We start from the raw sequence: 71,603 nt of genomic DNA, 5'->3' as shown, positions 1-71,603 counted from the left end.
TTGATCCTAATTAAAGGGGAGCTGTTGGAAAGGATGGTCAGGCTCACCAGGCTGCTCGTTTCCACCCCATCTCTTGTGCTGACCCTGCTGTGTGCTGGTGCTGGGAAATACACGTCAAAAAAACCTTCTGTGGCATGAAAACTGGAGAGCTCTGTGCTGGTTTAGCTCCCGGGACTGGTCCAGTGTGGGTCAGGGATGTAGTGGTGGGGTGAAATGGGAGTTGCAGGATGCGTGCTGGGCTCAGGGTCAGCATCGGGGAGCCGGATGTCCTTCTTGGCAGTGGTTAAAGGTAGGTTGGCTCCAGTGTGTAATCAAATCAGTTACCCAGACCCCTGTGGAGCCGTGTATCCTGTAATGGCTGCACTTCAGTACCAGTGTGAGAAGTGATGTACCGAGGTTTGTTCAACAAATGCAGTCTCTTTTCTTCTTGAGAAGCTCATGTCAATCAGATGGGATTCGGATACCTCTGCGGCAAAGTGGGCCCTGAGGTTCATCTTCCCCACAGAGGGTGGACTCAGGAGCATTCTGAGCCAAACCAGAGGCTTCTTGATTTGGTAGCCTGAGAGCATCCCAAGGACGCTGGGAGAGAGCAGGGGGCATGGCAGGCAGCATGCCACACTGCCCTTAGTGCAGGCAACTGGAAGCTCATCTGCATTACAGAGGACAGTGTGGTTCACACTCAAGGGACTGTGAGGGTGGTGAGACACTGGAACAAGCTGCCCAAGGAAGTGATAAATGCTCCATCCCTGGCAGTGTTCAAGGCTGGTTTGGACAGAGCCTTGGGTGACACGGTCTGGTGTGAGGCAGCCCTGCCCGTGGGGGATGCCTCATGGTTCCAGGGGGTGGAACTGGATGATCTTAAGGTCCTTTCCAACACAAACCATTCTATGATTCTGTGATTCTATGACTAGGAAGCCATAATATAGACCCCTCAGGTCAACTGTTAAGGACAGACTGTATTACACAACCTTATGCATCACCCCCACTGTGTACGTGCCTTCAGGTGTCACGCTTGTGCTCACCTGAATTACTCAGCCTGACGGAGCTTTGCTTCCTGCACATCTGTGTTCCTGTCCTGTATCATGAGTCACTGCAGTGTGACAACTGGTTCCTATGGGTATCTGTGGAAGCCTTTACACCTCTTCCAGGTTCCCAGAGAGGTCAGCTTTGTGCTGTGAGCCCAGTGCAATACATGGGAATGGGTGTTGTGACAGGAGTCAAAGCAGTACATTCATCAGGAACTGTAGTGATAAGACAAAGGGTGATGGGTTCAAACTGAAACAGGGGAAGTTCAGGTTGGATATAAGGAAGAAGTTCTTTACTGTGAGGGTGCTGAGGCGCTGGCACAGGGTGCTCAGAGAAGCTGTGGCTGCCCCATCCCTGGCAGTGTTCAAGGCCAGGTTGGATGGGGCTTGGAGCAACCTGCTCTAGTGGAAGGTGTCCCTGCCTGCAGTTGGAACTGGATGAGATTTAAGGTCCTTTCCAACCCAAACCATTCTGTGATTCTATGATTCCTTGGGGTAGCTCAGGGCTCCAGAAAGAGCTCTGCAGCCAATGCAAGTCTCAGAAGTGCTGGTGTTTCACTTCATTCAGAAGCTGTTAAACCTAGGAAGGGACGAAATGGACTCCTCGTGAGAGGGAAGCATGCAAAAATAAACCACCAAAAGCAAATCTTTTGGTGGTTTATTTTGGAGGAAATGACCACGAGGCCTCCCTCGAGCTCTTCAGCAGCTGCTCTTTTCCCAGCATTTATTTTGCTTTCACTCGTTTCCAGAATTTAAAGCAAAAGTCACAACCCCACCACCCAAAACACAAGAGCACGACACTGCTCCGATGCTTTAACCAGTTCTATCTTTCCCAGGCAGTCAGTGCAGGCAAACTGATTGAATCTGCACTCTCAAACCCCAAAGTCCTCATTAAGATGATCAAGGAATAATTCATGTTGGCTGATGAAGGCAGACTGTCACTTGCATGAACTTCCCTCATAAAGGGAGGGGAGGTTTGACTGTCTGGGAGCTATAAACGTGTCCCTGATTCACTGCACAGAATCATTCCAGCTAAATAACTGCTTTCCCTTAGGGACTGACTGCAACTGGCAGCACCTAAACGTGTCTGGTGCTTCCTCCCCTCATTTGGCAGCACTCCCATTCCCAGGTTTTTAGGGAATGTGGTGAGAAAGAGGCATTTCCTGCCCCTTGGAGCTGGAACTGAAGGGAGGTGAGTGCTCACCTTGCAGTGCTGACACTGCAGAGAGTATTGCCTGCAGCAGGGAATTTTGCTTGTAGCGTTCTGGAGTAGATAGAGGAATCCTGACAATGGGAATGTTGCTCTCCGAGTGTTGTGCCCTCTTTTGTATACCTGTCTGAAAACAATAAACACTAAGAGGAAATTCAGGGGAAAATATCCCAACTGCTCTTCCTGCACCTGAAAGCTGCAGTCTGGATAGTACACATCCAGTGGGAATGCCTTTGTCCCAGCCTTTCAGGTGAATGTGAGCTCCCAACTCTTCCAGCAGTGGAAGTGAAGTGCAGGTTGGTTTTGTACTGCTGCTTCGGAGAAACTAGTGTTAAAGAATGAATGAGTGGGCACATGGTAAATGTGATGTGCCTTGGGAGGGTCAGCATGGCCTTTAGAAAGGGAAGTCCTGCCATACGGTCCCACTGGAGTTCTCTGAAGGTGTCAACAAGCCTTTGGATAAAGGATATCCTGTTGATATAACCAGCTTTTATTTCCTGAGAGCTGCAGACAGAATCTCTCACCAGAGGCTCTTAAGGAAAGTCAAGGCATGAATGGGAAGGTCCCTGGGTGAATAAAAAGGGAATGAGTGAAAATAGGAAACAGAGAGGGGAAACTCATGGTCAGGTCTTGTGGTAGAGGTTGATGAGCAGTGGTGTCCCCCGGAGATCCGTGCTGTTTGCTCAGCAAACCCATCCGTGAGCTGGCAAGGGGTAAACAGTGAAGTGAGAAGGTTTAGTCATGATACAAAACTATTCTGGGTGTTAAAGGTGAGGATAGATTGTAAAGAGTTGCCAAGTCTCAGTGAGTGGTGGTGCACAAGGGGAAAAGCAGCCCTCAGCTCACATGTGGCCATTATTGGCCAGGACTCACAACTTGGGGCTAGAATAGATAGCTCCATGACAATATTAGGCAAGCATTTAGTAACAGATAATAAAGTAAATCAAATGTTAGGAATCACCAGGAAAGGGACAGAGAACAAAGCAGGGAATGTTGTTACACAGCTGTATAAAATCTATGGCTCTTCCAGCTTGAATCCTGTGTGCAGGTCTGGTCCTCTCACTTCAAAAGGAAACGGGTTCAGATGAGAATAGCAAGGATGGCAGGAGTACAGAACTACTCAATCTCAGGAAGAACTAAATAAGTCACTTCTTCAGGCTAAGAGATGAGCAGGGTAAATCTATATCATGATGGAGAAGGTGAAGAGATTGATTTTTCATTGCATTTTCCAATAAAAGAATAAGGAAGCAGCAATTTTAAGTGGGAGAGGGCAAGCTCAAAGCAAACGGAAGGAAGTGACTCTCTATGCCTATAGTTAAACTTTGGAACTTCCTGCCACAATGTGTTGTGGGAACTAAAAGCTGCTGTGGCTTCAAAAGCATCCCTTCAAGCAGGCTCTTCAAGGAAGAGAAATAGAAGGTTATTAATACACCAAGCCTACCTTCTCAGGAAGTCCTGAACTGCAAATGATTGCACACTGGCAGTCAGCTTTGTCCAATTCTTGCCCTCTTCCTGGCTGATGTCAGAGGAGGATTCTTAGAGACAACAGAGATTGCTCTTTGTGCTGCTCTAAATCAGGGAATAAGCTCATGTACAGACCCTCAGCACCTTCACAGTGGTTATAGTATTGCACATGTAAGACCTTGTGGTTTAACCCCAGCCAGCAACTAAGCCCCACGCAGCTGCTCACTCCCTCCCTCCTGGTGGGATTAGGGAGAGAATCAGAAGGGTGAAAGGGAGAAAACCTGTGGGGTGAGATAAAGACAGTTTAATGGGTAAAACAAAAGCTGTGCACACAAGTAAAGCAAAGCAAGGAATTCATTCAGCCCTTGCCATGGTCAGGCAGGTGCTCAGCCCCTGCCAGGACAGCCGGGCTGTCCATGTAATGGTGACTTGGGAACAAACACCATCATTCCGAATGTCCCCCCTCTTCCTTCTTGTTCCCCCAGCTTTCTATACTGACCATTATATCATAAAGTATGGAATACCCCTTGGGTCAGTTGGGGTCAGCTGCCCTGGCTGTGTCTCCTCCCAGCTCCTTGTGCATCCCCAACCTGCTCGCTGGTGAAGTGAGGAGCAGAAAATGCCTTACACAGAGTGTGTAAGCCCTGCTCAGCAGTGATGGAAACATCCATGTGTAATCAACACTGGGTTTGTCATATATCCCAAACATAGCCCCTACTAGGAAGAACATTAACTCTACCCCAGCCAAAACCAGCACAGTGCTCAAGAACCTGGCCTAAGATGCAGACAAATCCATGATCTTAAACATTTGGGTGCTTCTTTCCTAGAGCCTGTGCTCACCTCGCTGCCCTTCAGCCTGGTATCTCCAAATTTCCTTCTTTTAGAGGAACACCATTTGCAGGCATTAGATTGGAGGATTTTGCTGCTACCCACTGCATTAAAAAAGGTAGAATGACCACAAAAGATGTGACTTCTTAGTATATTATTTCAAGTGCTATATTTAACTGAATTAGCCCCTTTTGGAATTGTTTGTTATTCCTTGGGTGATAGAACAGCATCCTGTTTGCCTGCACACATTGCAGCTGCAGTGAAATCCTCATGGGTTTCTTGAAATAGCTTTATAATTGGAACCTCCCAAGCACTGCACTGCACTTTGAATTCATTTAACCAGATGCTAGTACGAACCAAGACTGTTCCTATCACACTGGTGTTCATCAGAACGCATGACCATAGTGTTCAGCAAATAAAAATACCCCTGAGTTATGCTGCTTTACCAAACTGTGTGACTCAAATTGGGTGAATTCCAGAAGGTGTTTGCTTCCATAACCTTAACTCAATTATCCTCCACATCCTATGTGAATAATCCATTGTCAACCACAGGAAACGTGGATCTTGTTGAACTCCCACAACCTGATTACAATGATCCATAAAGTGCTAGTGCAGGAAAATTAATCATTTTCCTGAGCATTTCACTTTAGATACACCACTAATAAATGTGGAGACTTTGGAAGTGCGAAGTTGTGCTGCTTTTCTGGCAAACAGCTACGTGTTCTGGTGTTATTCCTTGCTTTCTATATTCTACAAGTATTTCTCTACCTCAGAGGGAGAGACAGGGCGCTAGGATTGCTTCTTGCTTTCCAAAGAGGTGATCTTCACATTGAGGTTTTAATCTGTTAACACAGAACAAGACTGGGTCCAACCTAAAGAGGGCTCCTGGATTAAGGATGCTGGTGTTAATTATACCCAAGAACAATTAAAGCTTTAGAAAATACTCAGAATGTGAATACATGGAGCATAAAGGAAAGTTGAAAAACTGGCTGGTAAAAAGTCCAGAGGACATAGCACCCAACTGATTCCTGGAAGGTGAGGAATGGAATGGACAAACTGCCAGTGCTGGGGGTTTCAGTCTTCCTAAGCATCTATCCACTGTCCTCTCCTCTATAAAATAGGTTTCTGTCATCTCTTACTGAACTCCTCTGTTTCAGTTTAAATTCATTACACTTGGGACATGGCGAGCAGTTTATACTCTCCTTTCCCACATCTACTTGCCCACTGTCATATAAGGTTCTCTGAGAAACTCTGGGCATGAGAACCTGACTTCCTTATAAAAAGAGAAATGAGGATGAAGATGATGTCTGCAATGGATTGATTTTGCAGCATGTTACATGCAGTGACAGCTTGTTGCTCTTTGGTTAATGGCGTAAGCCTAAAATTAAAAGCACCGGTGTAGCATATCTGCAATCCTGACTGTTCTCCTCACCTGAGATGATGTTTCTCAAAGGCATCTGTACACTGGGATCATCTTCACGCTGAGGCTCAAAAATGAAATAGCAACATCATCTGTCTGCAGTCCAAAATAATGAAGAGGGGCACTGTAATTCTGAAGGGTACCAAAGGAGAGCTCGCTCCATACTTACACCATCATGGCAAGCCAACATGCTGGGATAAGTGACAGTGTATTGCATCCAGGAGAGCAGAAGGACTTCTTAGAGCTAATGATGATACCTTCTGCATGACAGACAAGCTCACATATGGAACCCATTTGGCCACAGGCAGAACCACCCATGGAGCTGATCACAAGGATCCTCAGCTCCATGGCTTTGCGCAGCCCCAGCCACGCTGCCAGGACAGATGGGTTTACGCCTCGTAGTAAAATATTCATTACTTCCATCCAGCCCATTAAAGAAGTAAGAAGAGCAAATTGTGGTGATACAAGACTCTAAAGCATGCAGCAGCTGGTAATATAGGAGAGCAGCTTCCAGTATCTGAAGGGAGACTACAAGGATACCAGAGAGGGACTCTGCATGAGGGACTGTAGCAATAGGACAATGGGAGATGGGTTCAAACTGAAACAGAGGAAGTTCAGGTTAGATATGAGGAGGAAGTTCTTTACTGTTAGGGTGCTGAGGCACTGAAATGGGTTGCCCAAGGAACCTGTGAATGCTCCGTCCCTGGCAGTGTTCAAGGCCAGGTTGGACAGAGCCTTGGGTGACATGGTTTAGTGTGAGGTGTCCCTGCCCATGGCAGGGGGTTGGAACTGGATGATCTTAAGGTCCTTTCCAACCCTAACTATTCTATGTTTTAATGATTCTATGATTAATATTTAAAATACTTAAATATATTGCTCATCCCTTTCCACTTTTCCTTCCCAGCCCAGCTGCAGGATTGGGTGTGAAATCCGTGCTGTAGGGGAGAGGGGCAGTCCTGGGTCTTCAGGCCTCCTGGCACTGAACAGTTTGCAGGTCAGAGAGAAGTGAAGCACCAAAAATCATCACCTTCTTGAGCAGCATCTCGATGAGTGTGAAACAAGAGAGTGGGGACTCAGTCTGGCAGCCTGCAACCCAGTGGCAACTGTTGTGCATCCTCAGTGCTCACTTGTCTTGTCCCTGCCTCATCTTATCCTGCCCCTTGTGTTGTGTTTTACTTTATGCTTTTTGCACAGCTCATACTTGGCTTTTCCTCTCCCCTCATTTTGATGGTTATCACCACCGACACAGGAGCTGCACAGCAAGAAGCCCCATTGAGTGCTGCCTGATGAGGATTAGGTGGCACCTGTAAGTGGCTGGCAGAGATAAGGCTCAGCCCAAACACATTTGCTCAACAATTCACCCTGCACACAAGTGCTGCACTTGCCTCTGACTGCACTCCTAATGAACTGCAAATTGCAAACAAGGTTACCAGCAGCTTATCACTTGCTTGAAGTGCTGAGGAGAAAGAAAGGTTGTGAGGAGTTGCTAAAAAATACAGGAAGAGGCAGGAAAAGCATTCCATTAAAACAAATTAAGGGCAAGGAGAGACTGGTGGTTCCCAGGGCTATACTAAAAGGCTTTGATGAACGGCAGCTCCCAAAGAGTGATACCAATTATCTACTTCCAGCCTGGGCAAACTGGTTGCTGTGTCAGCATCAATTCACAGGCAGTTTTTCTGATGTCATCCTAATCCACATTAGAACAGTCATCTTCTCCTCTTTCTCCTCCCCTCCTCTCACCAGCATAAGGCTTTATTCACACTCTGGTTTTCTTCCTCACCTTTGACATTTCTCTCTTTTCTAACCCTTCCGTCCCATAACCTCTTGTACTCTCCTTGCAACCATCTTTCTCTTGTCTTCTTTTGGTTGTGCTGTCCCTGGAACGCTTCCTCTACCATGGACAAGATCACAGCTATCCTGTATCTCTCTGCTGGTACTCCCATCTTGTATCAGAAACAAAAACGTTGAACTTTTCTCTACCTCTACCTTCAACCCCATCCCATTTCCTCTTTCTCCTCCTTCCTCTTTTGAGCAGTTCCTTCATCTGATACTCTTCTCCCCTCACCTACCCCTGCTACTGCTTAACTGCCACCTCCCCTCCACCACCCTTGTTTGATTTCAATTTCTTGCCTTTGTTTCTTTCTCTGCATCCTTCCTACTTGGCTCCCAGTGACTCCGTTAATCTAGGTGGGAACTGGGCACCCACCTCACTTTTAGGCCAGACTTTCCAGGGATACCAAAACGAGGACAGCCACAATCTCCTTTAACTTCTCCTGACTGTAGAATAGATGATCAGTTCCCTATTTCCTCCTATTGATTCCCTTGGCAGCCATTCACAAGGTTTATTCTGTGAATGGATTCAACATTAGGGCTGTGTGATTTCAACCTAGATGAAGAAGTAATGTGGTGCTGTTTCCATTCCCTGTAAATTCAAGGGCATGAAAGATCAGGCCTGAATGTTTGTCTGCAAATGAAACTGGGTTTAGCCATTCATTCTGAATGTGAAATGTGCTCCCTACCAATGCTTTTACCTGAAAATGACTTCATCATTTGCAGTTATGAACTTAGATATTACATATAAAGCTAACTTTTCCACTGTTATAGTCAATGTTGATTCAAATCAGAAAGGAATATTCAGAAGCAGTTCCTCTTCACACCATTCCCTTAACTGCAATTGCTTCTTTCTCTACCCAGACAATAAATCCATAGCAGAGCTGAGAGTTTCATGATTTCTAGTTCACAGACACAGAAGGCCTAATATGCCAACTGGACCCACTTCTTCAGGAAGTCTGCTGCCTCCCTGAGCCCTGGGTTAAAGATCTGATGAGAAAACAGCCTACTGTGGTAGAACCCTCAAATTATTATTCATTACTTTCTTGCAATAAGACATCCAAGGGCAATCAAGAGACAGTTCAGAACCTTGGGATGACTCGTAAAAGGAGTCAAGAAGAGCAGTGGAAATGTGGTAACAGAGCCAGGAATAGTCAGTCTGGCTCCACCTCACAATGCAACTGGAGAACTGCTGTGTGTTTGGTAGCAAACCACAATACAGCGGCCCGAATCTGCTCACTGTTCACTTTCAGTTCTAGGATGTGTTTGAACAGCCTGAGCTCCCTCTGCCGCTTTGTCAGGGCAAAAAGGAAACACGGTGTCTGCACCCACCTGGGGAAATGAGTAACTCGGCCAGGAGCAGCTGCCATAGGGCACAGATGTGCATTTGAACTAAGAAAACTCAGCTCAAAAGGCCTGGATGTGGACCAATATTAATTCCAGGAAGGAGCAATCTGACCTGCTCTGCAGTTGCTGAATGAAACTGATGCTCTTGTAGGTGTCTTGGGATGGGCTGCAGCAGCCAAGGCTCCTGGTACAGAGCAAACCCCTCAGACAGAGCTGCCCCACAATGAGGTGTCTTCATCACCCCAGTGTTCCCAGGGCAACCAGAGCTGGAATTCAGATCTGACGAAAGTTCACCAAATCGGAGCTCTTTCACACATAATATTTTTTGCTGGCTGAACTGGCATCTTTGGAGGTTGTTTCTGAACAGTGGCTCTAGTGTGAGCATCCGTGCTCAGCATCAGCATGGGCACAATAGGCAGACGTTCCACATTTCTGGAAATGAGAGGCAGCTCCTTTGCCTTCAAAGCTGTTATTGTTCCTTAGGAACACAGGCATCACTGTCCTGTTGGATGCATGGCTGTTTGGAAGGATAGCTTGTTTCTGAGAAGGTTTAGTGATGGAGATATCAGTAGAGGGTGGAAACCAGCCCTGATGGCATCATATCAGTCCCCTATATATAACAGATACCAAAGCATTTAGCACCCTTCTGGGGGTTTTAGCTTTCAGTGTTGCAACTGTATATGTTCCACATGAAGATTTCTCATGGTTTGGGGTTTAAGTACATTCCTAAGCTCTGTGCTTTGTACTTATTTGGAGCAAGTGCTTCTGCTGGAAAATTGTAATTTCCTATTTCTCATCTCTTTGAATGACACTTTGCTCTTTCATTCTATGGAAAGGAAAACAGACATTCTTAATCCACAGGTCTGAGGCTGTTCATTATTTGATTTATCACATCTTATTCTTCCCTGATAAATGGCTCCAATCTTCCTTCTAGTTCTTTTGTTCATTGCTGTAAGAACACTGCTTGTCCCTGAACCCCCCAGTCCTGTTATTTATTTCTGAAGCAGAGTAAAAGCACTGAAGACGGTGTTCTGATGACAGCAATCACATACATTGTGTAACTGCATTATACAATTCATCCCATCCTTTATATAGCCTCCTATATGTTTGCTTTTTGGATGCAGCCACACAGTGAATGCAGTTCTTAAGTGACCTTTCTCCAGTAATAGCCAAGGACTTCTGAGTTAGTGCTTGTAGTAATTTATTGTGGCACAAAGGCAGAATAAACTATGACAGCTCAGGGGTATAACTCCTGTACCTACATATGCTGCAGTCTTTCCACAGAGAGGAGTTATCCCAAAATCTCTGGAAAAGTCCCTTATGTTGATAAGTCCTAATTTAGGACCACATTCCAGCCTCAAGAATTAGTCTGGAAATGTGTGAAAGGAAAAAGAAATGTACGAGCCATGAAGATTGCCATGGATAGTGGAACAGGGAGTACACAGGGTTGGTGTGACAAGCTGGTTCAATAAAGTGGAAGTGACACAGTCAAAGACCTTGAAACAAAGAGCCCCAGATAAAATATTTCCCCAAAAGACAGATCACTCAATTAGATAAAAAGAAAGAAGCCCCATTTCTAGACAGGATGAGCTGTAAATCTCTGTCAGAACTGAGACAGCAACGTTACGCTGAAGGGGAATAAATCTGCAGGTAATTCTCAGAGCAACCATTCAGCACGATGATGGACAAAGGTCTTCAGGGCTCTGCAGCATTGCTTCTCCTGTTTGTAGCATGGAGATGTAGCTTGGAGAGGTACACACCATGTGAGGCTACTGGGCTTGCTTTTGGCTACTGCATGCTAAAGGTTGTTGCCTTGGAGGTGGGACCTGGGACCCAAAGATAGAGGTAATGACAAGTGTATGAGGCCTGCCAGTCCTTATGAGACAATGGAAGAACTGAAGGTTTCAGCTGAAGCAGCTCTGGTGAAACTCAACAGAGCTATGACAAGCTCTGGCTGCTTTCATAGGGAAGAAGTTCTTTACTGTGATGGTGTGTGCTGGCACAAGCTGCCCAGAGAAGTGGTGAATGCTCCATCCCTGCCAGTGGTTCAAGGCCAGGTTGGACAGAGCCTTGGGTGACATGGTTTAGTGTGAGGTGTCCCTGCCCATGGCAGCGGGTTAGAACTGGATGATCCTAAGGTCCTTTCCAACCCAAACCATTCTGTGATTCTATAATACATTTCATTATCTGACATCATTTAAATGGCCGGGGAGCTGCTGCTGGAAGAGGGAGTCAGTGAACCTCAGGCAGACAAGAGGGTGTTACAATACTTGGGAGCTGCTCAGGACTGATTTTCTTTTAGCAGTGTTGCTAAACATGCCCAGGACTGCTGGATTTTTGTCTGTGACCACGCTCCTTTGTGCTGCCCTCAGACTGACGGCAGGACAAGCCTTTCTTTCTGCTGCAATCAGGAACCTGCAGTGTGGAAACTTATTCCTCTAGGGTGATGTGAATGATGGGGCTGCTCCCTTACACTGCTGTAAACCAGTGGTTGGGGAAACTCCTGCCTACTGCTTCTGAGTCCAGAGGCCATGCCAAAGAGGGAGGAGAGGAACTGATGAGACTGGAGGGTTTCTTTATGTGATCTCTATCACATTGCTCTTTGGGAAGCTTTGGATAAAGCAGCACTTCCTTTAGCAGCTGCAGTAATCCCATCCCAGCCCATATCTTCAACACAATCTGATCCTAAAATAGCCTGTTCCTCTGCACAGAAGTAGGAGATCTCATTTTCAAAGCATTTCCTCTGCTGGTAGCCTCCCAGCTTTTACTCACGGTGCTGGTATCCAGCACTGCTGCAGTGAATGGGCAGCGAAGTCCATGCACAGGGAGGGAGGAAGGGACCTGAGAGGGAAAAATCCCCCCTCACCATAGTGCAGAGAGAAGCCATGTGCCAAAGGGCCAACACACAAAGGGGAAGAGATCCAGTGCTGCCTGAGGAAAGATGGGAGGTGAGGCAGGAGGTCTGCTCAGCACAGCCCATACAAGGTGCTTCTGTACATCATGTGTCAGCTCACAACCGGAACATCAAGGGCTGCATCTCCCAGGGCTGGCTAAAAGCCATGTGAGAGGTGATGCAGGGTGTTACCAGCAGGGAATTGGTCATGCTGGGTGGAAAGAGGCGTATTTGCAAACCAGGAATTACAGCAACAGCTCAGGTAGGAGATGGCCATCTCAGCTGCAATAGGAAGGATAGTCATGCTCTGGAGGAAGGACATCTCCCAGCTCTGGTCCTGTTCCACTGTGTTTTCAGGATCTCTAGGCCAATTCTTACTTTCGGTCATCTTACTCAGATGCTCTGGTCCAGAGTCATTCATCCTTGTCCTGCCCATTTCCCTCACCTCCTATTTTCAGTCTACTTCACTATAAAGTTTAAGAAATATAAAGCTATTACAGCCATTGCCACTTCTCCAAAGGATGTTAAGAAGGATATGGAGCTGTTGGAGCGAGTCCAGAGGAGGCCATGGGGATGTTGCAAGGGCTGGAGCAGCTCTGCTCTGGAGCCAGGCTGAGAGAGCTGGGCTGGGTCAGCCTGGAGAAGAGAAGGCTCCTGAAGGGGAGACCCTAGAGCAGCTCCAGTGCCTGAAGGGGCTCCAGGAAACCTGGAGAGGGGCTTTGGACAAGGGCCTGTAGGGCCAGGCCAAGGGGAATGGCTTTAACCTGCCAGAGGGGAGATTTAGACTAGATGTAAGGAAGAAGTTCTTCACTATGAGGGTGGTGGGACACTGAAACAGGGTGCCCAGAGAAGCTGTGGCTGCCCCATCCCTGGCAATGTTCAAGGCCAGGTTGGACACAGGGGCTTGGAGCAAGCTGCTCTAGTGGAAGGTGTCCCTGCCCGTGGCAGGGGGTTGGAGCTGGATGAGCTTTAAGGTCCCTTCCAACCCAAACCATTCTGTGATTTTATACTGCTGGATAAGTATTGCCTCTGTACACCATAACTCCAAAGAACGTGCCACCTTCCTTCCAAGTCTGAACTCCCGTGTCCTGTGTCTCTTACCTCTTCCTTTCCTATCCACCTGCACAGTGTGTGATAGACAGCGATGGATTATTCTCCTTGGGGAACACAAAGTGACCCTCTGAGCTTACATTGTTTCTCACTTTTTCTGCTAGAATGATGATGTGAAATATTTGTATAAAATCCAGTCTATTTCCCTGGTGGGTTTGCTTGGCTTTGTAGCACAAATCACTTTGTAGCAAAATGTGTCTTTAAAACTGATGTAAGGTTTGCCAGGATGTTTAAATGCAGTCCAGCTGCCAGGAAACAAACTTCTACCTTAACAAACCAAATCCACCAGTTACATCAGAGCCCCTCTCTGGGCAACTTGTGGAAACGGCCCAGTTTCTGGTCTTGACCATAACCTGTTGAAATCCTTCTTTAGCAGGATCATAAACTAAAGGTCCTCTGATGTCCTTGTTGCAGGCAGATCCTTCCTCACCCCATGGATGCTGCTGCCTGGGCAAGGCTGATAGAGATACCCAGCACCCTTTGCTGTGACTTGCTCCCTGTAGAACCTGGGAGCAGCTGCTGATGGTATAGGAGAGGGCTGAGGAATTGCTTAGGAAGTGGTGGGACTTTCACACCATATCAGAGCCAGACAAAGGGAAATCCCACCGGGGATGAGGATGGGACTTCCTTCCTGGCAAAATATCCTGCTCCAGGGCAGCACCAGTGGTGAGAGGTGGACACTCTTGTGCATCCTTTTGACCTCCTCTGCATTTTGGCTGTGCCTTGGCTTACAACCTGAAAAAGGGACATTTCGGGTTTCCTTCTCTATTGTACCTCAGAGGGTGAGAGTTTCATAGCAAGGACTTTACTGCAGACTTACACAGCAGGAAAACATTTGTGGTGATACACAAATCAACTGATTATAACAGAATATACCTCAGATTCTTGAAACTCCCCTATGTTAGAGGTAGACATGGGCATAGAAGAGAAGTGATTAGTACAGAAATCACCAAAACAACTGAGGTGGGCAGCACTCAAGAGCCCCTGATGGAATGGAATATCCAGCAACTTTGGCTCTCCAAATGGAAATAGGAAACAGGCACAAAATCTTATCTGTATTTTGCAGCTAATGAAAACATTAGTCTCTCCTGGGAGCAAGTCTTTGCTCTAATTTTAATGCCTTTTCTTAGGTTTTCCTTAGCTGTGACTAAATTGCACTGTCAGATGTGCCTTTTTTGAAGTTAAAAAGCATACCTGAAGTGCTACAACCTCTAGCCAGAATATTGCAATTAGAGTACACACTGAAACCCCATCTCAAAGCCTGGCAGGTGAGGGAACAGCACTCAGACCCCCTGGTGCTCTGCTGAGCGACGGGTACAAGCTACCTCTGCTCCCATGGGAGCCTGGAGGCAATTCTTCCTGGGTGAGGTGCTCTTCACTGGGCTGGCCCGGCCCGGCCCCTTGCACTACGTGGGCTGTGTAATAACAACGCTTTGATTAACAAGCACAACATATTTCAAAGCCAGTCTTCCCTTCCCTGAACCCCAGAGTGCTCGTAATTGTATGGACAGCTTGGAAAACATACTGAATCATATCGACATTGATCGATATATATAATTACATGGAGCAAGTAGTGACAGGACAAGGGGGAATGGCTTTAAACTGACAGAGGGGAGACTGAGATGGGAGATTAGGAAGAATTTGCTCCTGTGAGGGTGCTGAGGCGCTGGCACAGGGTGCCCAGAGAAGCTGTGGCTGCCCCATCCCTGGCAGTGTTCAAGGCCAGGCTGGACAGGGCTTGGAGCAAGCTGCTCTAGTGGAAGGTGTCCCTGCCTGTGGCAGGGGTTGGAGCTGGATGAGCTTTAAGGTCCCTTCCAAACCATTCTATGATTCTGTGATATTTAATTATAATTTTATGACACTATATAACTTTAAAGGCTTCACCCACCTACTTACAGTGGCTGTGTTCACATCATGTATTAAACCTGGGCCTGCTCACCCCACTGTAAAACCTCTATCCCCACAGTGCCTTCTAGACAAGGGTCAAAGTCAACTGATCCCTGAGCTCAGCTCCACTCAGTGATCAGGAGACAGAGAAATGAGAGGGCTGGAGGAGCCCACAAGCAGGCACCAGCCTCAGCTGGGCTGCTAAGCCTGTATGGCAGGTTTGATATACAGGGTGGACATACCTTATGGTGCTTGTGACAGATGGAAGAACATGGCATACTGAGTTCATGAGAGCAATTCAGGCCACATGCCATGGGGACCAGGGTCTGCCAGCCCGGTAGGAGGTTTCTGAACTGTTGTTAGAAGTCATATAAGATGCTGTAGTAATGTAGTAAGATTCTTAAGTGTCTATGTTCTGCATGTAATCTGGGACCAAGATGACTGTTCCTACCTGTGTGCTGTACCTGGGTGCTGGCAAAGACCAAAAGGAGCTGCAGTCTGTAACTTCAATCAAACTAAGGAGAGGTTTGATTTAGGTATTCAGTGCCATCTAATGTTATATATTCGCACATAGAAGGGTGTTATATATTCACACAGGGATTTGGACAAGGGCCAGAGATGAGTTTGCACACAACTTACACTTAATGTTAGGCATGTGACTCGCTGCCTACAAGGGAAGGTGTTGTTTGCACATAACTGGGTCTGTATTGTCCATGCAGCTGAGCAGAAACAAATGATTGTGTATTTGTTTGCAAACATTAACCCTGCAGAGCAGGGAGGCTCCTTCCCCTAGAGCTAGATCTGTGGCAGCAACTACGGACTCCCTGAAAACCACAAGAAGGTTCAGATGTGTGTGACATAATTAGCATCATGATAATGAATGTTTTCCCACTGGGAATACAGCCAAAGGATGTTTCTTGGTGTCTCCAGAGAGTTGTCTGCCCCTCTCTCTGTGCCTCCTCCACAGATTTTGTTTTCTTTAAGCAGGGAAATAAAACACATCTTATCCTTGCTTTTCTTCATAGGCATCAGATAAAGACCTAGGTGCCTCCTGAGTAGCGCAACAACATAGAATCATAGAATGGTTTGGGTTAGAAAGGACCTTAAGATCATCCTTCCAACCCCCTCTATGAGTCTATGACTCTATGAAAAATCTGGATTTTTTTTTCTTTGCATTAAGCTCCTCATATTTGGAAGCCTGTTTGAGAAAGCAGGCAGTGGATAGGGAGATTCCAGTCTTCCTGCATGCTTTCCTAAAGGTATTTATGATAATATGAGCTTTGAAATGGTGAATATCAGAGGAGTGCAAGAAAAGACACTTCAAGCTTTGCAAGAATGAGTATCTTAAATAATCCAATGTCCTCAGGTTTTCAGGGAAACTGAAGACAGAAAAGCGTATTAACCCATAGGAATAAACAACCCTAGATTCTGTTTTCCCCCTTTCCAGACCATTGTGGAAGGTCTTGTTGTGAGTAGAAGGCAAGTCACTAATGAGTATGGGCCCTTTGACTGAAGTGACTTCCCAAGGAAGCAGGAGTTACAGCTACAAACCCCTCTGGAATCAGAGAGAGCTACAACCCTCTCTTTGCATGTTTTGCCTAAAGTTCTTGTGTAAGATTTAGTAGAACCACTTCCTTCCAGCTTTGTCTAGCTGTGCTGGGTGTGATGGGATCACTATGGAATGGTGAGGAAATCTACACTAGAAGTAGGTACCTCTTTTTTAAGTTAGTGTTATCATGGAGCTTGTCTCAGGTCAGGTTGGGACATGTCGAGCATTCCTGGCACCCTGGGAGCTTGGCAATCCTAAACGCAAGGATGGATGAGGTGAGGTGACTGCTGCATCTGGTAGCTTTGGATGATAGATCAGAACTATTCCAGACCTGAATGCTAGAATTAGCCAGGTCCGTTATAGGCAGGAGATGGTCTCAATACGGCTCCTAGTGGTTAAAAGCACCCATGACATGTTCTAAACGAGGTTTGCTGGCGTTCGTGGAGCACTGGATGAGTAACTCTTCCCTGTCCCTGGAACTACCCACTGTAATCTTCCTTCCTTTTTTAGATTTGATTTTTCATCCTTGTTTGGAATTCTTCTGTAATGAGAAGGATGACCACCTTGAGGAAAAGGACACAAACACAGAAAGGATGGATAGTGCCCTCACTCCTATCCACCACAGGGTATTTGGGCAAACCATTTTGCCTTTTCCTACCTGTCTCCCCATTTGTTCACTACTGTGCATGTTGCATGTTGGGGTTTCAGTCACAGAGCATGATTCCATTGTGAGTGAAGCAATTAAAATAGGAAATGAAAAGGTAACCCTGCCCCACACTGCTTTGGAGATGTAGGACATGAAACAACAGATGGATGCAGTCACAGAGGGGAATTTCAGGCAGCAGTGAAGTGATACAGCTCAATGTGATAGGCAGGCAGGCAGTGCGAGGCATAAGCTGTTGCCAAGGCTTCTGTATTATGGCAAGAAATATTAATGACAGATTTGAGAAAAGCTAATGAGAGAGTTGTGTAAATATTGTTGTAAGCCCAAAGCATGAAATTGGGTGTTTGAACATCTAACAGTAGCTAATGTAAGCATGACACCCATGAATTTGTAATGGAGGTTATGAAGGTTAATTCATGAGCATGCCTAAGTGTGTTTAAACACCACTGAAGAGTACTGATAAACTAATGATTTCAGGGAAAAGTCTTGGAATCATTTTAAATAAAGGCAGCATGATTTAAAAGTTAGGGACTCTTCATCAGGGACTGTAGTGGCAATGGGTTCAAACTGAAACAGGGGAAGTTCAGGTTAGATACAAGGCAGAAGTTCGTTACTGTGAGGGTGGTGAGGCACTGGAACGGGGTGCCCAGAGAAGCTGTGGCTGCCCCATTCCTGGGTCAAGGCCAGGCTGGACAGAGCCTTGGGTGACATTGTTTAGTGTGAGGTGTTCCTGCCTGTGGCAGGGGGTTGGAAGTGGATGATCTTAAGGTCCTTTCCAACCCAAACCATTCTATGAGTCTATGATTTTAGACAGCAATGTGTGAAGGAATTGCAAGCCACGAGGCCATGACCTTCTCATATGAGCAGGGAGGTCATGCATATGAAAATTGCCAATGGGATTTTTTAGCAGTTGCAGACTCTGTCACATCAGATTGGGGTTATTTTCATATGCAGTGGCTACAATACTTCACTACATGTGTGTGTGTTAATTTCAAGAAGTTAAAGATATTTTCCTGTGCACCCACAGTGAAATGGCACAAAAAGAAGTGTGTGTTGGCACAAAAGAACTAAAATACACAGCAAGACTTAGAGCCAGCACGTTACTGTCAAAGCAGTTCACCTATCTCAGCACCAGTGAGGTAACTATCATAGAATCCTAGACTGGTTTGGGTTGGAAGCGACCTTAAATCTCATCCAGTTCTAACCCCCTGCCACAGGCAGGGACACCTTCCACTAGAGCAGGTTGCTCCAAGCCCCATCCAACCTGGCCTTGAACACTGCCAGGGATGGGGCAGCCACAGCTTCTCTGGGCACCCTGTTTCAGTGTCCCACCACCCTCATAGTGAAGAACTTCTTCCTTAGATCTAATATAATCTCCCCTCTCTTATTTGAAAGCCATTGCCCCTTGTCCTGTCACCACATGCTCCTGTAAGAAACCCCTCCCCAGATTTTTTGTAGGCCCCCTTTAGGTATTGGATGACTGCTAAAAAGTCTCCTCTGAGCTATAATGAAGGAAGTGTCATATCTAAAATCTAACATTTTGCTTAAGCATGTCTCGGCGCCACCTAAAATTTGATTTTGTAACCATTATTGGAACAGAAAATAACATCTAAGGGACTCCAACTTCTAATCTCACAAAGTTCCTCAGGGTCAGTTCCTGGTACAGACCACTGTCTGTCTGCACTGCCGGCAGTGAAGACAACTTGCAGGACCACTGTGAAAAAGACTTTGTATAAACTTACAGTTATCTGTGACATGCAGTAGCAGCTAAAGCACATTTCCTGACAAACAGACCCTCTGTGTTTGTATCCTTTTGAATTACTGCAAAGATTTAATGTTCTGTTTCAAACCTGGGAGATTTTCTCTGTCCTGGTTTCAAGAGTTGAGCTGGAGGTTGTCAAATCTGATCTTTTTCAAGAAGCCTTTAGAAACATCTTCCTAATGTGATTTGTGCAAGATGATCCAGGCCTGAGCAAATGGGACCCCTCTGTGCCCTATTTCTGTCCAGACAAAAGGGGTCGCCTGCAGCTGTGTCCATCCTGCCCTCAAAGGATTCTTAAGATGCCACTTGACATGCTGAATGTATTTGAATGTGTATTCTCTGTCATTACCAACTGAAATAACTCCTGTCTTCTCCTCATGACCTTCCGAGCTGGAGCCCTGCAGAACAGCATTCTTCCTCTTTCAGACAAGTAGAAGTCTGATCACCCCGTATTGAAAAGGAAGTTGATGACATGGGAAGTATTTTGTTGTTCTTGAAGAGAGGTGGTGAGTTAGATGATCTTTAGATCATAGGGAACTAATTTAACAAGGCAGAAGCCCTAGTCTCAGACCAGCTCACACATGAGCTCACTCTGTGGCTGTGGACACGTTTTGGGGTACTTCAATGAGTCCAAATTCTTTGCGTCTCTGTGAAACCTAAACCAGGATTGTTGAGTCTCAGGGAAAATCAGGTTTTCCAGAGGATCTGCTAATCACCCTACCAACAGTTAAGTGGTGGTGGACAAAAAGAGCTGGGGCTTTCTCAGCTGGAAGGTACTGCACAAAAAAAGGAAGATAAAAGGTGGACTTTGTGGTGGGGAAAACCCTGATCTCAGTTATAGGAAACAGTTTGCTCCAGTTAGGCCCTTCAAAGAAGACAGGACTTTGATTCAGTCTGTATAGATGCTGGCAATGATCATAGCTTTCTCTCCTCTGTTATCAGCAGTACTGGGGAAGTCCACAGTTCACCAGTATTTTATCTGACTTCTAGTTTCAGAGAAAGGGTCAGTAATTTCCCTCAAGCTTCCTTAAAGATGTCTTTAGCTGCCAAGAAGCCGTGATGGATGTACACCTCCAGTTTATATTGCATACAACTGCAGGCAGAGAAACAGCACTTCTGAAAATTACTCTTAAGCTACTTCAAACTCAACATATAAAAACATAGTCAAGATCAGTAGCTACTTCTGAAATTCCTTGCCTCCATTTAGGATGTGCTTCCATTTCAAAGGAAGAATGAAAGAAGTAAACTCTGCATTTGTGCTAAAGTAAAGCTAAGTCAGCTGGGTTTTAATAGAGGGAAGGGGATTGGTTTTATCCTCAGGTTTCCCTTTTCAGTATTCATTTACTACTAACTCGGATTAAAACCTCAGTTGCCATACTCATGGCAGTTTAAGCTCAAATTGTCCAGCCCAAGTTAAAAATACACCTCTGGCCTTCCAACTGAACTATTTTTTGAGTTGTCTTTTTTATGAAATGGCTGCTTCTTACCTGTTCCTTCATGGGTATATTTATGAATTATGAATTAATGTTTGCACAGAGCTTGAAATAAGTCTTTATTTATTAGATTTGAAGATCAGGAGTTGCATAAAAGAGAACCATATATCTAGCCCAGCCTTTTACCTGTCCTGTCCACAATGTTTGCTTTGAACAGATGGAGCAAGATAAATAAGCTGGTTAAAGATAAATCCTGTAGAGCTCCTGTACTTGCTTTTTCTGCACAGAACATGAAACAAAGCAGCAGATAGCTCAGGTCCTGAATGTCAAGGCGTGATGGCAGCTAACACTGTTTGCCTGATAGAGAAGACATAACAGTGCTCTGATCTCTGCCATGTGATCCTACAGAGATGAATCATGGCAAACAAAGGTGCAGATACAAGTGCATCACAGGGACAGTGCTGCTGGTCCTATTCAATGGGCTGGACAGGAAGGGAAATCCAGCTTGTTACATATGTTGTTCATCTGAACTATGAACTTTGGACTAATCTTTCAGGCACAGTAATTTGCCCATATTATTACTCGATGTTTGAAGTCAACACCAGGTGAAAAATGCCCCTTTATAATGTAGCATCTGCTTAATCATGCCAATGTGAGTCTGAACAGAGACTGTGCAGATCAAGAGTGGGATATTTTATCTCCTCAGTTGTAACTGGAAAGATGCAGATGTCCAAATGCTCCTATTAACTTATTAGTTAACTCCTGTCTTCGTGCTTACTAGAACAATTAGGATCAGGTTAATCCCACTGGTCTTTTGAACCAGCTGAAGTCCCTAAACTGAAATCTGCTCTAAGCTCCTTCTGTTCTCAGTGGTGCCTTCATCTCACCATCTGAATCCTGGTTTAAGTTGCTCCACAGTTGTTATAAGCAAGAAGTACACTTTCAAAACCAGATGTCATATTTAGATGTTGCTGTGTATAAGCAGTATCTACAAGCTTGAAACACGACAGGCTGGAGGGAAAAGACTTGCTCTGGTCTGCTAATACATAAAATTAGTAGCAGTGATGCTGAGGAATTCAAATGCTTGCAGAACTCTTTAACTGTCATCAGCTTCTGCAGAGCTGGTTCCTTGTGAGTAGTCTTGGAACTTCTGGTTACAAAGCTACAATTATTTTCTCATACTACATTTGACCTTCTTAACTATGCTTTCCCAAAGGTGCCACGAGTGTAGCCGATTGTCTCAGCTGTGTCCTGTGGTGGGTCTACATCTCTCTGATGGAGAGGGAGTCTTCTCACAGAGACTACCCCTGCAGCCCCTCTGCTGTCACCATCTGGACACGGATACCCAATAGACCTGCTTTTATAAACTACAGAATCCAAAAGAATCCAAATTGGAAGGGATCTTTTAAGGTCTCTCGTGTAATCCCCTGCTGAAAGCAGGGCTAACATGGAAATTTGGTTAGGTTGCCCAGGAACAGGAATTTCACTACACCTCTTTGTCAATTTAAAGGAATAAAAAGTGGATGGGTAGATGATTGCAAGAGTGGAGACTAGAGCCTACTATGTAATTCAGACTCAGTCATTACTGAGGGTGGCTGAATGCCATGAAAACAGTACTGTGTTTAAAGAGAAATCAGTACTGGCATCCACAGTTTGCAGTGGAAAGTGTTTATGTAACAGCAGTCATCATTACAGGCCACCATGAACTGCTTCCATTCTGCCTTGGGGCAGAATATGCAATGAACGTGTGGAAAGATGGACCGTGAATGTTCCTTAGGGCAAAGACAATGAGTTTATACCCCATTTAGCAGAGTCTGGATCCTGATGGCTTTAGGTACTACTGGAGTACAAGTACGAATGACTTCTATAGGAACCATTTTGAGCTCCAATGCCAAAGGTAAGGACAGTCTGTAGAGAAAATTATGTATATCTGCAAAACTTGATGGCCTCAGCCTCCTTCCTTTCACAGAACCTTTTCACAGACCCTTTACTTTCACAGAAACCTTGCAGTGCTCCCCTGCTGCAAATCAGAAAACATCTGGTGACATAAGGAAAATGATTCACTGGGTATTTCCATGATCTGTTTGAGTGGCACTATAGATACAGGGTGAAAGCAACACTAACACATATTAAGCTCTGAAACCAGAGGATACCTGTAACCCTCATCTTTTCCAGGTACAGATAGTTCAGGGTTATCATCACTTCAAGCAGTCTGAGTACTGTCATCCTAAGGAGTGAGGACAGATGCCTGGCTGAGACTAAGTGCTTCCTGGCATGGGAAATAGGATTAATAGTTAAAAATTTAGGCTGGAAACAATTCTGGGAAAGCTGTGAAGAGCTGGGCATGATCCTTCTGCTTTGAACAGAATGGAAAAGTAGAAGTCAGTAGCTGTTACTTACGCACTGGCAACCTCTGGATCTTCATCTCACATACCTTCTCCCTTTTCCCTGCTGGCTGCTGGAGGGGTAAGCACAGCTTTTCAGAGCTCTGTCATAGATTCCAGAGGTAGCAATGGATGTTTTGTTATCATAGAGCTGGCATGTGTTGGGAGCTGGCTGGAATGAGACTGGTAGTGAAAGATAATAAAGGGAAAACACTGCTGATGATGTGAGTGAGATGCAGTTAGAAGGAATATGAAAGCAAGGCTGCAAATTCTGCATATTCATGCAATCACTGTCTGGAGGATGTAGCTGTTAGATTTAAGTCCTGATATTTATTTTAACTTAGCAGAACTGAACACCATCTGTACTCAAAGAACAAAGACAAAACAAGCCTATGCTGCTTGGCTGTTGGCCCTGTCAGCTCTTCAGAGTAAAGACTATGCCATGGGTCCACCAACAGTGTTTCAAGCTCTATCAAGGTGTTAGTAAAAAATAATCGGGATACAAAGATATTGCATGGGAATTCAACAGCCAGCTTAGTGCTGAATTACAGCACTGCTTTTGTGCTGTTTATGTTTAAGGTTTGCTTTTTGCTGAGCTGAAAACCAGAAGACTTGGCTGTTATTTCACAGGATTTAGATAGATCCGGATCACTCGGAAACTCAAGTTGAGGGTTGCTTCGTCCCAGACAAAATGTGCTGCTTTTTAGAGGTGTTACATTTGACATAAAGGCAGCCTTTATAACATATTGCAAATATATTACAGCACTGCACCCTGTAGCACTTCTCTCAGCACTGTTTTATTAACAGCCTCTTGGATTCCTTCCTGGTTAACTCAGATTGGTCTTGTTGCAGTAACTCTATAAAGGTTTCCATATCGAGGTTCAGGTTTTGCTCCACATCAAGAGACTGAATTAGTCTCTTGAATTAGACTGAATTAGGGTGGTGAGGTACTGGAACAGGCTGCCATCCCTGGCAGTGTTCAAGGCCAGTCTGGACAGAGCCTTGGATGACACAGTCTAGGGTGAGGTGTCCCTGCCCACGGCAGGGAGGTTGGAACTGGATGATCTTAAGGACCTTTCTAACCCAAACCATTCTATGATTCTATGAATGTTCCTGGCCAGTACATAAATAAGTCACCTTCATTCCATGGAAATCTTTATTATAATTCCGTGATTTGCAGAGGTAATCATGCAGGTCATTATCAAAAGGTGATTGCATCCTGTTCATCAGCTCTCTACTGGCAGCAAATCACAGTAAAAAATCTCACATGAAAAATCTTACTAAATCCAGGAGAAAATACATGGAAAATAATAGAACTGGCAGGAAAAACTGCTCATGGATTCATTTAGGAACTCCACCAATGTGCTTTTTTAATTAAACAACGCTGCTTTCTTGTAACTGTAGCCAGGGAAAGACAAAACAGATTTTTGTTGAAGCAGCTTTTGCTAGAAGCATGTATTGTGGTCATTAAAGACACATGGATCCCATCAGTGCATTAGCAACTTTATGACCTATGAGCAACTTGCAGTGCCTGAAGAAAGGCCTGAGAGGGAATGCCTCACATGGTTGTGCTGCATTACACATTCCAGGCATGCTTGAAAAATTACCTCTCTTTTGATGCAAGATGGGACAGTGCAGAATGACATATTTCACAATTCATATTAATGTAACTTCCAGCCATGTTTGAAGAGGCCAAAATGCAATCTGCTGAAAGATGTAAACCATTTTCCTTTAAAACACTGGCAGAACAAAAATGCCAGGACACAGTTCTTGTTCTGCTGTTATCCACATCCTTGGATCAGTGCCCTGCTCTGCAGGATAAGTGTACTCCACTCAGAGAAACACCTGTTGCCCTGAGGCCTTCACAGTCTGAGGCTGCAGTGCAATAGTGAGCTGTGTGGGCTTGATCCTGAAGGATACAATGAGGGCTGAAGAAAAGATGCAGCAAGTGGACTTGACAGTACAATAAAGTGTAGATAAGAACAGAACTAATAAGAAAACATTGTTTAAAGCCTTCAGTCTGTACAATATGAGAACTCACAAGAAGTCTGCCTCTTTGCCAGTCTGCCTCTTTGCCAAATAAATCCTGTCTTCTGTGGAAGTACTACTAAATGTTTCCAGCTCTAGCTTGGGATGTATCTATTTTGAGTTTTTCATACAAATGTATTTAGTACATTTGTATATATAATATGACAAGGGGTGATGGGTTTAAACTGAAACAGGGGAAGTTCAGGTTAGAGCTAGGAAGAAGTTCTTTCCTGTGAGGGTGGTGAGGTGCTGGCACAGGCTGCCCAAAGAAGTGGTAAATGCTCCATCCCTGTCAGTGTTCAAGGCCAGGTTGGACAGAGCCTTGTGTGACATGGTTTAGTGTGAGGTGTCCCTGCCCATGGGAGGGAGTTGGAACTGGATGATCTTAAGGTCCTTTCCAACCCAAACCGTTCTATGATTCTGTGGTTCTATGATAATACAAGCTCTGAAAATCTGATATATTTTTACATGACACAATTTACCCTCAGTAAGTGACAGCTTTGCTGAGGATATTACAGTAGCTATGAGCAGTGTCTTCTGAGTCACTGCTTCTCTCAGAGGAAGCTTTCCCAAAACACACAACAAACTCCTTTTCCACTCTGGAATTCAATAATTGCCTTTTACCACAGCAACTCTTAATAAAATAAAAACCTCTTTCTTTTCACAGTCACAGTAAGCCCTCCTGGAACATATTATATATAACAGCGCCTGGCACTGACCAAACTGGCTCCTGATATATGTGTGCTGTAGAACACAAAAACCTCACAGCCACCCCTCAGAGGGTTATTTTACCTTAGGAAGGTCAGAGTTGCTCTTTCTGACACTTCAGAACTTGATACAAGGTTAATCTTTGTGGAATATGAACCTACTGTTGTAGAATTGTCTGTCATTTCCATTTATGTCAGCTTGTATTACTTCGCCAATGAAATGTATTTTGGTGGTTTTCTCCTACTAGAAGATCAACTACAAGAAGATTGAGGTAAATCAACTCTGAACAATTCTCCAAACACCAGAGAAAGATAAACTGAGATAGGGGAAGACAGCATCAGATTCAGCTGTGCCAGAAAAGAAAATCTAAATTGTTCTAAAACTGATTTCTTAAAATACATTTGATGAACAATTCACCTTTGTAGATGAGAGATTCTCTCTGCATTTCAACTAAGCCAATACCCCCCTCAAAACTGAACTAGCCATTATGAGGAATAAACAAGAACCATACAAAACAAGACAGTGGGGACACAGCATGAGTTAAGTTTTCCAACCTCAAATTTGGCAAATCTGTTTCTTTACATGGAAAACAAGCGCAGGCTGCTGGGTGGTGTTTGAAAGACACTGAGATGCTGGAGGGGGGCCAGAGAAGGGCAATGGAGCTGGTGAAGGGTCTAAGGCACAAATGTGATGAGGAATGGCTGAGGGACCTGGGGGGTTTAGACTGGAAAAGAGAAGGCTCAGGGAGGACCTTATCGCTCTCCACAACTGCCTGAAAGGAGGTTGTAGTGAGGTGGGGTCGGTCCCTTCTCCCAAGTAACTACTGACAGGACAGGAGGAAATGGCCTCAAATTGTGCCAGGTAAGGTTTAGATTGAATATTAGAAACAATTCCTTCCCTAGAGAGTGCTCAGGCATTGGAACAGGCTGCTCAGGGAAGTGGTGGAATCACCATTCCTGGAAGTGTTCACAAACCATGTAGATGAGGCCCTCAGTGCCATAGGTTAGTGGTGGCCTTGGCAGTGCTGGGGTAAAGGCTGGACTTGATGATGTTAAAGGTCTTTTCCAACCCAGCTGATTCTATGATTCCATGATACTTGCTGTACGCAGTCTTATTGCAGTTCTTGATGCAGTTTTTATCTAGGGATAAACTGAGGTCACTTGGAAGCTACTTATTTTACATGGAAAATAAAACTGTTTACTATTCTGGTTGGATCCAAGCCTGGATTAATCTTCTTCACCAACCTTGTAATGTAAACATTTAAAAATGAACAATCTTGTCATGTTTAAACAGTTCCCAAGCTTAGAGAGGTTTGGGGTTTATATAACAAAGTAAGTTAATTTTATTTATATATGCTCCTTTTTATATTGGTTAAAGAGAAGCAAAGACAAATCTTTCTGAAGAGAGATATGATGTAGGGACAGCTACAAAAACATCAAGAGGGAAAGTGTTTGACTTTTCTATGTGTTTCACTAAGCTAAAGTTAATTATCAGTGATGTTTACAACATTGGGCTTTTGCTGAACTACAAACTGCTGATAGATCTTTCCTGAACCCAGTGGAGCATCCCAAGAGATTCTTCCAATTCCAGTGACCGAACCAAGTTTACTTTGTCTTTAAAAATCATAAATAAATTCATAGTTATGAATTATCATATCTGTGCCTATTTATTTTACGGTTTCTTACAGTGATGTCTACAAGAAGCTGTTACACAAAAACTGTTCTTGGCTTTCTGTATCTATCTTTATGCACTGACCTCTCTTCTCTCTTGTCCCACCACTTCAGTAATCCTGAATCTGCACTTCCTTTACAGCACTGCGCTGAAAGGACAAATGTTATGAAAACTTAATGCCACTAAAAAAGCAGCTTCAAAATCTCTTTGGCTGCCTGAGATTGTGCCAGATGGTGAAGAACTAGAAGTATAATAAATATCATGTTAAGCAGATTTGAGGAACATGTTCTGCATCCCACATAAATAAAACACTCTTAAAACGAACCCTGGAGCGATGAGATTCAGGAATAAGCTCTTCTGTAGCTTCAGGAATATCTCACATTATCTACAATGCAAAGTGTTTCTAATATTCAGAGCACTCCCATTAGTCTGGTTCTTTGCCAAGACCTGACAGCTTGGAGTTGCTGCATTTCTCTAGATGCAGGGGCTGTGATAAAGCTCAGGGGAGTTTTTTCCCCCTCCCAAGACTTTCAAGATTTCATTTTTCACAGAAAAATAAAGCTACAGCTAGCCTCCCTATCATTGAAACACAGAAGATACCTGTATCACAGAAACACAGAGATAATGAGCAGTAAGAGCTGCATTGATACCCAAAGCTGTTTCCTTGGGCCTCAGTTATCCCATCACACACACACAAAATGGTGTTAAATTTAAAGATCATTTACTGTACAACTTTGTTTCCTTCATATGAAAATGTTTAACCCTCTTGCTGTATTTGTACACAGCATCCCTGAGAATGACAGAATGATGCAGGTGAGGAAGGACCTCAGGAGATCTCTAGTCAAACCTCCTGCTCAAAGTAGGATCAGCTCTCAGGTCAAACCCGTTCACTCATGGCTGTGCTCTCTACTGAAAGTTTGCTCCTCAAAATTCAGGGTCCCGAGTCTCCTCTTCACCTGGCCCATATTCCTCAAGATTGGGGTGTTCACAGTATAGATGTCTACAACTCAACACCTCCCTCAGAGCTTCCGTCAGGGTTTATGGAAAACAACTCAACCACTTCCATGCAGTCTCCAGCATGATTGCCAAACAAATCCCATCCACACTTCCTAATTTGGAAGAGGTGAGGGTAGAAGTTTGGAGATGATGTGGAAGGCATTCCAAATGTAAGGCTGAACACAGAAGGCTGTATCGTATCACCTAAGAGTATGGGATTTTGAGGGTGGCCTTGTTAAAGCCAGACCAGCTCAAGGTTTCTCATCTGATAGGTATGCAAGATCACATCAAAGAAACACACGACTTGTAAAATTATTTTCTCCTCTGTCTAGCTAAACCAAAGACACTGTCTTTGGAAGCTGAATTAAGCTTTCTATGTGAAGGGAATTTTTAATTATTCAGCTATGGCCCTCAGGTCTAATAAAGCCTTACCCATGGTGAGGATATATCAAGATCAGGTTTTTCTGCATATGGCTCTAAGCAGCCAAGTCTCACATCAGAGAGTTAACAAACAAACATTCCCTGTGTTTGTGAACTTACAGAAAGAAAACACATCACAAAAGCTGGCAATTCTTCCTCAGCTGACAATTTTTCTTAGGAAAAACTGATTTAACTACAGGAATCTATTTGTAGCACTGAGGGATTCTTCTCTATGTGAGTTATTTCATCTCTTCCCAGTGGCCTCTTACAGCAGGTTTCCTACTTCCAGAGTTCTTGAGATTTTATCAGTACCTTTCATCTTGTAGTTCTGTTCTGATAAGAACTTCACCGTCTCCTTGCTTTGAGGGCTACATTAATTATGAACAACAACCATGCAGTATCTATCAGGGTAGAGAGCAGAGAAATCAGAACCTAATCATGATAGAGATTAATCAGCTACAGTGTGACCTGGGTTTCTTAGTGCCCTCAGTTCATTTGCCATTTTCTTTTAATGTGGTCAAATATTAGGTCATGGTCATAGGTCAATGAATGGAAGATGTAGGACTGTCGTAGGACAATGGTCTTAGGTTCATTACTAAGAGAATGGTCTTAGGTGGTACTGGGTTAAAGTGGCTGACCAGTTAAAAATTACACCTGTACTGAATGATTCATCTATGTCTTTCTCTGGTTTAATTAGGTGGGGATATCAGTTACAGATAGGAATGTGACTATATTCAGCAATAGTAAAGCTTAGTTTTAAAGTTCATAATTCTAAAAGAATCTTGGAAAAAGGGAAAAGGTTGAGAAAAGATGCACATGAGTGATGAGGAAACAAACTTGAAAAGGATGAGTTGTATAATCTCTTAAAAATAAACTGATCATCTTGAGCTGTGCAAGGAGAAATCTTATTGTAGTAAAGAATCTGTTTAAGCAGCAGGCAAACTGTAATATGCTCCAGTGGCAAAAAGCTAAGCTAAACAGCGAAAACACAAATGAGGTGCCTAACTTTGAACAGGGACTTTTAGTAATCCCTATTGCAGCAGCTCATCATAAATTGAATATAGGAATCACTCAGATTGTGTGGCCTGAACAAGATGATTTTAACAAGGCCTTCTAACCTTCAAGTTAACTGACATAAATTGAGCCTATGATCTTCTTCTAGCACTTTGAAGTGAGCCCTGAACTTTCAGGTTTTCAAGAATTTCCTTCTTCTCATGCTGTATAAACCGAGTTCCCCTATTCTGCACGTGTGACTTCCCCTAACTTTGAAAGCACCGGAGGCCAAATACTCCTGAGCTTTAACCCCACACAGACTCAGAGGGTGAAATCCCCACGAAGACCACAGCTCGTGTTTGTGATGTTCTCTGTGCTTTTTGGAGAAGTCTGTTCTGAACCCCGGACTCGTGACCACAAACCCAGGAAAGCCTGAAGCCATTCACACTGGGATTTCTTTTTGAGTTTAAAAGATATGAACACTTTAAAAACCGTGATGTGATGAAACTACACCTCTTACCTTCTGTTTCAGAGAAACTGCTCGCTGGTTTCAGGCACTTTACACACCAGTCCCAGAGGAAACACGTTTTCTCTCAGTGAAGATGTCCACTGAGCCAATATATACAAAGCGAGTCATTGTCTATTGAAATTAAACAGCTCAAAAGAGAATCCCAGAGTCATGGATGCTGTTTCTCTGCTGTGCACCTCCAGAGAACCCTCCCAAGGTGAGACACCACACAGCCTGCCATCAGCTCCATGTTTACAGTTCATCCACCCGTAATCTATATAGTGGCAACTACACACCGCTGCTGAGTCACTTGCAACAAACATGAGGTAATGGCACCACTTATCAAAAGCGCCAGGCCATGACTTCATCCACCTCCCTGACACACCGCAGCCCTGAGGCACGACAAGCTCTATGGGACAACAGCCCCAGTGGGAGATCAGCTGGCCGGGAGAAAAATGAACTCCCCTTTGGGTCAGGAAGCTTCTTCCCCTTCCTCGGGGGCGTCTCCCTGTAGACGAGGAAAGAAGAACAGGAGCGAAAGCGACCATGAAGGACCAAAGGTTCCAGGGGCGACAAGACCACCGCCTGCAGCCGAGAGGGCATTACCTCAGCCCTCAGCTCAACACACCCTCCGCCCCGCCCCCCAGGCGCTTTCTGCCCTTTGATTGGCCACAGTCCTCAGAACGACGGGACATACAGCCAATCAAAGTGCGAGTTACCGTGAGGGCGGGATGAGTTGTTGTGTAGGCGGATGTCTGCCTGTGAGAGGGAGCTGGCGCGGCGCGGGGCCGGGCCGGGTGTCGCCGGGAAGGAGCCGCTGCAGCTGCAGCTGCCACCCGGTGTCCGGCCCGCTCCGGCCCTGTTGTGCCATGGAGGACGTGCTGCCCTCGGGCCTGCTGGAGATCTGCCTGCTGGTCGGCGTGCCCAGGGAGCGGGTGCGGGCGCTCCTCCAGGTGAGAGGGGTGCGGCGCTGTGAGGGAGCGCGGGGCGAGCCGGGGCCGGGGCCGCGGCTGGGCTGTGGGGCGGTTTCAGTCAAGGAGCCGGGTCAGCTCCTCCCTGTCCTGGCCTCCGTGACTACAACAACCCAGCAGTAAGGCTAGTAAAACTGCTGGGTTTTCTTGGTGGTGTTATCCGTGGATAGAGCTGAAATACTTTAGAGAAAGATTGTTTCGACAGGCGATCGCCAGCAAAGTAGCGGTAGTTTGGCAGTGGTGTTGAGGAATTAAAGCTTTTTCAAAGGTCAGAGCTGAGTGAAGAATGCAGTGTAGCTTTATCTAAGCAGGAACAGCAAAATGCTGGAACAATGCTGGATGATCTCCCATTTCCCGTCTTCCGTTGGAGATAAGAGCTGAAGGCAGGGGAATAAAGCCTGGAAACTTGTATCCTTAGGACAGTCCCGGTGAGCTTAGTGCTCTTGGCACAACGAGCAATTCAGGTATGTTAAGAGAAGTTAATGGGTTGGCTTCTGCTTTGCATATGTGGTTTATAATTCGTTTATAGGCACTTCACGTGTGAGTTTACAAAGTCCTCTTCCTGATTCTGCTGTGTTAATGTGTACCGAGGGTTTTATTAGAGAGCCACGAGCAGCCCCAGCTGCGGTGCCGGCACGCGCTGGAAAGCCGAGTTGCTCCCAGGGATGTCCGTTGCCTTGCTTGAACTTGGGTTTGATGGTGTGTTCTAATAGCATTAGATAAAGAAGTCTTTGTTGAACTTACTGCTGCTTACTCACTCAGGAGAGGGCTTTTGCTGATGTCAGCTCCTCAGGTGGTATCGGCTAAGTAGAGGCTCGAATTCCAGGATCTCATTCATGTGTATGTTCACGATGGGGAAATAAATGCCACAAATGTCACCACCAGGCTTTTGAAATCAGTGTTGTTTTGGCATCTGTGCGAGAAGTAAACCCAAAGGAAGGGGAAATTATTTTTCAGTCCAGTCTGCTCATTTTGATCTCACTGCTTCCAAATAACCTGTGGAACAACAAGTAAGGAATTGGCTACATAAGATAGAAGCCATTCCGATATTCTGATCCCACTACAGGTTTGGGATTGTTTCTTTGCTCAAGGTATAAAATGGAGTGTCAGAAAGGAAAGCAGCCCCTATGCTTGTCAGTACTAACTGTAGTAGCGTCCCTGCAAGCTGTTATGCCACAGGGGTATCAATCACTGTCTTAGGGGAAGTTATAGATTTACTCCACTTTCTTTTCCTTCTGCAGCACTATCTACAGGAGGAAATGGTGGAATATTTCTTGTGTCTAATTTTAGTGAATGTAGAAAGAAGAGACATTATTGACAGAAAATAAGAACATTTCAAAGGGCAGCAATGGACCTCTGATGCTATTTACAGATGAAACAGCAGGGTAAAAATTTTCATAATGCTTCAGATATTGGTCTTGAAAGTGTGTTTGTGCATTCTTAATTGCAGTACAGAGCAATAAAGTCAATGAAGTCAGAGGGAACATGATATTAACCCACTCCCAAAGTAAGAAAAATCTTCTGTGACTGACCTGTTGTCAGGAAAAAAGATACAGTTCTGCACTGAGGCTCATGAAAGTGAAGCTTCTGGGCTGTCATGCATCAATTGCCCTTACTGACACTAAGTTGTCACTCTAAGATTTCAATTTGAAGTAATCACAGGCCACTGTTTTCAGCTAGAGATTAGTAGTGGTTTAAAACCTGCCCTAGTGTGGGCTCCTCTTCATGGTGCCACAGGTCAAAGAATCATAGAATAGTTAGGGTTGGAAAGAACCTGAAGATCATCCAGTTCCAACCCCCCTGCCATGGACGGGGCACTTCACACTAAACCATGTCACCCAAGGCTCTGTCCAACCTGGCCTTGAACACTGCCAGGGATGGAGCATTCACAACTTCCTTGGGCAACCCCTTCCAGTGCCTCAGCACCCTCACAGTAAAGAACTTCTTCCTTATATCCAATCTAAACTTCCCCTGTTCAAGTTTTAACCCATTACCCCTTGTCCTATCACTACAGTCCCTAATGAAGAGTGCCTCCCCAGCATCCCTATAGCCCCCTTCAGATACTGGAAGGCTGCTATGAGGTCTCCACGCAGCCTTCTCTTCTCCAGGCTGAACAGCCCAAACTTTCTCAGCCTGTCTTCATACAGGAGATGCTGCAGTCCCCCGATCATCCTCGTGGCCTCCTCCGGACTTGTTCCAACAGTTCCATGTCCTTCTTATGTTGAGGACACCAGAACTGCACACAAGATTCCAAGTGGGGTTTCACGAGAGCAGAGTAGAGGGGCAGGATCACCTCCTTCAATCTGCTGGTCACGCTCCTTTTGATGCAGCCCAGGACACGGTTGGTTTCTGGGCTGCGAGCGCACACTGAAGCTGGCTCATGTTCATTTTCTCATGGACCAACACCCCCAAGTCCTTCTCCGCAGGGCTGCTCTGAATCTCTTCTCTGCCCAACCTGTAGCTGTGCCTGGGATTGCTCCAACCCAGGTGTCCTGCCAGGAGTCTGCTCCAGTGCAGGCTTCCCATGGAGTCACCAGCCACCTTTGGACATCCTCCTGTTCTGGCATGGGGTCCACCATGGACCTCTGTGGGCTGTAGGTGGATATCTGTTCTGCTGTGGTCCTCCACGGCTGCAGGGCACAGCCTGTCTCACCATGGTCTGTACCACAGGCTGCAGGGGAATCTGCTCCAGTGCCTGTAGCACTTCCTAACCTCCTTCTGCACTGACCTTGGTGTCTGCAGGGCAGACAGAGAAAGCTCTTGCATCCTCTCACTCCTGCCTCTGACTGCTTTTGATCCTGCACAGTAACTTTTTCCCCTTCTTAAATACATTATCTCAGAGGTGCTACCACCAATACTGATGGGATTGGCCTTGGCCAGTGGTAGGTGCATCTTGGAGCTGTCTGGCATTGGCTCCAATGGACATGGAGGAAGTTTCTAGCAGCTCCTTACAGAAAATAACCACACCTCATGTGCCACCAAACCAATTTTTACCGTCTTCTCTAATACCCCCCTGGGTGTCAAGTTGTGTGGAAGAATTGAAGTGTGATCAAATTGAGCATTAGTAACAGTGTGTATGACTATGTAATGGCCTGCTTCAGCAGGACCATCATTGTTGGAACTAGATGATCTTAAAGGTCCCTTCCAACCCAAACTATTCTATGCCTGTAGCTTACAGGAGAAGGGAAGGGGTTATTACTGTTATCCCTCAACACTCTTGAGGTTACATCTGGAATACTGTCCCTTGTTTTGGTACCTTCATACTAGAGAACTGCTGACAAACAGGAGCAAGACCAGAAGAAGCTAAGCTATATGAAGGCTTAGGTTCTGCAACTTGACTGGATGAGAGCAACCTGATCTAACCTCAGCCATCATTGCTTTGTCCAAGGGATTGCACTAGAACCTCCAGAGATCCCTTCCAACATCATTTTTCTAAGGCTTCATCCTTTTCCCTCCCCAGTTATTTCCTAAAGAAGCCAGTTCTTTCATGCCATTCAAAATGAAATTCACTTTTTCAGTGATGGAAAGAGGAGAATGAAATCAAGGAAACACTGAATAGCTGAGCTCACACTCAGAGCTGTGGTTTCAACACGCTATTTCTTGTTTGTGTCTGAAATAGTGTGATCATTGTAAAAACCCTGTCTCTTATCAGTGTTTTGTACAGCATCATTGTTACAGGAACATAACCAGTAAGTGGGGACAGAATAAAATTCCTGACTTCTGGAATCTTGCAGGGTTACAGGAAAGAAAAGGCATTAGCATTTCTAAGAAGCAATGTGTGATGCAGGGACATTTGATAGTGAAAAGCAACAGAGGAGAAACATTTCAAAACAAAGAAGTAACAGTAGAAGCAGAGAGTAGAAAATGGTCAAAGAATAGTAGAAACAAGTGAATATTGTTCTGTTGCTGCTTATTCACTACCCCTAAACTGAAAGAGTAAGAAAATATGACTTTGGCTGTAGACATTGATATGAGCTGACTTGAAAGCTGACGAGGGAGTCTCTGGGTCAGTGGCAGCACTGGCAGTGCTGTTATGGGAAGAAAAGCATTGGTGTTTAGTGCCTCTGTTGTAGTTTCAGACATCAAGGACATGCCATTTCAGAAGCTGTTACCCTTTGAGGCTGTTAAATTGCTGCTGTCATACAGGACTTGGGGTCACAGAGGTGCCTTCAGTGGAACTTGGGGATTGCCCTGTCAAAGCAACTCTGTATGAAAACCTCTGCAGGGCCAAGCTGCCAAGTTAAGATCACTGCTGTTTGAGTAGGGCTCTGTTTTTCCTGCATAACCGCCTCAGGGCTGAGTCATAATTCTTCATTTCCTTCTGAAATGTATAGCTGCATGTTATTATGAGAGTGATCAGGTTTGGATTTAGCTGTGTTTCCAGTTACTTCACTGGAAATGGACATCAGCTGCCAGGTAAGGAAAATGACACTGGAAATTTTTTAGCATGGCAGGATATGGCACTCAATGCCCCAGTTTGTAACCTGTTTTTTAAATTCATATGAATCTTTTTAAAGTCTTTTGAATCATGGAATGGTTTGGGTTGGAAAGGACTTTGAGATCGTCCAGTTCCAACCTCCCTCCTATGGACAGGGATGCCTCACACTAGACCATGTCGCCCAAGGTTGTGTCTAGCCTGACCTTGAACACTGCCAGGGATGAAGCATTCGCCACTTCTCTGGGCAGCCTGTTCCAGTACCTCAGCACCCTCACAGTAAAGAACTTCTTCCTTATATCTAACCTGAACTTCCCCTGTTTAAGTTTAAACCCATCACCCCTTGTGCCTGTCACTACAGTCCCTGATGAAGAGTCCCTCTCCAGGATCCTTTTGGGCCCCTTTCAGACACTGGAAGCTGATCCAAGGTCTCCGCGCAGCTTCTCTTCTCCAGGCTGAAATTTCAATGTCATGAAGATAGATATTCCTTCTCATTTGGTTGCTGAGCTGTGAAGAAGATTCCTCTACTAGGACAAATAAACTGAGAATCTCTGTTCCAAAACTCTGATGGTGCAACATTGGCCTCAGTGAAGCAACAGATTTTTATACGTTGTAGCTTTAAAAAGTAGGGAAATGGTAAGCATTGGTTCTCAGGGAATATCTTAAATAAAAGCAGTACTGATGCATTATGCCTGAAGGAAAAAGCAGCATGTGTGCTTCATCTCTCTTTGAATCAGTTAGCAAGAAGTTAAAAATGAAACAGCTTTTCAGCCACAGTGAGACTCGCCTTTCCTGTTTCCAAATATCCGTTGACTAAACAAAACTTTGAGTGCTGCTGTTTTGACCATGCAGGAAGAGTTAAAATTGCAGTGAGGTAATTGAAAATGCAGCTACTTCTCTGCACTGTGTGGTCAAGAATACAAAAAGTGCTCTCAAGTACAAGGAAATCTTCTCTTCTGATCACTTCCTCCACTGGTGGTTCATAGCAATGCCTTGCTATGAAGGGGCTTTCAGTGCAGTAGTGCTTTACACAGCTGCCTACTGAAAACTGTGGTCAGTTTTACATGCTCTTAGGCTGTCTGTTCCACTCAGTCATCAGTGGATGGAGGAATTATCATGGCTTCACGTTGCACAGTGTTTTAGCAGTGTTTATTGTAACAGTGGCTGTAATTTTTAATTGTACTTTCTGAATTGCCTTCTAAAGTTAAAACCTGGTTTGTGAAAGCTTGGGTGGTGGGGCTTGATTCTTTTTCTTTCCGTAGAGCTTATTCTAAGTTAAAAGCTTTTCCTAAAGAACAAAGATTTATCTAGGGAGTGCAGCTTTTTTTCCCCTTTGTTTTCATTTATTTTTTGCCTGGTTTCTCTTACTACCAGTGTTGATTTTAAGTAGAGCTTAAGTATATATCCTAAGTCTTCAAAGGAGGAAATACCGCATTTCATGTTTGTTAGTTTCCTTAACTCCAAAGGCATAATTCCCAATTTAAGAAGAACATGGAGCTGTTGGAGCAAGTCCAGAGGTGCCCACGAGGATGATCAGGGTCTGGAGCACCTCCTGTGTGAAGACAGGCTGAGAACACTGGGGCTGTTCAGCCTGGAGAAAGAGAACCTGTGTGGAGACCTCAGATCAGCTTCCAGTATCTGAAGGGGCCTGCAAGGATGTTGGAGAGGGACTCTTCATCAGGGACTGTAGCGACAGGACAAGGGGTGATGGGTTTAAACTTAAACAGGGGAAGTTCAGGTTAGATCTAAGGGAGAAGTTCTTTGCTGTGAGGGTGCTGAGGTGCTGGCACAGGCTGCCCAGAGAAGTGGTGAATAGTCCATCCCTGGCAGTGTTCAAGGCCAGGTTGGACTGAGCCTTGTGTGATATGGTTTAGTGTGAGGCGTCCATGCCCATGGCAAGGTGTTGGAACTGGATGATCTTAAGGTTCTTTCCAACCCAAACTATTCTATGATTCTATAGCTAAAGCAAGAAATTACAAGGAAAAAAATAATTAGGAAGAAGAAAAAACATCTTCTAAACCCCAGAATTTTAGAGGTTGAGAGAAAACAGGGTAAAAGCAGTTTAAAAAAAGCCTATCAGGATGAGTGTCAACTTAGTGATTGTTTCTAATTTGTGTTTTGTTTTTTTCTTCAATAGGGTACTCAGAGGAAACCCAAAAGTCTTCCTCCCCTTGATCCTGAAGTGCTTTCTGTATTTGTGCCTCCATTTATCAGCAGAGATGACACCCCGGTGATGAATGCTGGTAATAACTTGAATAAAAGTAAACGTCGGTCTTTCCGAAAGAAGAAAGAAAGACCGAAGGTTGAAAATGTCAAGAGCCTCAATGTGGAGCAGAAAGCACCTGACACTGAGGATATTACAGTTCCAAAGGACATTGATCTTCTTGGTTTGCCTCAGCTGTGCTTCCCAGGTAGGGCAGGGTTCATGCTTCTTAACAAGAACTGGTTCAAGATGTAGTTGTTGCCCCACAGTGCAACCAATTTTATTGCTTTTAATGATCTCTCTCTTTGTATTTCACCATATAAAAACTGTGTCTGTGAGCAGGTCAGTGGTGAAAGCAGCTGTCAGCTGACTAGAGGCCCCTTTACTCTGCCTATGCCATGTGAAACAGAGCCATTAGCAATAGTAGCTGCAACACCTGCAAGAGAGGGAAGGTGAAAGTCACTTTGGCCCTTATTGCTCAATCTTGGTTTAAGTGAAGTGTGCACATGCACATGCTTTTAAAATCCATTTTACCACCAAAAATGACTGAGTGCTCCTTCACTTTTCATTTGGTATTAAGAGATACCTGAAGTAGTGACTGTTTCCTTCAGGTTTAATGCAGAAACTTTGTTACACATGTCACTACTGCAGACCTTGTCCATACCTTGAAAGAAAACTAAAATGAGCACAACCTATCTGTTGTATTTTGCCACTTAAAATGCAGGATAATTGTATCATACTTTTGCTTCTTCAGTAATGTACAGCTTACAGCCTTTGTAACAACCCTTAGATCAAATGGAGTGTATGTGTGCATTTTAACCCCTCAAAATGAGACTTTTCTCTTGAAGTGCAAATGTGCTGTATTTGTCATGAATCACTTTTCAAGCAGCTGAAGTTAAATATGTAGTTAAAAAGTTTCTGCCTTCATTGCAGGAGGACTTTATATAACTTCTGAATCAAAAGAGGACCACATTCATTTCCTGGTGTTCACAGATGTCTGTGGTAACAGAACATATGGTGTTGTTGCACAGTACTACCAGCCTCTGCAAGTATGTTATTTCACTCATGCTTTTATTAAGACGTATTAAAAGATATAAAATAAAACAAACCCCTTTGAGAATGATGTCAGGTTTCATTTAGGAAATTAGTTAACAGAGATGGTTTTATGTTAGTAGGAACACGGAACAAGTCATACTTTATATTGCCATTGTGCAATTGGAAGAGCATTGCATTAGGAAAAACTATTATGGATTTCAATGTGGAGTTTTGAATATTCGGGAGCAGGCTTTGTCCCTTGGACTTCTTTTTTGGGTGAAGATTGTACCCTGTGTTCTTCCTGAATATCTTTTGTGATGAAATTCCTTTGAATAAATATGTCTAAGTCTTTTTGGCTGACATTCTTCTAAAGAGCTTAAGAGAGATGGACATCCAAATCCCCTTGAGATTTAGAGGAAATTGGGTATCATATCTCTAGAATTCTCAAGAAAATATCAGCCATAAATTCATGCTCAGCATAACCACATTAATCTGTAGTTTCCTTGCAGGATGGCTGCATCTCCTCAAATGGACAGGCCCATTGGGAATCTGCACAGCCTGGGAAGATGCCTGTCTGTTTTGTACCATTTGCTGTTTGTGTTATATCCAGATACCCATATTTTAATGCCCTCAAGGATTGTCTCTCTTGGTAAGATTTGCTACGCTGTGTGTTTCTCCTAGAAACAGGTTTTAATGCATGAATTTGCATGACGTGGCCAGGATAGCTGCCTAATGCTAAAACAGGCCTTAGTTTTAACTTATGATAGCGGGAGATGTGTGGGAGAGGAAAAGAAGAAATGGAATGTGAATGTTGCCCAGACGGCAAGCACAAGGTCTAAATATCAAGTAAATTAGGTAAGATGTCTTCATTTTCTTTGAGGTTTTTGGCAAGTCTAGAAAATACTGACTTTCAGGGCACAGATTTCTGAAGATTTTGGGTGTGTTTTTGGGAGAGGGTTAACTCTGAGTTTGTTGTTCTGGGCATCCTGTTCCAATGCCTGACAGCCCTTTTGGGGAAGAAGTGTTCCCTAATATCCAGTCTAAACCTCCCCTGGTGCAGCTTGAGGCTTTTTCCTCTTGTTCTGTCACTTGTTACTTGGGAGAGGAGACCGACCCCACCTCACTACGACCTCCTATCAGGCAGTTGTAGAGAGTGATAAGATCCATCCTGAGCCTTCTCTTCTCCACACTGAACCCCCCCAGGTCCCTCAGCCATTCCCCATCACACTTGTGCTCCAGGCCTGCACCAGCTCCATTGCCCTTCTGTGGGCCTGCTCCTGTCCCTCTTGTAGTGAGGGGCCTAGAACTGAACACAGGATTCAAGGTGTGGCCTCACCAGTGCCTGGTACAGGGGGCAATCACTGCCACACTGGTGCTGATACAGGTCAAGATGCTGTTGGCCTTCTTGGCTGCCTGGGTACAGGCTGCACATGTTCAGTTGTTGTTGACCAGCACCCACAGGTCCTTTTCTGCTCAGCAGCTTTCCAGCCAGTCCTCCTCAAGAGTATCGTAGTAATGAAGATCTTTATAGTCCATGTGATTCATTGTATAACTAATTCGCATATTACTGGCATACAGTGCTTCCAAAACCTGGAACAGTTTGGGTGGAGTGTGTTTGCCTCTCTTCAAAACAAGCAGTTTTACCACACTGTGACTATTGGCTTTTTCTGTGTTATGTGAGAAGGTTCAGTTTTAAATTGAGAGGTTTTGGCATGTTCCCCAGGTAGTTTTACCTCAATCTGTTGACACTACATGAAAAGTGAAATACTCCTGGCAGTAATCTCCTCCTGGATGAACTCCTGTCTTGAATGGATGAATAGGCTCCATTCAAACAGTAAATTTTCCAACCTGTGCATTAGTCCTTTCAGCTGCCTTGAGAAAAGGAGGAAGTGTGCAAATAGCTCCCAGCACTGAGGCTCTACAAAGGACCTATTCTTAGATGTTTTTGCCTTCTGAAACATCTGTGTGTGGACAGTTAATAGAGATAATGGAAGGATCACAAACTCCTTAGCTCTCCACTTTAATGTTTCAGAGATAACTTCATTCATTTCAGTAGACATTTGCTGCCAGCTGCTATTACCTTGCATTAATGGACACAGTGTTTGATTAGGGAGCTCTTATCATCCTTTCTGTACATCTGCTGCTTTTGCAGCACTGAGGTTAGCTTGTTCTTGTTATAACATTTACTTGATGTGTTAGTTTGTGCTCTTTGTCTCAAAAAAGAGGCAGAAAAAGCAGATCTGCCTGTGTTCTTAGGCCACATCTAAGGCATTACCAAGTATGACAGCATTTGTTGAAACTGATGGCTCTACTGTCTGGTTTTCATTGATAATGCTTAAATTCCCCTCCCTCTGCCTCTTTTGCACCCTGAATAAATGATGGGCTTTTAGGGGATATGTCCAACAGCCCAGGGCAGTTCCCAGATGTGAGTTTAGTGAACTTTAAATGTCTCATTAACCCAAATAAAAGCTTAGTAGTATGTGTCAGAATACTTTTATTATGGAATCGAAACACCATACACAAGATATGTTCTGGATTCTAACAGATCTCTTGACCAATTCAGTTGCTTTCTAGGCCACTTTCTTCCTGAAGAGCAAGTGTTGTTCTGCAGGAAACCTGTAAAACTGCAAACTGAAATAAAACCACTGATATCTGTGATGCAGCAATATTCTATGCATGGAAGTAAAAATCCATACCCAAGCTGCTTCTGACTCAGCAGCATCATTAAAATGAAATGGGGCTGCTGAAGTAGCTAATAAATTAGAAATTAATGAGGTGGAATAATAGCTTCATTGCTCCTAAGAATTCTTATTTTTAGCTCCAGGTTATCAGCAAAAAGGCTTTTTTCTGTTTGCATGTTGCTATTTGTAAGTCATTTTCTGTCATTTAATTTCAGCTTGCTCGTGCAGCTGCGACCTCTCAAGGATTTAGATGTTGAGGAGCACATGAAAGAATTTGCAGCAAAGTTGTTTTTAATCCCCAGCCCACCACCAGGACCGCTCCACTTGGTAACTACTGATGCTGAATTTCATGATTACTTTAACATTATGCCTTACAAAGCTCTAAGATGTTGTTTTCTGTAAATCAATGGACATTCTTCACTCTCATGTCAGGGAGTGTACTTGCTGATATAAAGCTGATGGCATTACCTGGGCTTAGAAAGGAAGTCTATGCATTATTAGTACATAAAATACCAGTATGATCACGGTGCAGGCTGTAGCACCTCTGATCTGGAGACTGGATAAGAGAGCTGGGTTTGTTTGGCCTGGAGAAGAGAAGGCTCCTGGGAGACCTTAAAGCAAATTCCAGTGCCTAAAGGGGCCCACAAGAAAGCTGGAGAGGGACTTTGGTCCATGTTTGGTTCGTATACCAGTTGGTCATGCTGTTTAATTTTTAATACTCTTTTGGGAAGGATTTGGCTCATGCTACTATTAACTGCCTGAGATGATGCCTGGGTAGGTCTGGGGACAGCATAATCCTTCATTTGGCTCCTAGAGGAGCAGCCCACCTAATCTCTACAAGTGGTTGCAAGCTCCAGCCTGTAGCTAAAGAATCACAGAATTGTTTAGGTTGGAAAAGACCTTTAAGATCATCAAGTCCAGCTGTTAACCTGGCACTACCAAGTCCACCACTAAACCATGTCCTTAAGTGCCACATCTACACATCTTTGAAATGCCTCCAGGGCTGGTGATTCCATCACTGCCCTGGGCAGCCTGTTCCAATGCCTGAGCACCCTTCTAGTGAAGAAATTGTTCTCAATATCCAATCTAAACCTCCCCTGGTGCAGCTTGAGGCAGTTTCCTCTTGTCCTGTCACTTGTTACTTGGGAGAGGGGACTGACCCCACCTCAGTCCATCCTATGAGAATGGAAGCTGCCTTTTACCTGAACACTATGGCATAGCCATCTCAATGAATACACATTCATAAACCTCAGTAAATCATGTAACTGTCCCTCAACCAAGATGTGTTAGTTCCCTACCTTGTGTCTGATATTAAGATGACAAGTGTATGCACATGACTGTCATCCTGCCTGTGTAATGGGTGGACATGCTGCTGTGTGACTGAGCAGTAGTGCAGTCCCTGTGTGAGAAAAAAGGCCATGGAAGTCGGTTGCTGGAACAACATGTACAGCTCTGAATTTGTCCTTTTCTTGTGTCTGAATGACTCTGGGGAAGCAGAACACTGTGTGAGAGGATTAAATGTTCTGAATTGGCTGCTGCCTGATGAAGACCTTGCTGAGAGGAGAAGCTCCCATATTCATTTCTATTCAGTGCAGAAACTGAGATGTGTGAGCTGCATTTTCTTCCTTATAACCCTTCCCAGGTTGAGCTGGATGGTGGCTGAGTTAATGATTTCAGAGCACTCTCTCCCTTGGCTAGTGAGATGGCTTCTAGGGCAGAGTGCTCCAGCCATGGACTTCTCCTTAGCTGCTTTTCCTAACCCTGGGATGTGGGGCTAGAAGCAGAGGAAATAATAGCATAGCTGGAAGATTGAATGACTGGTTAAACCATCTGCTACATGCTGAAAACACATGCAGGATGTGGCCTCCAGAGGTGTGAGCTGGAGTATTTGAAACACTGGAAGAGTTCATTTGTTTTGACTTGTTCTATCTTCATCTTATCATCAACACTCAGTTATTTGGTTCATATTCCTAAAATTTCCTGTCTGAATTTTATCAATACCTTGGATTTCCCAGTTGGATCTACAAATAAAAATTCCATTCTTCTATTATGCTTATACCGCTCAAAGCAAGTTTCTGTTCAAAGAATGTGTGTATGTATTTGTAAAGTTTTATTGTAAAGGAAAATGAAAGTAGACAAACTCCTTGTAAATCTTTCAAGCTAGTTACTATGTCCTTTACTGTTTCCCTCTTTTCCTATTTCAGTTTTCTGCAGTATGCAAATATCTGTCTTCTTGCTCTCAATTCATGTTAATAGTTTGTAGTTGGAACTAAAACCCTGAATTAAATGTGTTGTGGGAAGGTTTTCATTCAGAAGTTAACGGAAAACATCTCTTATTACAGGTATTTAATATGAAGCCGCTTCAGATAATAATTCCTTCACGAGAGGATCCAGACAGTCCAATTATTGACTTGGATCTTCATCTTCCATTGCTGTGTTTCAGGCCAGAGCAGGTGCTGCAGGTAAAACTGATACTCTAAATGTGTGAGAGATTGACAGCACTGATAATTTGTGGTTTAGAAGAAATCAAGATGTTTAGTTACCCTGCAAAAGGATAAACCCAGGTTCTGCAGATTAGAGATATGTTACAATAAAACATACTTTTTCTTAAGATATTTTCCTATTAGATTAAGGCATATTGGATTTCTTTCTCCTGTGGTTTAGCAATAGGTCCTATATTTCTTAAGAAGACTGTGTTTTACAGTGTAGGTTTCCTGATGCAACTCCCTGCTCAAAAGCCTCCTGTGAAGTGAAATGAGATTGCTTAAAGTCATCAGTATTATTTGTGCCACTTCCTCTAAAAAGAGCAGGTTGGAAGCCTCTTTCTAGGGATGATTTTAAACCTCCTCAGGCCTGAGTGCAGGCAGTGCTGCCTTATTTTGTTGGATTCTGCCCACATGTGCATGTTCTGAACAAAACCGTCTCAAATCCTAAACAGTTCTCTGCAACTGGTGCATTTTGAACATGGAATTTTATGACTTAGCACCTCTATGAGATGTCCCATACTTGCCATTAGTCTTTTTGGCTTGAATTCATCCCAGCTAACTTGAGGCATCTTTGATGCTTAGATGCCATTGAGTTCCTTTCTCCCAGTGGAAAGGGGTGGACACCTCCAGAGAGCTTCCTGAATTCCTCAGTGAAAGCCCTGCTTACCAGTCCCCCTGTAAGGAGTCTGATGAGCTACCATCTGGAATCAAGGGTTGGCTTTGTCTAAAACCTGGATGGTCTTTGTGTTCACCATCATAGAATCATAGAATGGTTTGGGTTGGAAAGGACCTTATGATCATCCAGTTCCAACCCCCTGCCATGGGCAGGGACACCTCACACTAGACCATGTTGCCCAAGGCTCTGTCCAACCTGGCCTTGAACACTGCCAGGGATGGAGCATTTACCACTTCTTTGGGCAACCCATTCCAGTGCCTCACCACCCCCACAGTAAAGAACTTCTTCCTTAGATATAACCTGAACTTCCCCTGTTTCAGTTTGAACCCATCACCCCTTGTCCCTCTCCAGCATCGTTGTAGGCCCCCTTCAAACACAAGTTAGCTCATACCCTTCATCTTGGTACTTTTTCCAAGCATTTTATGGTGTACCACAACAGGTCTCAGGAATTCCAGCTAAATCCTTGATTCGTTGACATTGGTGGCAAAACTGTCATTGATTTCTACTGTCACTTAAATTTTCTCTCTTTTTCTGGTCTTCTTAGTTTTGTAAGAATCCTTATGTGGATGTTACTTCAATTCATAAATATGTATATTTTATATATGTATATAACTATTAGGAAAACAGAACTCATAAGGCAAGCAGATAAACTATTTGTGTATTTCTAGATACAACTCTTTGTAAACATGTAGCATTTTGGTTTTCTTCCAGATTATGACCTGTATTTTGACTGAACAGAGGATAGTTTTCTTCTCCTCTGACTGGGCTCTGCTGACACTCGTTGCTGAATGCTTCATGTTGTACCTTCACCCTCTTCAGTGGCAACACACTTTTGTGCCTCTTCTGTCTCGACAAATGCTGGATTTTGTCATGGCCCCAACATCTTTTCTGATGGGTTGTCATATTGACCATTTTGAAGAAGTTAGCATGGTATGTTTTAGACTACTACCACTCTTGCTCTTCACTTGGAGTCCATTTGTCCCTTTCAGATGCATCTCGAAACTTGGTTTTGTTATTTAGGTGTTTGAGAAGTGAACAAATTAAAAGTAGTGGAACCACACTGATGTGACTGTCGACTTACTGGAAGAAGCTTATTGTTGTATCCCTTCCTTTTCTTTTCTTTGCAGGATAACATGATTTTTGTGAGTTCAGGTTTCAGTTGGGGAAAAATCCTTATTACAAGTAGTTTGTACAGTATAAATAGATTCATATAAGATTGGAGAGGTTCTTTTTGGCTCTGAATTGCATGGGATGAATTAGGTGCCTTTTCCAGGCATTTGGTTTAAGAATTGAGCATGCACTTGAAAATACTCTGATGCTGCTGCTGTTCCCTACAGTGGCATTAAATATGTAATAAAATAAGATTAATATAAGATAAATGTAATAAAATATAGTTTTTCTGGGGGGTTTTTGGTCTTCCCTTATCAGAATCTTGCTTAAGCCTCTTTCAGTGGGTAACATAAATCTTGGTTACCCCAACAGACTTAAGAAAAACTCAGCTTCATAGTGGAGGGCTGATAGGAATCTGCTTTTTTGCGGGTGTCCCATAGGGTTCCTGCGTGTGTTCCAAATTGAAGGCAGAAAATCTGTGCACATTTATAGTAGATGAAGCCATCTGATTCTAAGCCAAAGGGAAACTGGTCCAAGATCAACAAAGAATTAAGTTAAAATGAAGCAGATAGCTATTTATTTTAATTAGCAGTAAGATATCACTGTAAGAAATGAATATATGAAATTAGAGAACATACTTTGGCATTATTTTGAAGATTTTGTTTGCTTCTATCACAGCATCACAGAATGGTTTGAGTTAGAAGGGACCTTAAAGGTCATCTAGTTCCAACCCTCCTGCATCTTCTTTAGTGATGTGGTTTAGTAGTGGTCTTGGCAGTCCTGGAGTAACAGTTGGACTTGACCTTAAAGGTCTTTTTCAAGGCAGCTGATTCAATGATTGTGTGATTCTTCACACTGAACAACACCATATATAGCCTTCTGCAGTCTGATTCTTCAGCTTATTAAAGCTGCAGCCTGAGAGATCTGTGTGAGCTTTACCTCTGTGTAACTTTCTGTGGTTGAGGCTACTACGTAAACCATCCCTCTCCTTGTCATCGCATGGGGCATGTACAGGAGGAAATGCTGAATGGAACAAGCTTTCCAGGAGCTTCTTTGTGTACGTGTATTTGGTCTTATACATATCCTTACAAGGTAGAGCTTTTTAAGGATGGGCTTAGAGAGCCAGTATTAATTTAATACTACATGAAGAGCATGTAAGATTCCTAAATGGTTATGTACTTAGATTAAAATCCATTAATTTGATGACATATCTTTTCTTAAATGCAGTTGTTATTTATCTGTAGAATCTTCTAGCTGAGGGAAAATCCTTTTGTGATTTACCTGCTAGCTAAAATAATAAATTAATAATTAATAGAAGAGTACATAAAGGAGAACTAAGTGTTGTTAAAATATATTTACAGTCATTCTATTTTCTTTTGTTGAAAGGAAATTGAAGATTTAGTTCTAATTAATATAGATAATGGAGATATTACACATTCCAAAATGGCTGAAGAGGAACCTGAAATTCCAGATGTTCCAGCACAAGCAGCGGAAACTTTCATAAAGAGGTGAAAAGATGTTGAAGTTGTGTTTGTCTTAGTGTATAAATCATGCTTGACACCCTGTTTGTTTTTTATTGTTTATTAGTATGTTATTTCATACATAAAAAACTCACTGCATTTGATAAGGGCTAATTAAAAGAATCAGTTAATATACCGGTAACTTTAAGCAGTCGTAATCAGAACCTCATTATTTTGCAATGCCTGGAATACTTGTTTCTTTTTTAGTACTGTTACAGATTGTCTGAATCATAGAATCAGTCAGATGCAGATAGATTGGAATCTCTCTAACCCCTGCCTGCTTTACCAAGCAGGCTTCAAAATGAGGAGCTTAATGCAAAAAATCCATATCTTTTCATAGAATCATAGAATGTTTTGGGTTGGAAAGGACCTTAAGATCATCCAGTTCCAACCCCCCTGCCATGGGCAGGGACACCTCACACTAAACCAAGGCTCTGTCACCCAAGGCTCTGTCCAACCTGGCCTTGAATGCTGACAGGGGTGGAGCATTCGCCACTTCTCCAGGCAGCCTGTGCCAGTGCCTCACCACCCTCAAAGGAAAGAACTTCTTCCTTGTATCTTACCTGAACTTCCCCTGTTAAAGATTAAACCCATTACCCCTTGTCCTGTCACTACAGTCCCTGATGAGGAGTCCCTCTCCAGCATCCTTGTAGTCCCCTTAAGACACTGGAAGCTGCTCTGAGGTCTCTACGCAGCTTCTCTTCTGCAGGCTGAACAGCCCCAACTTTCTCAGCCTGTCTTCATGTGGGAGGTGCTCCAGTCCTCTGATCATCCTCGTGGCCTCTTCTGGACTTGCTGAAGGAGCTCCATGTCCTTATGTCCTTATACTGAGGAACTTTACTGTTCTTTGCAAGGAGACTGAGTGCACTGTGATTTACATGTGCCTGTGGGACTTCCAGGAATCTTACTAGCTTGTCAACACTTGCAAATCAATCTGGCACTATCTTTAGCTGCAGTATGTGTGAGGCCTAAATGACCTTTTTTTCTTTAAAAGGTATGATAAATGATGTTAGGATGTAACTTAATAGCTTTTCTCTCTGTGCAGAGTGGGGAGTCTCCAGCTGCATTATGATCTAGAGCTCTGCCACCTCCGAGCCAGCACAGATCTTGGTGAGCTCCAAATGCGTAGAAGGGCTTGGCAACAGAAACTGAACGCAGAGGTTCAGCAAACAGCTTTACAATTAATTGTTAACATCTTCAGGTGAGTGGATGTAGTATTTTTAATTATAAGAGCATATGGTACTTAGAATCATGGAATGGTTTTGGTTGGAAAGGTCCCTTTCCAGCATCTTTGTAGGCCCCCTTCAGATACTGGAAGCTGCTACTCTTATTTTGTCTTACTTTAGAGATATTTCTTGAATCTCTTAAGTTTTGTGAGGGAATTTGTGAAGGAGGTCTTGTAGCCTACTTTAATATCACTAATTCGTTATCTGGGTACATATATATTGCTAGGATATCTTAGTTAAAACTGCTCTGATTGAACTTGTATGTCTTTTGTATGACGATTCCAGGAAAAGAAGTGAAGTCCTTGTATTTTGTAATTAGGAAAAGCTTAAGGCCCAGCAGGGATATCAGTTTGCAACTGGACATAATCTTGGTCACTGTTGTTAGGTGAAGATGAATTCAAACCAGGACAGGGTGGAAGAGCTGAAAGCAGGATGGGAGGTTCAGAACCCCTGGGTGTGTTTTGGCTAACTGAATAAAGGATAAGATATCGGGAGAGTGCAACCACATGAGAATTAGAGGAGCTGTTTCAGATCAAGAACAGTGTTGGTACAAGAAATGCTAGGCATTGGGTTTGATTGGGACTGACATTCTAACAATGATGTAAAGTTGGTTTTGGTTTTTGCTCTAGAAAAAGATCCAGTCATGCTAATTTTCCTTGTTCTTAGTCTAAAGTAATGTGTTGATCTCTCCAGCTGGTTTATCTTATCAGTCTGTTGTAATTCCTGCTATTATTTGCTTGTATTCGGAGAGAAAATATAAATGTGTTCAGTGATTTGTAGAAAACAAGTGCAGAAAATGAATGGCTGATTTGCAGGTTCTTCTTTTTTTCACATAGATACTGACACAACCATGAAAATTAAACTGCCTATGGGGCACTTAAAGAATGTGGTTATATGGACAGAGGTCTGCCCAGCTATTTCTTGCTGCCTCTTGCTGGAAATGCTGTTCTCCTTTAGATCAGCTACTAAAGATGCTGTGAGGGCTGGAGCAGCTCTGCTCTGTATCTAAGCTGAGAGAGCTGGGCTGATTCAGCCTGGACAAGAGAAGGCTCCTTAAGGGGAGACCTTAGAGCAGCTCCAGTGCCTAAAGGGGCTACAAGAGACCTGGAGAGGGGCTTTAGACAAGGGCCTGCAGGGACAGGCCAAGGGGAATGGCTTTAACCTGCCAGAGGGGAGACTGAGATGAGGTCTTAGGCAGAAGCTCTTCCCTGTGAGGGTGCTGAGGTGCTGGCACAGGGTGCCCAGAGAGGCTGTGGCTGCCCCATCCCTGGCAGTGTTCAAGGCCAGGCTGGACAGGGCCTGGAGCAACCTGCTCTAGTAGAAGGTGTTCCTGCCCGTGGCAGAGGGTTGAAACTGAATGAGCTTTAACGTCTCTTCCAACTCATTCTATGAATGCTCCCTGATGCTTTCTGTCAGTAGGTGCTGGGTTAATTCATATAGTCCAAATACCAGATCTCTGTTCACCTGCTTGGATTTGTTGGATCAGCTTAGGGAATGTTCATAGAAGTGGCTGGACTCTCCAGTAGGACCATAGCTGCTGGGTGTGGGGGACAGAACAGACCTTACAGCTGGTACAGTATGGAAATGGAAATGCATTTATAACCTGGTGTGCTACCACTGTGGGTTTGGTGGATTTGAGTGTCTGGCAGCAGTATGTTTCAGATAAAGATGAGGATAAATGCATTTTGCTGCTAACAGCTTGAACTCTAATGCACTAAACTCTTAACTACAAAAAATGAACAGATGCTTTGCTCTCTGAGAGACAGCATGTTTTGCAAAGGGATTGATTCTTCTCGTGCTTTCTCCTTTCCTTCAAACTGTCTTTCTTTGTTCTTCTTTTCAGCCTTGTTCTTCTGTCTTCTAATGCTCAATCTACCAACGTCCAGGAGTGAAGGAAAGTAAAGCTTTCATGCAGTTGTGCTGCCAGTTGTTACTGTCTTCAGTGAACACTGTAGTATTTGTGTGTGCATGGAGGTTCCATATTTAAAGCAAACACTGCTAAATTATGTAGAATTATACAGAACTATGTATTTTACTATATTTTTTTCTGACCCCATACAGCTTGATAAACTGTTAATGCTCTTTTATCACTAATTATGAAAGTCAAGCAATGTATAGAGCTGTCAGTTGTCTGCATGGGCATGGGATTCCCCTTTTATGTTTACATCCAAACTTTAGCTCACCAACTTACATTGTTCATTCATGTATCTTCATAGTAATGTCTATAATACATGGTACAAGCTGTAATACTAAAAGAGCTCTGATTTTAGCCACTTGCACATATCCAGCTTAAGTAACTTCTCATTTCTTACTCACAGACTTCAGAGAAGAGGTTTTTTTCTGAAGAAATCCCACTTTCTGCCCCTGAAACAACGTTTTCCAGCTCACTTTTAAGGCACAGAAGTTACTATTGGTGGCTGATATCACAGGGCCTCTGCTGCCTGCTGTGACCATGCAGATACTAAAATATGCATCATTTCTTTATCTCATGTTCTCTTTTATTTCAATAGTTCTGTCTCTTCAGTTTAACACAATTCCCAGTTCTTGCTGGTTTATGAGCAGAGTGTGGGAGAACAGCAAAAAATGATGTAATCTATAATATTTCACATGCATTTTACAGATGCAACACAACGGGACAGTGTGAGGTCAGGTCACATCTTTGAAATTGCCTATGTGGGTAGATACACTTGTCTTTTTAGTGCTCCAGATGGCTTGTACGTGATTCAGGAATGCATGTAAATGTAATTCTAGGATTGGAGCTTAAATCATGACTTGAATATATGAATTCTCCTCCATGGTTTGCTAAAATTGATCCCACAGCCTCTAAGTGAATATGCTGGTTTGAAATGGCAGTGCCAGCAGAGAGCCTTCTTAGAAGGGTTTGCATTCTTCTATAATTCAAGAGCTCACTCTTGTTCATTACAACTGAGTTTGTGTTCTGATACTGCAGCATGTTTCTGTTTTGCCTTGTGACGCTGCAGAGTATTTCTAGTAGTACCAGTGGGCTGCTGCCACAGCGAAAGTGTGACTTGCTTACAAATCTCCAAGCATATTTATCATCTATTCATCATTTTTTGTCTCCAGGGAGGTCAAAGACCATCTAAATTATGAACACAGAGTGTTCAACAGTGAAGAATTCCTGAAAACAAGGGCAATTGGAGACCAGCCATTTTACAGAAAGGTAAATGTAATGTTAAATATATTGTGTATCTCCGTGGTTAAGCTGTATTTTAGAATTAATGCCAAATAACAATAGAATGGTCACAGTTTGGCATGTGTGGTGGTGTTGAACCACCAACTTTCACAGAATGCTTTCCAAAACTTCTTTTATTTACTATAAACAGATAAAATAGTAGCCAGCATTTTAGAGAGCAAGGTACTCTGTAATTGCAGAGCAAATTACATGTAGTTCCTCAGGGGTGAGATTAACCTATGGTAGATGGTCAGTTAAGCTACATCTAAATTGAAGCACAGGCACTTGTTCTAATTGTTTGGACCAAAGCCCATACATAGACATGAGTTTTCTCAAGCCTGTGAGCACAGTAGAAGGGAACTCAAATTGAAGGGGTCTGGTACAGGCCACCTGACAAGAAAGATCTATGTTCACAAGCCCTGGTCTTCATGGGGGTACTTTACCACCCTGATCTGTTGGAGGGGCAACACAGCAGGGTATAAGTAATGCATGAGGTACTTGCCACGTGTTGATGGTAACTTCCTTTTCCAAGTGATAGAGGAGCCAGTGAGGGGAGGTGCTGGACCTTGATATCACCAACAGGGAGGGACTGGTGGGGAATGTGAAGCTCAAGGGCAGCATTGGCTGCAGTGACCATGAAATGGTGGAGTTTGAGATACTCAGATCAGTGAGGAAGTGGCACAGCAAGCTCATTGCCCTGGACTTTGGGAAAGCAGTCTTTGGCCTCTTCAGGGATCTGCTTGGTTGAGTACCATGGGATAAAGCCCTGGAGGGAAGAGGAGCCCAAGAAAGCTGGTTAAGATTCAGGGATCGCCTCCTCCAAGCTCAGGACTGATGCATCCTGGCAAAGATGAAATCAGGCAAGAACACCAGGAGGCCTGTGTGGATGAACAAGGAGCTCCTGGACAAACCCAGCACAGAAGGGAAGCATACAGAGAGTGGCAGCAAGGACAGGCAGCCTGGGAGGAATACAGAGAAATTGTCTTGAACAGCCAGGGATCAGGTTAGGACTGGAACTTGTTCTTTAAGGATTCTTCCAACCCAAACCATTCTGGATTCTGTGAAGTACCTGCTTTATCTGCAGCCTGAGCAACAGCACATGGAGTTCTCAATGTCTGCTTTCAGCATGTGATTTTTTTTTTTAAGTGTCATTATTATTAGCCAAATAAAAAGCTCACTTAAATGAAGAAAAATGATTGTTTGGAAGACTGTAACCCTGAACTGAGGGTGTCTGGTCAATACCTGGTTTCTGAAGGGGTTCAGGACATCTTTCTCAGCTTCTTGCACCCTTTGATGTAATTTACATAATAGTTTTTAACAGATAGTTCATTAAGTAGCTTCTTAGTCTAACCAACTGTAAGCCATATGCTGTTATTTAAGCTTCTCAAAAGTAAAGTGTTATTGAGTGTGTCTTCACTTCTTTTTTGGAGACACTATGGCTTGTTTGACAAACCTGTGGGGCAAAGCAAAGGTTTAACAAAGAATGTGAGTACTGCATCTTCCATTTCACATTTGCTTTTAATTACATTCCATGGCTGCATCTGAAAGATGCAGAGGTTTCATCTGCCACTAGAGTTTGGCAGCTGGCTCTCAGGAGTAACTGTTTTACACCTGCCAAGCAGAGCTGTTCATTAACACCAACAGGCTGTGGTTGATAACACCTTTGTTGTTTCCTGGTTTATTCCCAACCTCAAACATATGATAAGAAACATTTCTGAACATCTGTTCAAAGGAGATGTCAGCGTGTGAAGGAAACAGAGAAGCATCTCATGTTACTGAAGCAGTAGCTGCCAAAATTGACAGAATATCTGGCAAGTCAAAGATAAGCTGGTGAATCTTATAGGAAACAGCGTTTGTTGGATAAAGCTTCCAACACAAGCAAACATTCTGGAAAGCAAACAGGAAGAACTAAGAAGAACCTATTAATATGTCATCAGGGAAGAAATTAATGGGAAACGTTCTGATTTCAAATGGCTGGAAATAATGAAACTCTTTTTGGTAGTAGTTTCTAATGCTGTAAATGAAATAGGCAATTTTATGAATTGAAATTTGAAGTTCATTTAAAATTGAGATGTGAACATTTAAGAAGCACTTTGAGCAGTTGATTCGCTGAAATACTAAGTAACATAGTGGCAGGTTTGCTTTCGAGGAAATCTTTAAAGAGAACACAGTATGGGATAGTTACTAGTGGTATCTAGAACTATGTTAGGAGAACTCCAAAGACCATTGGGAAAAACTCAGCTCCTGCAGGTTGTCAGCTCCTGCGCATAGAATTGCCACCGGAATATGCCATCTGCTGGAGAAATCGTTAAAAGCACAAACTTGAATGCTCTTTTACAGGGTATGTTGCAAATGGATTGGTAAGAGGCATCTTGAGTAAGAATGACCTATTTACTTGTGAAATACTTCCATTCATTTCAGAGGACCTCCAGTACTTATGAATCTTTCTCATTTGCTGTTTAAACACATGACAGCAGTACACTGATGTCTGGTCAGTGGGTTTTGGGGGTGGTTTTGTGTTTTTTCAAGGTAACTAAGGTACTTTAAGAAAACTTCTGGGATACATCATTAATCAAAGTAAGTTTTGCATGGTAGCATTCAAAGGTACAACTCTCTTGTCAGTGAGTTTGTAGACGTTGGAGGTTGTATAAGCACAAAGACAGGATTACTGATTAGAATAACACTGTCTCGTGATGAAGTTTCCATTTGTTTTGCTGAACAGATCAGTTTTCTGAATAGTTTATTACAAATGAAACTAAAAAACCCTGTGCTAGAACTGACATTTATGTAGTATCCATGTTGTATTGCCTCAGATCCTAGCTTTCGTCTTGTTTCATTTGCAGTAGTGGATGGTGGCTTTCAACTTTCTCTTTACACTTGGCAATTTGACCTTTTAGGAATGATTTCTGGATGACACCACAACAAATTACCTCAGCAGGGAACAACTTTGGGGTTTACCAGAAGAAAAGATGAGTCACTTCTCTTTTCAGTTTGATGGCATTGTGTGGGTTTAGAGTGCCACAAACTTCTTACTCCAAACCACAGGCAATATTAGCAGTTACTTAGTTAAATACACTGTTAAACCTTTCTGTTTTGCTCAGTAGTCCTCATTTTTTTTAGTTTCATCTTTTGGAGGGCAGTCTGAGAATCCTGTTTGCCATTAAGCATATATCCTGAGAGTACAGAAGGTGAACAGAAGCCGAGTTAGTGTTCTGTTGTTGAAGCTATCAAATACTTTTGGGTTTGTGCTTGCTACATTGGAAGTTCTCAGCTTTGCTTGTGTAAAGGTAATAAAAATGAGCAGAAGATGGTAATAAAACTGTGTTGTGTAATAAAAGATGTCATTAATGATCAACAGTTAACCAGTTTGTGTCTCACAGGTCTTAGAGACCTACATGTTTCACTCTTTTCTTAAAGCTCGTTTGAATAGAAAGATGGATGCTTTTGCTCGAATGGACTTGAGTACCCAGACTGAAGACGACAGGTAAAGTTTTCCCATTCCTTATTCTTGTTTTGAATCTTCTGTTGATATTAGTGATAAAAGTCCTTTTTCTATTGGTATGAGATCAGGTCATCTGTGAATGGGATCGTGACTACTTGGTAGGCTGGTGTCCTCAATATAAAAAGGACGTGGAACTGTAACAAGTCCTGAGGAGGCCATGAGGATGATCAGGGGACTGGAGCACCTCCTGTATGAAGACAGCCTGAGAACATTGGGGCTGTTCAGCCTGGAGAAGAGAAGGCTGCGTGGAGACCTCATAACAGCTTCCAGTGTCTTAAGGGGACTACAAGGATGCTGGAGAGGGACTCTTCATTAGGGACTGTAGTGACAGGACAAGGGGTGATGGGTTCAAACTGAAACAGGGGAAATTCAGGTTAGATATAAGGAAGAATTTTTTTACTTTGAGGGTGGTGAGGCACTGGTACAGGGTGCCCAGGGAAGTTGTGAATACTCCATCCCTGTCAGTGTTCAAGGCCAGGTTGGACAGAGCCTTGGGTGACATGGTTTAGTGTGAGGTGTCCCTGCCTGTGGCAGGGGGTTGGAACTGGGTGATCTTAAGGTCCTTTCCAACCCAAATCATTCTGTGATTCTATGATCCCATGTCTCATTCCAACCATTCTATGATTCTGTGATAATTAAGATGTGAAGGGGTGATATGAACATGTCCAGACACGGCTGCTGAAACTGTAAATTGGTGCTAGATTTATAAATGAATACTATTATACAAAAAAGAAAAACTATGTGAGTATACCGAGTTTTAAACCTGCTTATATGTTATTTTTATTTCTCTCAGATTTAACTTGATGTTTCATACCCCAAGAAGGCTGACTATGGAGAAAATGGCTTCGAAACGATTCAGCCCCCAGTACGTGGTGAGCAGGAGGATGGTGATCAGTATGCCTGATCTGCAGGAGATCACGCTGCCAGAGGTCCCTACCAGAAAATCCTCCCTTCGAAAACTAGAAACAGGAGTTGGTAAGGGAAGAATGAACAAATACAGGGTCTTTCCTGTTGTCTCTTTGGGTGACATTTTCACAGGAGCAGTGTCAGATGATGGGAGGAACTGGTGAGCTGAGGCATTTTGAGCTGGGACCCCTCTGTGTTTCTCCATGCCTGTGGAATCAGTCTGTAGCCTGCTGGAAGTTTTACTGTAGGACAAAAGACTGATTTGTCACAGTAGGATTGATACTGGAGAATTGCTTCCTGAGGCCATAACCATGTTCAGTCCTCACCCACCTTATGTCCAGGTCTCCACTACCTTTAAATATAAGCCTAGCACTTTTAAACAAAGCAAGGCCTACAGGAACTGCATGGTGGGTTTTTTTCCCTTTTTTTATCATGGAATCATAGAATGGTAGAAACATAGAATATGAGGTTGGAGGGGACTTCAAGGATCATCTGGTTCAACCTATATAGTCAAAGCATGACCTAGACTAGATATCTCAGTACCGTGTCCAGCCCAATCTTGAAAGTGTCTAACACTGGGGAATCACCACTTCCCTGGGGAGATGATTCCAATGGCTGATTGTTCTCCTTGTGAAAAATTTCCCTCTTGTGTCCAGTTGGAATCTCCCTAGGGGTAACTTGTGTCCATCACCCCTGGTCTTTTCCATGTGACTCCTTGTAAAGAGGGGAGCCTGTCTTCTTTGTAGCCACCCTTTAAATACTGGAACATGGTGATAAGGTCTCACCTGAGCCTTCTTTTCTCTAGGCTGAACAGACCCAGCTCTCTCAGCCTTTCCTCACACAGCTTCCCAGTCCTTGGATCGTCTTTGTGGTCCTTCTCTGGACCCTCTCCACACCTTTTATTTTAAAGCAGGGAGCAAAACTGAACACAGTATTCCAGGTGTGGCCTGACAAGCTGAGTAGAGTGGGATAATGGCATCTTCATCTCTGCTGGTGGTGCCCTTGTTGGTGGAGCCCAGCATCTTTTCTTACTATTTTTTCCTTTTTGAACTTCTCCAAAGTTGCTATTGCCAGATCAGGGAATACTCTGATGGATATATTTGTGTCCCTACCACAACTGTGATTGAATTTCATGTGATGTGATTGGTTGTTACTGTGATGAGGATTGGTTTTGTTGTTGATGGTATCACTGGTTGTGAAGATATTTGCACTTTAACTCACTGCTTACGCTGACCAGTGTACCTTTTGTTTGCTTTCAGCTGTGAGAATGCCCTCCAAATCAATCAGTACATTCAAAATCCCAGAAATCCACTTTCCTCTGATCTTCCAGTGTGTTCACTCCTACTACACAGACTTCTATAACCACCTCAGCAAAGCTATAAACACCTTAGCACCTGATAACTCTGCACTGCTAGCACGGTACTTCTACCTCCGGGGACTTATTAGCTTGATGCAAGGGAAACTACTCAATGCACTTTCTGACTTTCAGAACTTAGATAAAACAGACTTGAGAATTTTCCCTACGGATCTTGTAAGGAAAATAGTGGAAACCATGGCTCCTGCTGAGCGCTTGCAAGCGGACCGCAAGCCTGAGCTGAAGAAGCTGATAAGTCGAGTGATGGAAAACCAAAGAGAAGTTATGAAAATAGATGACCATGTAAAAAACTTTGAGCTGCCAAAAACTCACATGCAACTGGATGACTTTGTGAAGCGGATCCAGGAATCTGGGATTGTCAAAGACATAGACACTATCCATCGGTTATTTGATGCCCTAACCGTAGGTGAGCGTAAGATCCATTTTTAGTGACCATTTATCTTGGTGCAATGGCAATTTCAAACCTTTCTTTTTATGAACCAAAATAACTTTTTTTTTGTCTCCATTTGTTTTTAATGTTTACTCAGATTTTATGGAACTCTAAAAATTCACAATTTGTGAGAGTTATGGACAGTTTTATTTAAATAGGAAAATTATGGAGGGTAGATATAATGTATACAGGAATATATTGTGTCTTGAATCCACAATAAAGACAAGGAATCAAGGGCACACAATTTACCATTTTTCATGTTGTGTAGGTGAAGTACTTTTGTTATCTGATGGTATGTAGTTCTGCTTTGGCCTAGATTAAAAGTAAAGTGAATACTGGACTGTTGTGATTGCTAATGAAAAATACCTCTGTGTTTGAATCGTAGAATGGTGTGGGTTGGAGTGGACCTTCAGAAGTCATCTACTCCAACCCCCCTGCAATGAGCAGGGACATCATCAACTAGAGCAGGTTGCCCAGAACCACCCATTGTAAATGCAGGAGGTAACATGGCAAGGTTGCAGCCTGTTAAAAATAAACTGGCAAAAGATGGTGCCCAGAGAAGCTGGGGCTGCCCCATCCCTGGCAGTGTTCAAGGCCAGGTTGGACACAGGGGCTTGGAGCAAGCTGCTCTAGTGGAAGGTGTCCCTGCCAGTGGCAGGAGGTTGGAACTGGATGAGCTTTAAGGTCCCTTCCAACCTAAACCATTCTGTCATTCTGTTGAAATCTGGAACTCCAGTAGCTACTGTTAAATTCCTCTTCGATGGTCATCATAGCAAAAGGGAAGTTACGTTTATATCTGATAGAGCTTTCTTCTCTCCTGAATGAGATCCGAATCTTGTGATTAATTTTGAAGAACATAATCTGAGAGTGCTTTTATGAAATACTATTCAGTTCTTTCTGTGCCTGGTTCCTCTGGCACCTCTTGCATTTTGTGGCCACGAAGGGTTAAACATTGGTTGAAACAGGAAGACTTTCTGAAGCCAGAGGTAGCACGTAGCTCACAAGAATTTATGTGTGTTTGAGATTCTGCTGTCCAAACACCTGAATTCTTAGAACAATTAATGACTTTGAATTACTGTTACTGAAGTCTCTAACTGTTACAGCTTTATGTTTTATCCCAGGTTGGTAGGTATGGGATATAGTAGCATTCGACAAAGAGCTGGAAAGTCATAATGAAAAGTAGTCAGTTCACTAGGGAAGCACAAATCCTTTCCCTTTAGCTGACTGAATTTTGGGCATGATTTAATATAGCAAGATTGGCACAACACTTGCTCTCTCCCCCCACAGAGTAGGGTGCATCTGGCATCCTCCCACCGTACTCTGGCGTACCTATGGCATACACTAACTGCAGAGGAATCTTGCTTTGTCTCCTTTAACTGTTTTCCAGGCCTATTTCTTGATAGTTTTTGTGCCTTGCTTACTCATTTTGCTTTTAGAGGCACGTTTTGGAAGTTGTTTTCTTTTTAAAGCTATATTCCTGTGCAAATCTGTATAATAGTTTCTTACAGCAAATGGGTTTTAATATTTCCTTTAGGTCATCAGAAACAAATCGACCCTGAAACATTCCGAGATTTCTACAACTACTGGAAAGAAACTGAAGCAGAAGCTCAAGAGGTGAATCTGCCACCAACAGTAATAGAGCATCTAGATAAAAATGAATGCGTCTACAAGTTATCCTCCTCAGTTAAAACTAACTATGGTGTAGGGAAAATAGCTCTGACCCAGAAGCGCTTGTTCCTTCTGACTGAGGGAGGACGTCCTGGCTATGTCCAGATTGCTGCTTTCAGGGATATTGAGGTGAGTATCAAGTAATTTCTTGTTCTTTTTCATGCCTAGGGCTGTAAACCATGTTCTGTCCGACAATATAACCCATCTCTCAACTTAAAGTTTCAGTAAGGAGTGTAGGAAACACCTCTGGGGTCAGTAACATAAAGTGGTAAGACAAAATCCTGGGTCTGTGGACCAAAAACTTCTGTATTATTGTTTGTTGCATGATGTTTAGTACTTAGATTTTCACAAAACCATCTCTGCTTAACAGTGGTTATGGACAATTGAAATAGAGAAAGTTGCCCTGTAGTGTTGCACCTTACCTTTGATTGCATGGTACATCCTCCTAGTTTTCTGTTTTCCATACCTTTCCAGGATGTTAAAAGCACAACTGTGGCTTTCCTTCTTTTGAGAATACCCACTCTGAGGATTAAAACATTATCTAAAAAAGAAGTCTTTGAAGCTAACCTGAAAACTGAGTGTGATCTCTGGTACCTGATAGTGAAAGAGATGTGGGCTGGAAAGAAAATGGCAGATGATCACAAGGTATAGATATGGGACTTTCTAACTAAACATGTGCTTTCTGTCTGTGTTCCAAATAATTCAAGCATCAATCAGAACTTTGAGATTTCAGCCAACAATAGCTAAGTAATGAACTTACAGAATCATAGAATGGTTTGGGTTGGAAGAGACCTTAAAGCTCATCCAGTTCCAACCCCCTGCCATAGGCAGGGACACCTTCCACTAGAGCAGCTTGCTCCAAGCCCCTGTGTCCAACCTGGCCTTGAACACTGCCAGGGATGGGGCAGCCACAGCTTCTCTGGGCATAATACTTCTGGAATAATTAAAAAGAAATAAAAAAGATACCACATTTAACAATATAGCATTGTTTTTCTCATCTGTTGGCATGGAACTTTTAATTTACTCACTAGTTCTGTGACTGTGTTTCTGAAGTTCACAGTGTGGGAGTAGTGGTCTCACCTTGCTTCAAAATATAATGTATCAAAAGAGTTTTGTCATGCTGGTGCTGTGATGACTGTAGATCCTTTCAACAAATAGAGCAAAAATGCATGCTTCTGCCACAGAAACCTGCAGAAAATGGACCATACAAGCAGGGTTTCCATTTAAACCACATAATTCTTCATGACTGCTGAATTTACTAGTGAAAATGTAGTAATTCAGAGTAATGTATTAACACTGGCTCCTAGCACCCTGCTCCATGACCTTGCTTGGGGATGGAACATGTGATGTTTGACTGAAGTAGCGTGAATTATGCTGCATCTAGTGCTTGTGCTGAGCATGACGTGGGTGTGACATGGAGACTTGTGAGATTGATGAGCAGCAGATTAACTACAGTAAGACTTTTGTCTTTAGGATCCTCAGTATATTCAGCAAGCACTGACAAACGTCCTCCTGATGGATGCAGTGGTTGGCGCCCTGCAGTCCTCCAAAACCATATATGCAGCCTCTAAACTGTCTTACTTTGACAGGATGAAGAATGAAGGTCAGTCACATGGCAGGGCTACAAAGCCTGCTGGGTTTGCATAATCTGTCTCAGCTCTTTCTGTTTATGTTCTGGTTTTCACACTGCAGCAATATAAAAAGATGTTTGACTGCACTTTCACAGATGTAGTTTAGTAAATAGCATTAATAGAAAGCTTAGGGATTTGTTTTTATTCTTCCTGCTGTGCATCTGAACCTTCTGTCTCCATGTTGGATGCTGTGGTTTTGTTTTGGCTGTTTGGACTGCTCGTGTCTTGCATACTTCTGCTACCAGAATGCATACAAATGCTGTTTGGGCTCTCCTGGTCAGCTAATAGAGGGAAAGAAAAGTGAGAGATGTGAATAAATGGTGCAGAATTATTACTTCCTAAGAATTATAGATCGATTTCAAGCTCAAGTGTGCACTTTGTGACCTTTTAAACATCTATTTTAGTGCCTATGATGGTCCCCAAAACAACTTCGGAGACATTAAAGCACAAGATCAATCCCTCAGCTGGTGAGACATTTCCACAGGCAATTGATGTCTTGCTTTATACACCAGGTACAGTGATGTATTACTTGCTTTATGTCAGCCAGCTTTAATTAGCCTCTAAAGCACGTTATCTCCTAACACCTGCTATTGTGACTGCCTCATTTTGTTACATCCTGACATTCTTTTGTTGTGTGTTGCATACTAAACCAGAAAATCATTAAGAAAGAACAGTAATGTTCCGTATTAAGATACTCCAAGGCTTAGCTTCTGCAGTCTTAATTTGTCTTCCAGTGTGTATATGCCTTACAATAGATTGCAGTTATGTTTTATTGTGCCAGTTTCCCATTAAGACTTCAGCCACATTTACTGAGCAGGATGGATGAATGATGCTCACTTTTGATCAGTATTCAGTGTTATTTCTGACCTTTTTGATGGGGGTATTTGATTGAAACACCAAATCAAACACTTGAAATCCCACCCAGACCTACATGCCTGTACTGCTCATTGTACATAGTGTGTGATCTGATGTACTGGTCATGGCATGTAACTTAAGTCCACCCCTTAGAAAACATTGATTTCCTTGTGAACTTTTCTATGATACTTGGCACATTTATATCTGACTAATTCAAAAAGCATTGGAAGAAGAAATAGAAGAAGAGTTAGGGACTGTTTATTGGGTGTGAATTTAGGTAGCAGCCATGATAGTTCTGGAAGGTCCTAACTTGACCTCATAACCTAACTTGTCCTCTGATGTAAGTTTGTATGGAATTCTTAATATTTGGGCAACTTAAGACAAAAGGAGGAAGGTTAGTGGGATTCCAGAGTTAAAGGGGGCAGGAGCAACACTGTGTGAGTGGTGGGGGTTCAGTGGTGCTTGTCCTCCTTTGTGGTATGGAGGCTTCTAAATGGAATGGAGTAGATAAAATGAGTGGATTTATTAGTTGCATTTCGGGGCTTAAAAGCTTTCTTGCATTCCCAGTTAGCCAAGTACTTGGTCAGCAGTGAAAGAGAGTATCTATGCTCTGAAAAATTTGGAAATGTGAGATTAAATGATGAGGTGAGGTCAAGAAATAGTTGAGAACATGCACGAATTCATTGTGAAAACTGGGTCATTCGTGAACTGGTGATGCAAGTTCCACAGCACAGATGGTTTTCATCCCACATTGTCTCCAAAAGTGGTTTCTTTTCTTTTACCTCATCTCCTCGGCTTCATTTCTAGGGCATCTTGACCCTTCAGAAAGACCTGGCAATGCTCATCCAAAACTGTGGTGTGCTTTAAGTGAGGGGAAGGCAGTGGTCTTTGATGCATCTACCTGGTCTATTCAACAGCACTGCTTCAAAATGGGACGCTCGAAACTGGTAAGACTGGTCCACATATTGCACTTGCTGCTTTAGCTTGGTGCTTTTGTGCTTAAGCCTGTATGACCCTGAAACACAGACATTCCTTCAAAGCTATGGAAAGATACTTGAGTTATTTGGGCGTCAGTTAAGATAAAGAAATGGCCATTTTTGAGAAGAAGGGAAGGGAGAGAAAATGAAGCATCACTGGTGAGAAGTGATAGATTGGATATTGGGAGGGCCTGCTGGCCTAATGGTAGGAATGGGTTTCTGGGGCAGGAAGGCAGATTTGAAACAGTTGAGGACAAATCATAGAATGGTTTAGGTTGAAGGGACCGTAAAGCTCATCCAGTTCCAACCCTCTGCCATGGGCAGGAGCACCTTCCACTAGAGCAGGTTGCTCCAAGCCCCTGTGTCCAACCTGGCCTTGAACACTGCCAGGGATGGGGCAGCCACAGCTTCTCTGGGCACCCTGTGCCAGTGCCTCAGCACCCTCGCAGAGAAGAATTTATTCCTTACATCTTACCTAAATCACTAAGAGTAAGAAATTAATATAAAGAGAAGATGAGCATCTATTCCTGAGAATAGATGAAAAATCATCTTTGCTGAAGACCTGGGTACTGGGACAAGGTGTAAGGAAACCAGGTGGGTGATATTGCATGAGAGACTGTGCTCTAAAAGAAGATGACTCAACCAGCAGGTTAAAAAGTGTTGCTTATGAAAGACAACTGAAAAGAATAATTCTTGATGAAAGGGGAACTAGAACTGCAGATGAGTGAAAAACGTGCAAGAAAAGGGACTGGATAGGTCACCAGTGTGAAAGCTGAGGAATGATGCTGTGGATGAGTGTGGACTAGATTCAAAAAGGGAGAGGTAAAGCTGATAATGAAGAGCTGGATGGAGGAAAGGTGGAAGTTCAGGAGAAGAGTCCGGTACTGACCTATTCTAAAGAAGAGAAAGAAGAGAGAAGGAAAGTTTGGAACTGATGGGACTCGGAAGGGAAAGAAAGGACATTCCAGAGACAATAAAGGAGAAGACAGTATTTTCTTAGACACTGTTTCTAACTGAAGTAGGGGCTGTGTTTGTATCAGTTAGGGTGGCTTCTAATCCAGAGGGCAGAAACACAATGACTTCTGTGGTATAGAATCATAGAATAGTTAGGGTTGGAAAGGACCTTAAGATCATCCAGTTCCAACCCCCCTGCCATGGGCAGGGACACCTCACACTAAATCAGTGTCACCCAAGGCTCTGTCCAACCTGGCCTTGAACACTGCCAGGGATGGAGCATTCACAACCTCCCTGGGCAACCCATTCCAGTGCCTCACCACCCTCACAGGAAGGAATTTCTTCCTTATATCCAATCTAAACTTCCCCTGTTTAAGTTTTAACCCGTTACCCCCTGTCCTATCACTACAGTCCCTAATGAAGAGTCCCTCCCCAGCATCCCTGTAGGCCCCAATCCCTATAGGCCCCTGATGCTCTTTGTAACTTCTACTTTGTTTGGGCCAGGAAACCCAGCTTTGAGTCAGTTACCAGGATAAGGCATTAATCCTGTTTACTGGAGGATAAAGTCAGCAGAGATCAGTCCTTTCTCCTTACTTATAGAGCAGAGCAAGGGATGGAATGCTGGAGCTCTGAGCCTTGATCTCTTACTGTAATCACCAGAAAACTGTAACATCTTAATGTAGCCCTTTTCCATGTTACATTAAAGGGTGATTTATCTGCCAGATTTTATTGAATGCTGCTTTTTCTCCCCAGACTTGTATGATCATGGTGGAACAGAGTCAAGTGTGGATTGGTTCTCAAGACTCCAATATTTACATCATCAACACCCACAGTATGTCCTGTAATAAGCAACTAAATGATCATCGTTCCGATGTTACAGACATCGTTGTGGACAAGAAGAATGGAATACCCAGGTATGCTTAGTTACAGTGTTTTCTCCTTAAATATATATATACAGGCAAATATGAAAGATGCCTCTACCACCAGAGGAGTCATGGACATGTGGAGGATCTTCCTGTGTTAAGTAGAAGCCATTTTATGAAGCTAGAACAGCCAGCCTAGAGAATTTGGGTGTCAGTGAGCAGAGGACTAGTTGAAGATCCAAATGATACAGTCAATCCATTCAATTCAATTGTGCTCTCACTGACTGAAACAAAGGCAAAAAGTTAACTCGTGCTTGAAGAAGAGGAAATCAGTGAGTGTTTTTCCTAGATGTTAGAAGGAATGTGTTGTTTGGAACAGAGATGCTTATGCTGCTAACATCAGCCTTCATTTAGCCTGGTTTTGTAGCTCCCATATTGTAGTTGGTAAACTAAGAATTTCCTTTTGGAAGAGAGAGCATTATGTACTTTGGAACAAAGAGGATAAAGGAACGCTTTTCTGGCCAAGGATGAGAATAGCCAGGAATTGGCAGCATCCAGTGCTGAATCAATACAGATGCAGTTTAAAGACACTTCACTTCTGCTTTGAGCACATCATCAACTGGATGTTTGCAGCATGCTTCTGCATTTATCCTGCCTCTTCATAACAAATAATACATTTGTTGTTTTGTCCAGGCAAAATGCTTTTGGTAGCACTGGAAAGAGTGTTGGCTGGAGGCCTTAACCTGTGGTCTACCCATGGGAGCAGCAACTCCAGGCCAGACCAGACCAGACCAGACAGCAGCCATAGCTCTGCCAGTGGGGCAGTGGGTGGAACTGGGTTTAGGGGGAGGTTTGCTTAGGGTTTGGAACCTTCTGAAATAGAAGGACATGGAGCTGCTGGAGTAAGTTCAGAGGAGGCCACGAGGATGATCAAGGGCTGGAGCACCTCCTGTATGAAGACAGGCTGAGAACATGGGGGCTGTTGAGCCTGGGGAAGAGAAGCTGCGTGGAGACCTCGGAGCAGCTTCAAGTGTCTGAAGGGGGCTACAAGGATGCTGGAGAGGGACGCTTCATTAGGGACTGTAGTGACAGGACAAGGGGTGATGGGCTCAAACTGAAACAGGGGAAGTTCAAGTTAGACATAAGGCAGAAGTTCTTCACTGTGAGGATGCTGAGGCACTGGGCCAGGGTGCCCAAAGAAATTGTGAATGCTCCATCCCTGGCAGTGTTCAAGGCCAGGCTGGACAAAGCCTTGGGCTATGTGGTTTAGTGGGAGGTGTCCCTGCACATGTCAGGGGGTTGGAACTGAATGATCTTAAGGCCCTTTCCAAACCATTCTGTGATTCTGTGAGCCAGAGCTGTTGGTTGCTTAAATGAACATTCAGCTGTCTAGAGCCAGCTACTTAGAATAAAGTGAGGGAAGAAGAGAAATTTAGACCCTTCCTAGGCACTTTGGTGGCAGAGGTTGGACATGCTCCTTCCACTCAAGACTCTGGTCACCTTATTTGAAAGACTTGAACCGATCTAATAGTTTACTGTTGAAATAATGCCAGCATCTGGCCTTGAAGCCTTCTGGACTTCAGTCCAGTTTCTGTTAGAAATCATTCCTGTGCTTTACTCTTCCGGTGTCTGAAATGAAGAACATTCATTTGGCTTACTATACGATTGGTTATTTTGCAAGTAACTCTTCTGTGCATGCCCTCTGTTCTGAACCCAAATGGGCACTGGACTATTGTTGTTACTCTTTAATCTGTGCCAACAGTGATGCATACTCAAGCAGTTTAGATGGAACAGTGATTGCTTGGAACATCAGCACTCTGAAAGTTAACCGTGTCTTCCAGCTGCCCTGCCAAAATCTCACTTCTATCAAGCTTCATAATGACCAGCTGTGGTGCTGTAAGTTCATTCCTCAAATAGTAAAAGCCATAAAGTACATCTTCTCATAACACACTGTTTTATTGGACAGAACAATGCATTGATCTCAAAGTCATGTGTACATGATGTTCTTCCCCCATTCTCTGCATCATCTGTTTAAGCAGCATTTTGTAGATAAGGTTTCCAAAACTCACAGATGGCAACTCCAGGTTGCCCAGAGAAGCTGTGGCTTCCCCATCCCTGGCAGTGTTCAAGGCCAGGTTGGACACAAGGGCTTGGAGCAAGCTGCTCTAGTGGGAGTGTCCCTGCCTGTGACAGGGGTTGGAACTGGATGAGCTTTAAGGTCCCTTCCAACCCAAACCATTCCATGATTTTCAGTACTGCCATACACAGGAACCTGGATCCAAACATAACAGAGCAGCAGCTAAAGCCTTGGGAAGTGCCTGGTCCTGCTATGGGCAGCAGTGGTGTTGCTGTGCTGGGTTTAACTTCAGCCCTGTTAACTTCATAGCACAGACACTTGGTCTCTGTTCTACAGATGAAGACAATTGTGTACTTGAGAACCCAAGTATGAGATCCTAATTTTAAGGAGTTTATTTCTTCTCCTCTCATCATTTCTGGGCTCTTAAGCTGACAGAACCACAGAACAACAACCAGCATTTGGAGAAAGAGCAGACCTAAAAACTAGGTGCTGGTGAAAACCAGGCAGAAGGACCTCAAAGATTTCACTGCTGATTAAGAAACAAGACAGTTGTTAGATGCATTCATTCTAGTTTGTCTTTTTTCTCCACAGTTTCTAAAGTTGGAGGAAATAGTTACTTCTGTTACTAACTCTTTGTCTTTAATCTTGAAGGTACTGGAAGTTGCATACTCGTAGTGTCAACACATGAATTTCAACTACAGCTGAAAATTGAGCATCACCTGAAGGATGTGTGCTCCTATTTCCTTTGCTTCCAGCTCTTTCTCGAGGTATTCTATTTAAACTGCTAATAGAGTTTGAAGGAAGCATTACAAGCCATAGTTACTTGCTACAATATACTTCCTGTCAGCTGCGCTCATGTTAAATGTCTCTTTCCTTGCTTTAGAGAGATGAAGTGTGGGCGTCTTACTCAGGGAGTAGTGACCTGTATATTTGGAACACCAAAGACTTCTCAAGTCCACCTCAAAAGATTCATCTTCAGGACTGCTCTGAGATCACTTGTATGATAAGAGTTAAAAATCAGGTGAGAGACATTTGGACTGGTTTAAATGTTGTGGGATTCTTTACTAAAGACCAGGTTGGATGGGGCTTGGAGCAACCTGCTCTAGTGGAAGGTGTCCCTTCTAGTGGAACCAGATGAGCTTTAAGTTCCCTTCCAACCCAAACCACTCTGGGATTCTATGATACTTAAGAACTTTGTTCCTTTCCTCTTCCACTTATTCCTCACTCCGCTCCACTTAACTGACACTGAAGTCCACCTCGTAGATACAAAAGGAACAAGTGGACAGTCTCCCTGTGTGATCCATCTTCTGAGCCTGAGGGTTCATCTTTCAGTTCAGCAGCCTCAGTTGTCCAAGGGGGAGCCTGAAGTCTGTGGTCCTGGGAGCACCCGTGCTCCTCTTCTACACAGCACTGCACTTACTGGGAATGAGCTTGCAGCCTGGTAAAGAGTAAAAGCATTGGTGGGTTTGCCTGCTACAGGCTTGAAGTGCACCTCTGCCTCAGGTTTCTTATCTATTTTTGGCCCCATTCTCTGTGGCTCTGATTTCATTCTGAACTTGCTGGTGCCACAGTTTCCTGTATTAGCAGGTTCCAGAAGTTCACTGCCAGCCATGTTACAGAGAAGTACTTTAACTGAAGCTGGACTCTTGCTGGTTTCCCTCACTTCTCTCTTGTGGGATGTGTTAAACAGTGGTTCTACATTTACTTCTCTGCCCTTCTGTGATCTTGTAGACCTCGCTGTGATTCTCCTTAGCTGCCTTCCCTCCAGCCTATGGAATCCTGGTGTTTCCATCTCTGCTCATATGGTAACTGTTCCTTTCTTTAGGGTTTTAGTTACTCTTCCCTGGGTTTCCTCTGCTCTTGCAACACCCAGCACTCGAGGTATAGGCACATTGTGGTTAGTACAGTGGGAAAGTGACGCCTTCTGCCTTATTCTCTGCACTGGATGTGTAGAAGCAGAGGCAAAAGGAGTCACCAAGGCAAAATTGGGCAGGAATCTGACAGATGTAGACATCACCATGTACACAGGAACTTCCCAGTATTCCCTTTTCCAGCCCTCACTATATCAATGTAGAACACAGAACTCCTCCACTGTGTCCTAGACTGAAAAGTAAAGCAGTACAAGTGATTGTGGCCTGGTTTCTGTTTCTCCTCCAGATGTGGGTTGGCAGCAGTGCAAGGCTGCAGGGCAAAAGCAAAGGGAAGATCTATGTGGTCAGTGCTGAGAAGAAGACTGTGGAGAAGGAGCTGGTTGGGCACGCGGACACGGTGAGGGCCCTGTGCTCAGCAGAGGACAGATACGTCCTCAGTGGCTCTGGAAGGGAAGAAGGGAAGATTGCCATTTGGAAAGCTGAGTAGTTAAGCTATCCCAACTCCATCTGCCTGTCTGGAAGAAGGGAAGTCCTCAGGCTGTGTTGACTCCAGCATTTTGCATGTATTTCAACCCGTTGGCAGTGTTATTCTGTATTTATTGAGTTAGTTTAGTCCCTACATTGCTGTAGGAAATGGCAATAGAATCTCTCCTCACACCTTGTGCTGCTCCTGCACATTGGATAAAGAAAGGGAAATGTGAAAAGAGGGATGTTTGGCTTTAAACTTGGCTTGTGGTGCTGGGAAGGGTTGGGGTTAGAGGCCAGACTGAAGCCAGCTCAGTAATTCCACTGGAGCTCTTCCTGGGCAGTGCATGGAATGCCTAAAAACTGGGATTCAATACTCCCTCTACAGCCTGGGATAGCTGGAAATGGTCACTGAAAAGAGTATGTATGTATGTGTATGGTGATGTATTTGAGATGTAGACACTGACAGGCTCTCCCTGACAGCACTGCAAGCTCCCTGCTGCTGAAACAAGACCCTGGGATGCTCCTAATGCTGTTTTACCTTTTAAACTTGGTTTTCCTTCCAGAACAGCACACAGCACTTGGCATTTGCAAGTTTGTGCAGCTGAGCTTTAGGGATGTTTCATCTGTACCACTTATTTATTTCATTGCCATGTATATTATATATTATACGTGCTTTTGGAAGCAACCAAGAAACCTCTGCCACTCCTCCCTTCAGTTCCTGGCATCAGAGGAACTGCTGCTACTTTATGTAGAACCCATGGAGTCCTCAGATTACTCCTTAGTTACTGAAACAAGCATCATCCCATTGCAGCCTTGAGGATTCCGAGCAGCATTCCCGAAATCACTTCCTGCTGTACATTGTTTTCTCCATTCATGACCATTACCTACAAGTGAACCAATGCAGAAGAGCTGTATGTGTGTTATCAGTGCTGAGTAAAGTGAGATACAATATTTAAGATACTGTAAATAGAAGGAACAAATGGGCTGCTCCTGTCGGTGGAGATGGACCAGTGCAGGCCCAATACAAGTGTAAACTACTGGAACTACTGTGTGAAGTCTTAACTCTTCCAATGTACTGATGAAAGGTTTTATCATAGGATGATAACTGAAGTTTTATATCTCTAGTTGTTTTATTGTCAATGTAAGGACATTAAACACTACATTGACCTGTCTTCTCTGTCCTCTGTTCCTTTGTCACTCAAGGAATGTCGATCCTGTTGATCCAGGAATGATGATTTTTAGCCCTAATCCCACCCTCTCTGTGTGCTGTGGAGAGCAGTTGCCCGTTTCCTTTCTCTCTACACATTCTCCTTTCTAAAACCAGCTTCTGCTGGTGATTTATCCTCCTGGCTGTGGCTTCCAGGTTCCTCATTTCCTCCCTGGTGACATGGAATCATTCACACACACACAAGCGCTGTGCAGGAGTGTCACTTGCTGCAGGTGACCCCAGTGCCACCAACCTGCCACTGCCTGGTGTGTCCTTCATTCCTGACAGCCTTTAGACCTGGGTTTGCTTCTCCATGGGTTTGTACCCAGCTGGTGGAAACGGGAGGTGACAGAGCTGAAAATGGCCATGTTTATGGCCATTAACAGACTCAAAAGGAATGTGTTGAATAGGAATGTGATCTTGGGCACAAGCCTTTGCCTGTGAGGGTGCTGAGGCGCTGGCACAGGGTGCCCAAAGAAGCTGTGGCTGCCCCATCCCTGGCAGTGTTCAAGGCCAGGTTGGACACAGGGGCTTGGAGCAAGCTGCTCTAGTGGAAGGTGTCCCTGCCTGTGGCAGGGGTTGGAACTGGATGAGCTTTAAGGTCCCTTCCCTATTCTATGAGTCCATCATTCATCGAGTGTTGCCTCCTTTATAAAACGCTGCTTTCTTTAGCACCAGCTGTTGAACACCAGGGGATAGGGGAAGTCTTTCACCACATCAGACCAGACCATGAGATACAAACATCCCTCAACACTAACCCATCCCTGGGGCAGGAGGACCAGCAATTCCAACCCAGCTGGTGTGAGGAGCAGTGGTTTGTCCCTCCTGGAGCCTCAGGTACGTGCTCACACATTGCAGCTTTGCTTCAGGTTAGAGCTATGGAGACGAACCTGCAGGAACAGCGCAGTGGGGTTTGGGTCAGGTTCCAGTTCCACCTTGATGATGGGAAGGTGCAGGGGAAGGGATGCACAGATTCCCTGTGGTCCTCATTGCTCCTCTGCTCCAAGTCCTCTGGGGGCTGATCCTGATGATACTTGTGACTTCCATGTTCTCATCTCTCTGTTGTTTCACCCTGGGGTGAGCTCTTTGAGGCCATTGTGGTTGTGCCCATGCAATGCTTTGCATGGGGCTGTGCTGGCCCATGGGAAGGTCT

The 71,603-nt window shown here is 43.8% G+C and overlaps 1 protein-coding gene across 2 annotated transcripts; it reads left to right on the top strand.

Annotated features, from left to right (window-relative positions):
* Window positions 1-30,950: 30,950 nt before the first annotated feature.
* Window positions 30,951-69,661, top strand: DENND3 (DENN domain containing 3). 2 transcript variants are annotated; one of them, XM_057429713.1, is made up of 23 exons: window positions 30,951-31,083; window positions 37,674-37,947; window positions 38,673-38,788; window positions 39,284-39,423; window positions 41,671-41,782; window positions 43,798-43,917; window positions 45,329-45,547; window positions 47,114-47,235; window positions 48,293-48,448; window positions 51,558-51,654; window positions 55,047-55,150; window positions 55,962-56,143; window positions 57,334-57,855; window positions 59,414-59,676; window positions 60,022-60,192; window positions 61,021-61,150; window positions 61,583-61,690; window positions 62,841-62,980; window positions 64,718-64,878; window positions 66,590-66,723; window positions 67,556-67,671; window positions 67,788-67,925; window positions 69,062-69,661. In XM_057429713.1, the coding sequence occupies exons 1-23, from the start codon at window positions 31,000-31,002 to the stop codon at window positions 69,260-69,262; spliced, it is 3,810 nt and encodes a 1,269-aa protein (XP_057285696.1). In that variant the 5' UTR covers window positions 30,951-30,999; the 3' UTR covers window positions 69,263-69,661. The 2 variants fall into 2 exon arrangements, with proteins under 2 accessions (XP_057285696.1, XP_057285697.1); XM_057429714.1 differs by lacking the exons at window positions 30,951-31,083; window positions 37,674-37,947 and having other exon boundaries at window positions 38,674-38,788; window positions 39,273-39,423.
* Window positions 69,662-71,603: the final 1,942 nt, after the last annotated feature.

This window comes from Pezoporus wallicus, unplaced genomic scaffold, assembly GCF_028554395.1.
Source record: "Pezoporus wallicus isolate ANWC-B61680 ecotype Strahan unplaced genomic scaffold, APGP_CSIRO_Pwel_v1 contig_7545, whole genome shotgun sequence".
NCBI classification, from domain to species: domain Eukaryota; kingdom Metazoa; phylum Chordata; class Aves; order Psittaciformes; family Psittacidae; genus Pezoporus; species Pezoporus wallicus.
Note: the sequence above shows the minus strand (reverse complement) of the source record. Positions and strands in the feature narration are given on the sequence as shown.

Excerpts from the sequence above, each read along its gene's own strand:
- DENND3 (XM_057429713.1), top strand. The coding sequence starts at position 31,000 with ATGGAGGACGTGCTGCCCTCGGGCCTGCTGGAGATCTGCCTGCTGGTC. Across the intron at positions 47,236-48,292 it reads GCGGAAACTTTCATAAAGAG|AGTGGGGAGTCTCCAGCTGC; the intron begins GTGAAAAGATGT and ends CTCTCTGTGCAG. Across the intron at positions 61,691-62,840 it reads TGTCTTGCTTTATACACCAG|GGCATCTTGACCCTTCAGAA; the intron begins GTACAGTGATGT and ends CTTCATTTCTAG.